The 61,313-nt window shown below is 40.7% G+C and overlaps 2 protein-coding genes across 2 annotated transcripts; one reads left to right on the forward strand and one right to left on the reverse strand.

Annotated features, from left to right (window-relative positions):
• Positions 1-13,380: 13,380 nt before the first annotated feature.
• On the reverse strand, positions 13,381-29,314 carry c4h8orf82 (chromosome 4 C8orf82 homolog). The gene is made up of 3 exons (XM_062979904.1): positions 29,174-29,314; positions 23,997-24,045; positions 13,381-14,177 (listed from the first exon to the last, which is right to left on the reverse strand). The coding sequence occupies exons 1-3, from the start codon at positions 29,312-29,314 to the stop codon at positions 13,726-13,728; spliced, it is 642 nt and encodes a 213-aa protein (XP_062835974.1). The 3' UTR covers positions 13,381-13,725.
• A 27-nt stretch (positions 29,315-29,341) lies between these two features.
• tbpl1 (TATA-box binding protein like 1) lies at positions 29,342-60,316 on the forward strand. The gene is made up of 9 exons (XM_062979905.1): positions 29,342-29,435; positions 33,991-34,104; positions 38,187-38,432; positions 42,890-43,076; positions 44,517-44,599; positions 44,714-44,777; positions 50,221-50,324; positions 50,416-50,510; positions 58,869-60,316. Exons 4-9 carry the CDS (start codon positions 42,942-42,944, stop codon positions 58,946-58,948), a joined length of 561 nt encoding a protein of 186 aa, XP_062835975.1. The 5' UTR covers positions 29,342-29,435; positions 33,991-34,104; positions 38,187-38,432; positions 42,890-42,941; the 3' UTR covers positions 58,949-60,316.
• Positions 60,317-61,313: the final 997 nt, after the last annotated feature.

Here is a 61,313-nt window from a genome sequence, read left to right on the forward strand (position 1 = left end):
CCACATTTTACTAGTTTGTTTGCCAGAAGGTCGTGGGGGACTTTGTCGAAGGCCTTACTGAAATCCAGGTACGCTACATCCACGGCATTCCCTGTATCGACCCAACTCGTAACTCTGTCGAAAAAAGAGATCAGATTAAGTCAAGAGTGTGATGCGGTGTAGTAAAAAATGGGTGACTCTGGTTGTAGGTGAACTACAACTCCTAGAACTCTCTCCAAAGACCTCCAGTATTTTTTCTTGGTCATGAGCTTCTGTGTACCAAGTTAGTTCCAGGTTCATCGTTGGTGGAGTTCAGAGTGCTCTCAGATTGTAGGTGAACTATACATCCCAGTAGCTACAACTCCTATAAATCATAGTGAATTCTCCCAAGACCTCTCTAGTATGTTCAGTTGCTGATCAATTCCTCTGTTTGCTGTGTGGCACAGAAAAAAATAGGAAAGGGTTATGGGAGAGGCGGTGGGCGGGGTCATGCAAATTCCACACAAATAGAGAGAGTAAAAAACACTGGGATGTCTGTGATGGAGGAAAAAACCAGGAAATCTAGGATGAAATTATCCCCATCTGAAAGCTTTTACTTGGGTCGTGGTCAGGATGGTGTTGGTGGAGGACATTGGCAGGGCTCTTGGACATGTTTACAGTGAGTGCTCTCTGTAACTGGGGTGTCTGTGGTGGAGGAAATACATGAAATCTAGGATGAGATTGTCCCTGTATGAAAGCATTCACTTGGGTGGTGGTCAGGATGGTGTTTGTGGAGGACATTGGCAGGGCTCTTGGACATGTTTACAGCGCTCTCTGTAACTGGGGTGTTTGTGGTGGAGGAAATATATGAAATCTAGGATGAAATTGTCCCCAAATGAAAGCATTCACTCGGATGATGGTCAGGATGGTGTTGGTGGAGGACATTGGCAGGGCTCTTGGACATGTTTACAGCGCTCTCTGTAACTGGGATGTCTGTGGTGGAGGAAATACATGAAATATAGGATGAGATTGTCCCTGTATGAAAGCCTTCACTTGGGTGGTGGGCAGTATGGTGTGTGTGGAGGACATTGTCAGGGCTCTTAGACATGTTTACAGCGAGCTCTCTCTGTAACTGGGGTGTCTGTGGTGGAGGAAATACATGAAATCTAGGATGAGATTGTCCCTGTATGAAAGGCTTCACTTGGGTGGTGGGCAGTATGGTGTTGGTGGAGGACATTGTCAGGGCTCTTGGACATGTTTACAGTGCTCTCTGTAACTGGGGTGTTTGTAGTGGAGGAAATATATGAAATCTAGGATGAGATTGTCCCTGTATGAAAGCCTTCACTTGGGTGGTGGGCAGGATGGTGTTGGTGGAGGACATTGGCAGGGCTCTTGGATATGTTCATGGCGCTCGCTATAACTTGCAATGTCATTGGAGGTAGGGCCATTGTGTGAATGACCCCGCCCACTGCCTCTCCCTTAACCCTTTCCTACCCTTTCCTATAGCACACAGCCACATACTTACTGTCGCACCTCAGGGTGGCTTCACCTTGCTATATACACCAAACTGCACACAGGTTGGAGTCTTTTTAGTTTATTAGAAAATAGAAGATAAAAGGTTCTTTAAAAGCAAAAGTAAAGTTCCAAAAAAATGGTTACAAAACAAAGTCATAGAGAACAAATCCAGAAATCATCAGGAGTAAACAAGGTCCCAATGGAGCATGACAAAGTCCCAAGAACATGAACACAGAAGCTGCAAGGTAATCCAGGAAAACGAGAGCTTGCTTCTTGGTTAAACGAAAGTTGCTTTGACAAAGGTTTGTCTCCAAACACATTGCTTTAATACCCTTTGCAAAGCATGAAAGCATTTCTCTGGCCTCTAACCTCCCGCTTGTTTGCAATTCTCACACTCCTCCGAACCCTGAATTCCAAACGGTCAGCTCAATCTAAGGAACCTGTTTCACCAAGGTCAGCCTGCTCGTTAGTTTGCTGAGCCTCGTTATCAGACTGAGAACGGTCCTCCTTTTCCAAGTCCATTTGCACCTGGCTAGTTTCAGTATCAACAACCTCATTCCTTGCTGCGGGAAAATGAACTTGCACTCCCTGTTCCTCATCTTCTGCAACAGGGACATTTTGAACCTGATTGTGAACCTGAATCCCATCATCCTCATCAGAGTCAATCTGAGGTTCTAGCTGAGTCACAACACATACACACATATTTTCACTTTTATTATGTGAATAGATATCTTGTGGAAGTCTGATTGTAAAAACGACGCGTACAGAATGACACGAATGATAGAGTCAATGTTAATCAGAATCAAGGACAGTCCCTGGCTTCAAAGATGACATGAAATGGGGTGCCCCTCTTCTCCTGGTCAACCTTGGGCTCATTTTCGCCCTCCAGAGCAGAGATGACCGCTTGACCGGTCCCTCCAGGGAAGCCTGCCTTGGGATCAAATGTTTGCAGAGCATTTTGAAGATGAAAAGCAAAGAGCAAGAGCTGTTTTTGGCTGTGCTCCCTAGAGGCTTCTTTCTCCGCTGCTGCAGGGCTTGCAGGCTGCATGCACCACGCTCCGCCAATGCCACCGCTCTCCTTGGTGGCAAATTAAAGCCTGACATTCATTATAATATTGCAATATAGTTGCATAATATAATATATTGTATGTATATATACTTGTAAACCGCCCTGAGTCCCCTTCGGAGTGAGAAGGGCGGTATATAAATGTCGCAAATAAATAATAAATAAATAAATAACTCCGTCTCCAGGCTTCCCAAGAGCTCCAGAGATGCCAGAAAGCAGGCCTGGCTTGGGCTCCAAGCAGGATATGGGGTTGCCAGTGGTTAGGTCAGTGGTTAGGTCTGAACAATGAATGCAAGGCCAAAATCCACACCCAAGCATCCTTCAAATATACCGTATATACTCGAGTATAAGCCGACCCGAATAAAAGCCGAGACACCTAATTTTACCCCCCCAAAACTGGGAAAACATTGACTTCAGTATAAGCCGAGATACCAATAAAATTACATTAATTGAGGCATCAGTAGTTTAAATGTTTTTGAATCTTTACATGTTATGGTTGAGCCTTATGGCTCCGATACTGGGAGACGAGGTCGTAAGACTCCTCGGGAGTCAGACTCTCTTGAGGAGCGAGAAAGGAAACGGCTCCAGGACTTATTTGCAGAACCAACAGACGAAGACTCCTTTGAGGGTTTTACCGAGGGAATGGAGGAAGAGATGGTTAGCTCAGAGGAGGATGACATGGAATGGACTCGTGTGAGGGAGGATTTGGGTGTCACCGGCAATGATAGCATGGGAGGCGACTGGCGGGTTGCAGGATCGGACCCATGGACGGGCTGGAGGGATGGAGCGGGATCCACAGCTGGGGATGCTGTGGGGCGTAGTCAAAGGTGTGTTAGCTCTGATGAGGATGATGATGAGGAGGCACCTGGAATTAGGATAGCAGCTGACAGCGATGAGGAGTTATGAACTGGCATAAAATGGGGTTTAGAATCCAGGGCTAATTGCGTTGGGCAAGGTAATCTGGACGAACGCTTGGGCTCTTGTTGGGAATTTCCTGAAGACGGGTGTGATTCGTTTGCTGATGACGTAAGTTACCAAGGACACTGGGCATAGACGGCGGGAGGAACTGCGTGGGGTTTTCCTGTGCAACTTGTGTTTAATCTCGATAGCTTGGACCTCCGTCGTCTTTTTGACGGACATTAATTGCCTACTCTGGATTGACGCTGGACTGACTGACTGACTACGATCCCGGACTTCCCTTCTGTGGCTATCGGTGGAACTTGTGAACTAAAGACATCTGTACCTGGCTTTCGACCTCGGACCGGATTGGGACCCCGCTGACCGTTACTACCCTGATTGATGCGCCTGGATCCGGATTTCGCTCGTTGCACGGAGGAGTAACAACCTTAGTTACTCAATTGTAGCTTTTGAGTAGCAGAGAGGAATCTGCTGCCAGTTATTTGTGTTTCATTGAACCTTTGTTTATCAACTTTTGTTTGTTTAAATTGCCAGGCTGAAGTAAGCATTTTTGGTTTAACCCGGATTAAACTTCTGTTTAATCCGGTTTATCTTTTGAACCACTTTTAGTACCAGCAGAGTCTTTTTTGTATCTTTTCACATTGAAGGCAAGTGTTTGCCTAGTCCTTTGTTTCTTACGGGCATTTTTAGTGCTGTTACTTTAATAAACTGTGTTGAACTTTATTTGGTGGCGTTCTGTCTGTGACATTACATCAAACTGTAATTTAAGATATGACTGTTCAACTCTGATTAAATCATTATTTTCATCTTCTTCAATGTAAATGTGCTTATGTATCCTTTTAATAAGAATAGAGTGAAATAATAAATGTAATAATAATAATAAATGCAGTCAAATAATAAATGTAATAATCAATAGAGTAAAATAACAAATGTATTAATAATAATAAAAAATAGAGTAAAAAAGCTAAAAGTAACAACAATAATAGAATAAAATAATAAATGTACTAATAATAATTAAGAGAGTAAAATAATAAATGTAACAATACCAATAATAACAGAGAAAAATACGGTAATAAATATACCATATATACTTGAGTATAAGCCGACCTGAATATAAGCCCACCAGGACCCTCACCCGAGTATAAGCCAAGGAGGGTTTTTTTCAGTCCTAAAAAACGTCTGAAAAACTAGGCTTATACTCGAGTATATACAGTAGTTTAACATTGGACACTTTGATTAGCATTGAATAGCCTTGCAGCTTCAGAGCCTGGCTGCTTCTGGCTACCAGTATTTCTTAAAACCTCTAAAATCAGTTCAGTAAATAAAGAACAAGACTCAGAAAAGAAGGAAATTCCAGATAGAAAAAAAAAATATCAGGGCCAGCTAACACGTCCCAACAAAGGATTAACCAAGGCAGGAAGCAGCCAGGCTTCAAAGCTGCAAGGCTATTCAATGCTAATCAATGTGACCAATTGCAACATTTAGGCAAGAGTTCTTTCTTCCACCCTGGAGATTCCACAGATATATAAAGCTCACTTGCCTAGTGTCCAACAGACCTCACAACCTCTGAGGATGCCTGCCACAGATGTGGGCGAAACGTCAGGAGAGAATGCTTCTGGAACATGGCCAGACAGCCCAGATAAAACACAGCAACCCATTTTAACCTAATCAGCAAATAATAATCCAATCTGCAGAAGGCAAAGCTGCCAATGTGTAGGTCTGGCTATATTTCCCCTATATAGGACAATTTTATTTACATCCTGCAACCCAATAGAAAACATTTCTTCTGCACATTGCCTTGGAGCAAGACTGAGAATGTACTCTCCGAGCGGCACCTTTGCAATGAAAGAGCAAAGCCCTTGCCACTCTTTTCCCCAATCATTGGTTTTGCTCCGCGGAGGCTTTCCTCTTTGTAACACATCTTCTAAAAGCATTAAAGAGAAGAAAAGAGTAAACATCTCCCAAGAGATTGAGAGAGAGAGAGAAAGCGGAAGATTTCCCTTGCAGACAATTGGCAGGATTCGGCTGAAGCCTGGCAGGAAAGGTCAGGCTGACAATTGATCGGAAAGCTGTCAAGAAAGCTCCCTTCCGCCTCTAGAAAAAGGAGACTTAAAACATCATGGATGGAGGGAAAGATGGGATGAGATGTTTCCTTGGGAAATGGGAGATGGTTTTATTAGAAAATAAGAGAGAAAACTACCTGTCTGCTCTGCTTTGGCACACGGGAGGATGGAAGAAAGCAAGCAAAACGCAAGAGGCCTGGCTGGGGAGAATGAGAAAGTGAATAAGGCAAAGATTTAGGATGGGTGGCACCTGGTTGAAAACAGACCACGTGGAAAGGATTCTGGAGTCGTAGCAGACCACAAGCATGAACAGGAGCCAACAGTGTGGTGCAGCAGCTAAAAAAGCCAATGCAATTCTAGCCTGCTTCTAGGCAAAGCAATTCAAGGAGATGGACAAGACGGCAGGTGTCCAGACAAGGTCTGGAAACCATAAATCTGTTCAAAGGGCTTTCATTGTCTTCCTTCCTGGCAGAAGCAGTTTTTTGGATGGCCTTTGGAATAAACTTTTCCAACTCTTATGACTCTATTTGTCTGAAAACAGAGAAGCTCCGAATGTGACTCGGACACAATGGAGCCATGGATGAAACCTCTGGGTGGTTATTGCTGTTTAATGGTGGAATCTGCTGATTTGGAGTCATAGAATCTTAGAGTTGGAAGAGTTTATTTTAATGTGTTGTTGAAGGCTTTCATGGCCGGGATCACAGGGTTGTTGTATGTTTTCCAGGCTGTATGGCCATGTTCCAGAAGTATTCTCTCCTGACGTTTCGCCCACATCTATGGCAGGCATCCTCAGAGGTTGTGAGGTATGATGGTCTGAGGATGCCTGCCATAGATGTGGGTGAAACATCAGGAGAGAATACTTCTAGAACATGGCCATACAGCCCGGAAAACAGACAACAACCCAGAGTTTATTTTATTGTGTTATAATTATATATGCTGTTATTGTGTTCCTTTTTTATCTGTTGATTCTTGGCCTCGATCAGCATGTGAACCGCTCTGAGTCCCCTCAGGGAGATGGAGGCGGGTTATAAATAAAGATATTATTATTATTATTATTATTATTATTATTATTATTATTGATACAAAGACATAGTATGACACAGCAAACGAGATATATATGCTGGATTTCGTATCACAAAATCACAAGTCAAACACTTTCCAAGTGTTGTTGTTGTTATTATTATTATTATTATGACACAGCAAACAAGATAGATATGCTGGATTTCGTTTCACAAAATCCCAAGTCGAACACTTTCCAAGTGTCTAGGACTGTGTGATGTATTATTATTATTATTATTATTATTATTATTATTATTATTATTATTATTATTATTATTATTATGACACAGCAAACAAGATAGATATGCTGGATTTCGTATCACAGAATCACAAGTCGAACACTTCCCAAGTGTCTAGGACTGTGTGATGTATTATTATTATTATTATTATTATTATTATTATTATTATTATGACACAGCAAACAAGATAGATATGCTGGATTTCGTATCACAGAATCACAAGTCGAACACTTCCCAAGTGTCTAGGACTGTGTGATGTATTATTATTATTATTATTATTATTATTATTATTATTATTATTATTATTATTATTATTATGACACAGCAAACAAGATAGATATGCTGGATTTCGTTTCACAAAATCACAAGTCGAACACTTCCCAAGTGTCTAGGACTGTGTGATGTATTTTCGGATGATGCGTGCAGATCCCAGTCAGGTGGCCTTTTGCAGTTGGCAGATCGTAATTTTGTCAATGTTTATTGTTTCCAAATGCCGGCTGAGATCTTTTGGCACGGCACCCAGTGTGCCCATCACGACCGGGACCACCTGCACTGGTTTCTATTCTATTATTTATTATTATTATTATTGGAAGAGACCTTGTGAGCCATCCAGTCCAACCCCATTCTGCCAAGAAGTAGAAAAATCATATTCCTCCGGCCTCTGGTTCAAAGCCTCCAAAGAAGGAACCTCCACCACACTCCCTCCGGGGCAGAGAGTTCCACTGCTGAACAGCCCTCACAGTGAGGAAGTTCTTCCTGATGTTCAGGTGGAATCTCCTTTCCTGTAGTTTAAAGCTATTGTTCTGCTTTGTAGTTTCCAGGGCAGCAGAAAACAATCTTGCTCCCTCCTCCCTATGACTTCTTTCCCCTCACATTTTGATCCCTGGCCCTCATCATGTCTCCTCTCAGCCTTCTCTTCTGCAGGCTAAACATGCCCAGCTCTTTAAGCCTCTCCTCATAGGGATTCTTGTTCTCCAGACCTTCTCCAGATCTCCCTTCAACTGCGGTGCCCAGAATTGGACACAGTGTGATTCCAGGTAAAGTGGTCTGACCAAGGCAGAATAGAATCAAGGCGTAGCATGACTTCCCTGGATCCAGACACTAGACTCCAATTGATGCTGGACAAAATCCCATTGACTTTTTTAGCAGCTGCATGACATTCCTGGCTCATGTTCCCCTTCCTCCCCACGACGACTCCAAGATCTTTTTCACACGTACTGCTGTCAATCCAGGCGACCCCCATTCTGTATCTGCATTCAGTTTTTTCTGCCTCCATGGAGTATCTTGCATTTGTCCCTGTTGAACTTCATTTTGTTAGTTTTATTGCATCATCTCTTTAATCTGTTAAGATTGTTTTGGATTCTGCTCCTGTCTTCTGGAGCATTGGCTCTCCCTCCCAGTTTGGTCCCATCTGCAAACTTTCTAACCCTTCATCGAAGTCATCAATACAGACGATAAACAGAACCGGGTCCAGGACGGAATCCTGCTTCTGGCACTCCACTCGGTACATCTTTCCAGGATGAAGAGGAAGCATTGGAGAGAAGCACCCATCGCACTTGTTCACTTAACTTAACCAATTACAATATCCACCTAACTGATCCACATCTGACTAGTTTGTTTGTCCGAAGGTCAAGCCAGACCTTGTCAAAGGCCTTACTGTAATCCAGATATGCTACATCCAAAGTGTTCTCTGCAGCTACCCAGCTTGTAACTCTACTAAAAAAGTTGGGCATGACTTGTTTTTGATAAAAAAACTCCAGTCCAGTGGTTTGTTTGTTTTTTTAGCAGAGGTTGGTTGGCCATCTGTTGGGAGGGATTGGACTGGTCTTCCTGCCAAGCAGGAGGGGGTTGAAGTGGGTGGCCATTGGGATCTCTTCCAACTCTATGGTTATCTGGTCCTAATAAGATTGTCCTTGGTGGGAGAAGAGTAGTGAGCAGTTGTGAAAGGTGCATTCTGTGCAATTGTGATGGGTCTGAAGGCACCACGTTTCACGGCATCGCTGGGATGTGCCAACTTGGACATCAACAGGACTCTCTTGGAGGTCACAGATTTAGGCTCTAAAACCTCAACAAGTAGGTCTGAGGGAAGTGTAAATGTAGAAACATCTACCTTTCCATTCTGAACACACTCAAACTTGTCTGGGTTTGGAAGCTAACTAAGATCAGTTCTGGTTAACCCTAGTGCTAGGGGGAAAAAACCCACCGGAAAGTCTGTAGAGCCACTGCTGCCAGTCAGAGCTGGCTAGATTGGGTTTAATGGACACAGTTTGACTTTGTGCACAGCCATAGCTATTCCTAACAGCCTTGGGCGCCTGCCTTATACAGTATGCTCCACTGGTCACCGGAATTGACATTTCAAGGTCAGTTGCAAAACATCTCACATCTGCGGCACTTCTGAGGTAGAGACAGCCTCGGGGTGAGATCTGAAATGCAAATTCCTATCACTGAGTGAAGTAACATCAGCCAGGAATGCCTTGCAATTGTCTACATGGAAGCAAGATGTAGAATGTGGAAATACAGTACGTGTTGGGAATCACCCTGGACTACTCAAGTCTAAATGTAGTTAGATAGATGATAGAGTTAGATTGAGGGAATCCTTTCCCCGTTTCCAAAGCATGCCTAGACAGGCTTTACTGTGTTTCACTCTATCCTGTGTACGTCACATCCCTTACTTTGAAGTTAATAGAAATGTGACTCTCCAGGGACAACTTCCCATTGGTCAGAATGTCTTTTATGGTCCCAATAAACTGGAGCATGAGGTTGGAACCATTTTTGGTTCTCTTTTCTCCCTTTGTTCTTCAAGCTAACAAGCAGCATCCTGCCATCTCTCCTGGCAAGATGTAACTATGTAGATGTTTGTTATTTTTCCTTTCTTATTTCTCCTTAGAAACCAGTCTATAGTAATCTAGACAGCTCCTAAGCCTTTCTATCTACAATGGAGTTCTTTTTACTTGAATAAATACTTTTTGAACTTTTATTGAGACTCTGCAGTCCATTGCAATCCTAAAAGGCTTCTTTTGCTCACCAGTGTAAGTAACTGTTGCATTTGAAAGCTTTGCTTTTGCTACTCTGCTGATTTTGGTGGAATCTCCCCCAGAGAGGGTTAAATTGAGTCTAACCGCTCAGAGATTACCACAACAGTATGGACCCTGTATCTGTAGAGGATACACTCATGGACTTTGTGTGGATGTGTGTCAGGACCCAGGCTGCAGAGCACCAATAACCATGCGCAGAGGCCAGAATCTATCTAATATCTTTATTAAAGGAATATATAAAGTCAATAAAAACAAGTGAAGAATATAGTTCAGAAGTAGGTCTTTCAGGAAAGGTCAAATATAGTCCAGGAAAACAATGTCCAATATGTGATATTAGAGTCCAAAGTTATAATCCAATAACCGAAACACACACTTTGCCAAGCAAAGTGTGGGGAAAAGACAGGGTCCTTTAGTCCAATGGAGCTTGACAACAAGGCTGGAAGCAAACTAGATTCTTGGCAAACAAGGCTTGATACGTGGCAACAAGAGGCAAGAAGCAAGAACGAGGTCCGTGGCAAGATCCGGGGACAAGGCAGGCTTGGAACTAGAACAAGGTCCGTGGCAAGGTCCGGGGAACAGGGAACTGGAGTAGCGTAGTCCACACACGATCTCACTCCCGAAGCTGACGAATTGACTCCGCAAGGATTTCCTTGCGGGTAAACACCTATATAGGATCTTGTTTTCCCGCCAAGGAACACTTTCCCTGGGGAACAAGAAACGAAACCCATACTGTGTCCAGATGCATGACTCCTTAAGATTTCCCAAGGGAAACAGGCTTAATCAGCTAATTGTCTGGCAGCAATCCTGGCGCTTCTGCGATTCGCCTCCCTAGCGCCTCTATCTCGATTATAATAATCCCGGCGAGAAAATGGGGGAGATTTCTGCTCAAGGCTTGTTTGGCTGACTTCTTGTGGGCAAACATCTTGCAGGTGCAAGGGCTCCAATTCTGGCTGAAACGGTGGGAAACCCAAGTTTTCCTCTTCATCTGCCACAATAGTACTAGGAACGGGACTACATGGCCCATGAGTCATCACAATGTGTGACATTGTGGCTTTTATCAAACTCTATTGAAATGAAGGACTTCTGTGGCCCTGACTTTGCAAGACCAAAGTAGGACTGATCAACACCTTGGAAGTCCCTCATTCATAGGGTCTCATAGGTAAATGTAGGTAAAATCTGCATTCAGGATCTGCCTTGTGAACTCTGTCAACGGACTGATAACTGTCCTGAAAAATATGAGGAAAAAAGGACTGATGAGGACTATAATCTTATGGTTCATTATTATTGTGTGTTAATGTCTAGTGGGATTTGGTAGAGAGGTGAAGATTTCCTGCTTCTTAGCAGGGGGTTGGACTAGATGGCCCATGTGGTCTCTTCCAACTCTACTATTCTATGATTCTATGATTCTAATACGCTGCGCTACCGGGGGCTCCAGGGTCTCATAAGCTGATGTTAATTTGGCGGCAAATAACAACTTTAGGAAAGCAAGGTGACAACGCTCCATAACATATGTCAGTGGTTCTCAACCTGGGGACCCCAGATGTTTTGGCCTTCAACTCCCAGAAATCCTAACACCTGGAAACTGGCTGGGATTTCTGGGAGTTGTAGGCCAAAACACCTGGGGATGGACCCACAGGTTGAGAACCACGGACATATGGAGCAAGTCATCTTGCAAACAATGCTTTATAAGTCAGCTTAGCTGAAACTCTACCTTGTGAATCCCTGAAACATTATGAAACGAACAAAAAGGAGAGGGTTTATGTGTTAGCTGTGGCTTCCTGCATTGTTGCTAGTGATGAGGAACTAGACAGATGTGTATGTTTCATTTGTAAATGTTCTCACCATGACCAAATGTATTGCAGCTTAAGAAATCAAACCAAAGAACCAGGTGTGCGTCCACACTGTAGTACTAATGCAGTTTGACACCAATTGAACTGCCATGGCTCAATGCTATGGAATCCTGAGAGTTGTAGTTTTGCAAGGTCTTTGGCCTTCTCTGCAATAGAGTGCTCTGCTTCATCAAAATACACCTTTCACGATTCCATTGCACTGAGCCACAGCAATGACTATGGAACGGCCCCAGACTACAATTTTTTTTGATGGTGTGATTTTAATATTGAATGTAATGTTTTTAAATATTAAGCTGTATTAATTTTTAATTCAATCTATTTTAAGATTAATTTTGTATGTATTAAGGCATTGAATAATTGCCACATGTAAGCCGCCTTGAGTCCCCTTCAGGGTGGAAAAAAGTGGGTTATAAATAGGGTAAATAAATAAATATTGTGATGTTGGGCAAGGCCCCATGTGAGCCGCCCCGAGTCCCTTCGGGGAGATGGGGCGGGGTACAAGAATAAAATTATAAAATTATTATTATAAATAACAGTCAAACAACATTACTTCTACAATATAGACCAGGCACGGGTAAAATTTGACCCTCCAGATGTTTTGGACTCCAACTTCCACAATTCCTAATAGCCAGTAGAGAGGCATCCAGGAGAGGGTACTTGCTACTTTGAGTCTCACTTGGAGAAAAACATAGTACTATATAATATAATAATATAGTGCTATGGTAATAATATAATATATTGTATATACATGTAATATTGATACTAATATTATAATGTAATGCGATATAATACTAATAATAATACAATATAATAATAAAAAATATATATTATATATTAAATGTAATATTACTAATAATATTACGGTTATAGTGGTATAGTGCAATAGAGTAATATATACAGTAGAGTCTCACTTATCCAACATAAACGGGCCGGCAGAATGTTGGATAAGCGAATATGTTGGATAATAAGGAGGCATTAAGGAAAAGCCTATTAAACATCAAATTAGGTTATGATTTTACAAATTAAGCACCAAAACATCATGTTAGACAACAAATTTGGCAGAAAAAGTAGTTCATTACACATTAATGCTATGTAGTAATTACTGTATTTATGAATTTAGCACCAAAATATCATGATGTATTGAAAACATTGATTACAAAATGTGTTGGATAATCCAGAACGCTGGATAAGCGAGTGTTGGATAAGTGAGACTCTACTGTAATGCTATTATTGTGCTATGTTAATGATATAATATATTGTATGTAAATACAATTTGTAAGCCGCTCTGAGTCCCCTTCGGGGTGAGAGAGGGCGGGGTATAAATGTATTAAATAAATACATGAATAAATATTTTTTTTTTCGTGTCAGGAGCAACTTGAGTCGCTTCTGGAGTGAGAGAATTGGCTGTCTGCAAGAACGTTGCCCAGTGGACGCCTGGATGTTTTTAAATGTTTTTACCATCCTTGTGGGAGGCTTCTCTCATGTCCCCGCATGGAGCTGGAGCTGATAGAGGGAGCTCATCCACGCTTTCCCCGGGTGGGATTCGAACCTGGCAGCCTTCAGGTTGGCAACCCAACCTTCAAGTCACGAGGCTTTAAACCACTACACCACTGGAGGCTCCAATGAATAAATAATAAAAGGTGGGATAGAAATCCAATAAATCAATGAAAACAGAAGTCATTTTTCGAACCATTTTTCGAACACTAGGGCTCCTGGATGAAAAGCTCTGAAGCTCACATCAAGCTCACGGCACAAGAAGCAGAATTATTTTATTCCAAGTACCTTTCATTGTGATTATTCTCAGGAAAGTGTCTGGTGCTGGATGGCAACTTCACAGGGCTTTTCTTGGATTGGCTGAAGGAGAAGGCACATAAAATATTGGCCCATGTGTTGCCCGGAGTGTCTCTGCTTGCCATGGATGCAGGCAATTGAGGCTCTTGTATTTATCCAGGCGCAATTACGGGCCCAAAGTTGTCTCTTATCCAAATGCATTTGCAGAAAACTGACCTGTTCCAAGTTCTCTCAGCCTCCCTCTTTCTCTTTGCCCCGGATTTTCGGCAGCAGTTCGTTGGTGAGGATGTGGCACTTGTCCTTCCAGCGGAAGTGTGTGGGCGCCTTCCCGGGCCCCTGTTCGTACTCGAAGGAAGGGCTCAGCTCAAAGGCCAGGGCCGACTTCACCAGACCCACTCCGCCGGCCTTTTCCGGGCCCGGGTGGTAGAGGCGCCCGTTCTCAGGCAGCATCACCAGCTTCTCCGGCTGGAAGGGCACCGCCAGCTTCTCTGCTCCGCCGCAGTAGGACAGATGCTCCTCACCGGATACTCCTTGTAAGAGGTGGGTGAAGACGATGGGGACGTCATCACAGCGGATGTAGTTGTGTTCTCGTCCGCAAGGCGAGAGGAAGGGGAAGGCCTCTTCGTAGCGCCCACTGCGATTGACCTGGAGCTGCTTGAAGAAGAACACCAGGAACTGCTTATCTGGAGCAGAGAGAGATCAAGCAGAGGAGCTTCCGATGAGACCTTTGAGCATAAAACCTTAATACAAAGTTTATCTTGGGTGCTTGCAAGAGCTGCACAAGGTATCAAAAATAAGACTAGGTCTTATAGTGATTTTTGCTCCAAAAGGTGCATTATCACACTTCGTCACATAATAGTCGCACTTGCATTTTGGGGTGGGAAAATTGGTATTTTTGTGTTCCTCACATAATAGTCTCCAATGTAAGGTTTTTTTAAAAAAAAAACAACAAAAAGAAACTAGATAATCAAATGCAGATTTTTTCCCCTTGCATAACAGTTGCATCCTTTTTTAATTAAAAAAGTGGGGAGTGACTATTATGTGATGAAATACGGTATTATCAGGGGATGTTTTATTTTATTTTTTTCATGTACAACAATCTACATTTATTCATTAATAATAGTAGATTAAAATGGACTTCCCACCTCCCACCTCAAAGACACAAAGATCCCACCAATCTATCATTTTTAAAGTTTCTCCATTCTACCTCATAATCTTCATTTTTCTTTATTCAATCAACGTTTGCAGGCTTGACTTTGGTGCATCTGATTATGCATGGTTTGATTAAATTGTGATCTCTGGGAACTTCTAGGGGCAACAATCAGTTTCCAGAGGAAGACCGAGAACATCCTAGAAAGAACACCTTTCCTTTCCTCAATTATTATGTGAGCAGTAGATGAAGAATGCTGTACTTCTGATCCTGAGGAAGGAACTGGCAAAACCACCCCTGGCAATTCCTTGCTTTCAAATTCATGAGGTGGTTGTAAGTTCACAAGTGACCGGAATGCAAAGCTCGACACATGCTCTGATCTGGGTCCCTTTTCCCAAATCAGGAGATGGACAAGATGGAAGATGAGAACAGCCAGGTTTATGGACTGTTTACTACAAGCTTGTTGACAATGGTACACGTGAAAGAGATTAAGACCGCAAGCCAAACCTAAGCCAGGAGTGTGATGTGGCAGCTAGAAAAGCCAACACAATTCTAGGATGCATCAATAAGAGCCTAATGTCTAGATCAGTGGTTCCCAATCTTTGGGCCTCCAGGTGCTTTGGACTTCAGCTCCCACAGTTCCTAACAGCTGGTAAGCTGGCTGGGATTTCTAGGAGTTGAAGTCTGTAAAGATCTTATCACGACTAAGGCTCTTTCAGGCAGGGGGGAATCTTTTTATCCCACCGCTACCACCAATTTGTAAAGAGTTATTAACGACTGAAGCCCAATTTGGAAATATGCAGCCACCAAAGACACAGGGAGATGTTCACTTTTACTTTAAAGGGTAGCGTAACTTCGGTTAGAATATATGCGACAGAGGCTTAGATGTTGGAAGAACAATAACAAGTTTACTCAGGTACAAGCTTAGTGGTTACAATGTTGTTTCTCCCTTACAGGTATTCTTTATTAACAGTTACAATACTAGAATGAGATGAATCAACTCTCTAAAGTATCACTTCTTTTACTTAAGGTAGTTAAAACTTCTTCCTCGGCTACTTTTAAACCGTTACTTCAATGGATCTCTGTGAGTCCAGCTGGGATTGGTTCCCAAAGTTTGAAATTTGGACTTCAAACCACAGTGACTTCAAACCACAGTCACTCCTGTGATATACTATCACAGATTCTCTGTGCCTTACCAGGAAACAGACTACACTAAATAAGTCACCAAACTTATTTAAAACCGTCTCAAAACAAACAATTGAGTCTCCTTGATCCCATTAACCTGGAATCAATCTTCTCTGTGCCTCATCAGAGCACAGACTGACTGACTTTTAAAAACTCTGCACTTCTTCAACTAAACAGCAGTTGGCTCCACCTACTTCTCCATGGCAATCAGCCTCTGAGTGCTGAGATGCAATAACTGTAATACTTACCCTTTTAAAACATAAACACACAATTAACTATAACATCTGTAAACCAAAATTCGTACTTTGTTACAAAGTCCAAAACACCTGGAGATCCAAAGGTTGTGTGCACAGTTAAGGATAACGACATAGGGAAAATTTGTCAGCGAGAAAAGAGATTCCATGTGAACATTAGGAAGAAGATGATGAAGCTAAGGTCTGTTTGGCAGTGGAATATGCTGCTGTCATGGAGTCCAGAGCACTGGATGGACATCTGCAAGGGGGGCTTGGGTTGTGTCTTCCTGCCTGGCGGAATGGGGCTGGATTGGATGGCCTTTGAGGGTCCCTTCCCAATGCTATGATTCTTTTTGCCTGAAACCAGAGGTGTCCCCAAAGCCGGGGTTAATTGTCCCCTGAGAAGCCGGCAGATGGGAAGCGGCAAGGGCCAGCTGTGCTGTGGAGGGAGGGCTTGCCTGGCAGAGTGGGCTAATGAGAGCCATTCCCCCGTGGCCTTTCTTCCACTGATTAACCAAGCAGCCGCTCAAGGAAGGAAAGCAGCCGCTTTGCATGCAGACTTTATTTACTCGCTTGAGACTGCGCCTGGCTTGTTCAATACATCTCCTTCTCCGTGAAATTGCTGCGGGTTTTGCCTTGGGGGAAATGGAGAGATCTGGCTCGGCTTTTGCATTACAGCACTTTTATCCCACTTTAAAGGCCACGGCTCCATTCTTATCGGCTCTTGGGGGTTGCAGTTTACCTCCTAGATGTGGTTTTATAATGGCATCCAAGGAGAACTTTAGTTCAGTTCAAATGCTTTGATTTGTGTATTCAGTGTTATAAGCAGGCAAGGATCCCGATGTGATGAGCTCACAAATACATTAAATCTCAATTACAATCCAGCAAGAAAGGAGGAGGGAAATGATATTATTATTATTATTATTATTATTATTATTATTATTATTATTATTGACACAATGACATAGTATGACACAGGAAACATAGATATGCTGGATTTTGTTTCACAAAATCACAAGTCGAACACTTCCCAAGCATTTAGGTCTGGTGTGTTGTGTTCCAAAACTTTGTCAGTCTGGATTCCAAAGTCCCACAGTATCTTTGCGTGTTCATTTTCCATTACCTTTGCAGGTTTGTGATCCCACCAGTTCTTTACTGCTAGGAGGTGGTACTTGTGGCATACCTGTCATAAGATATACTGCTGGCATCATAAACTGGACACAGGTGGAATTGGACAATTTGGACAGAAAAACAAGAAAACTCATGACCATTCATCATTCACTGCACCCTCGCAATGATGTTGACCGGCTATATTTGCCTAGAAGATCTGGTGGCAGAGGACTCTTACAAGTAAAACAAGCAGTCAAAGAAGAAGCACATGCCCTGGCAGAAAATGTAATGCAAAGTGAAGAACCTGCTTTGATTGAAGTCAAAAATCAGAAACTCCTCAAAGCACAGCAGACAAAAAACCAGTACAAGAAAACCGCACTACAAACTAGAGCTGACAGCTGGCACAACAAAACACTGCATGGAAAGTTCCTTGACAAAATTGAAGGAAAAGCTGACAAGAAGACCTGATCCTTGCAGCCCAGGAGCAAGCCATCAGAACAAAGGCAATTCAGGACAAGATCGAAAAATCAGCTGATGACCCGAAATGCAGACTGTGCAAGGAAACCAACGAAACCATTGATCATATCCTCAGCTGCTGTAAGAAAATCGCACAGACAGACTACACAGGCACAACTATGCGGTCCAAATGATTCATTGGAAATTGTTGTTGTTGTTGTTGTCGTCACAAAGGATGCATGGGCAAACTTGGGCCCTCCAGGTGTTTTGGACTTCAACTCCCACAATTTCTAACAGCCGGTAGGCTGTTAGGAATTGTGTGATTTGAAATCCAAAACACCCGAAGGATCCAAGTTTGCCCATGCCTGATCTACACTGTTGAATTAACGCAATTCAAAGCTATGCAATCCTGGAAACTGTAGTTTAAGAAGGCCTTTTCTGTCAAAAAGTGCTGTAACATATATCTTTCATTACATAATATTATTTATAATAGTTTTTAACTCTGTATAAATAAAGTTTTATTATTCTATAAATAAAGTTTTATTATTATTATTTATTATAATTCATTCTACTGCTTTTTAAAAAAAAAATCTGGAACTGTTTTAAATCGTTAATATTATTTTAATGAATGTCCCCTTGATATTGCATGATAAAGGACAGGACTGAAATGTTTGTCAATGAAGAGTCTAAGATAAGACCTAGCCTTTAATGTCGTTTGTGCAAATATGAATTATCTCTTATTTATGTCTGCTGGGAATCCACTACCTCAATACAGTTTTCCCATAAGGATGCAATACAAAAGTTCTCAACAGTTTTATACTTCTTTTTAATGTGATTTTTAATGTATTGTTTTAACAACAGCAACATTTAATTCTACATATTTTAACATTTATATCTTATAGGCTTAAAAAATAATATGTGGTTTCTTTTCGCCAGTGAGTTGTTTTGGGTCTTGGTTCCTGAGACAAAAGAAGGATATAAATATCATAACATGTAAAAAAATACTTGTGTATTTGAATAGAGCATAAGGTTTTAAGACTGAGGTTCTTTTGACCTTGGTTCCTGACTTAAAAGTAGGATACAAATATAGTAGTAGTAGTAGTAGTAGTAGTAATTAATAATACAAAATCCAGCGTATCTATCTTGTTTGCTGTGTCATACAATGTCGTTGTGTCAACAATAATAATAATAATAATAATAATAATAATAATAATAATAATAATAATAAGTAATAGTAAGAAAATATTTCTTAAAAATGATGGTTATGTTTTTAAGATTGTGAGCTGCTTTAGGTTTTACAATATTATTATTATATTTATTTATACCCAGTTTTATCTCTCCTGCAGGAGATTTAAGGTGGCTTAACAGAAAAGCATCAGAATACAATCTGAAATATACAAATATGCAAACATTAAACGTTCTTACATAATGTAAAAATGATTGCAGGTTTTGAAGATTATATTATGTAGGTTTTCAAGACTGTGGGCTGCTTTGGGCCTCAGTTTATGAGATAAAAGAGGGATATAAATATAATCATATGTAAGAAAATAAATGCTTATGGGTTTGAAGATTATATTGGAAAGGTTTGTAAGACTCTGAGCTGCTTTGAGTCTCAGTTCCTGACATAAAAGTGAGTAATAATAATAATAATAATAATAATAATAATAATAATAATAATAATAATAGCAGCAAAGGATGATGAGCAAGCTTTTAAAGGGGCCTGTGCTTGAGATTTCCGTCTTACCGTAGTGTTTATGGGACCAGACTGAGGAATGTAAGCAATGAGGCTTAATTAAAGCAGGCAAGCGAAGCACCTTGTTGATGAGCATCGTTTATTTCCTGCACAGAAGGATGTCTTTCTGCTGTGCTTTTCCCTCAATTTCTTGGCATCTCGCTCCTTTTCTTTGGCGCCAAGCCTGAACCACTGCGGTCCATAGGCTCCGCCGGCTCAGTGGTATTTACAAGCCAAAGCAGGTACGCGGGTCGTAAATCCAAGTTATTAATAGTGCAGCTGCAGCCAGGTAATTGGGGAAAGGAAATTAAGATGCAAAAAGGATCTGTCTTTGCTTAGTATGGTAGCAGTAAACAAGGTGCACGGAAGAGGGGGGGAAACTGCAGGCAAACGGCCGAATCCGAAATCTGTGCTGAAATGAAATGATGCAAAACTTCTTTGGATGTGGCTGGCATCTTTCACAAACCTAAAATGAGATTACTTCTCATGGCTAGAAACTAGAAAAGTTCACTACCATCTACACTGTAGAAGTAATGCAGTTTTGGCACCACTTTGACTACAACTCCTCAGGTACGATAGCATGTCAAACCAGTATCAAACTGCATTAATTTTGAGTTGCCGAAGGCTTTTATGGCCGGAATCTCTGGGTTGTGAGTTTTTTGGGTGGCATGGCCATGTTCCAGCTGCATTCTCTCCTGACGTTTTGCCTGCATCTGTGGCTAACGGCATCTTCCAAGGTTCTGTTAGCAGTTAAACAAGTGGTGTGTGTATATATGTGCATGTGTGTGTGTGTGTGTGTGTGTGTACGGTGTGTGTGTGTGTGTATGTGTGTGTGTGTGTGTGTGTGTGTGTGTGTATATATATATATATATATATATAATATCCAGGGTGGGAGAAAGAACCCTTGTCTGCAATTGTGAATGTTGCAATTAGCAAGCTTGATTAGCATTGAGTAGCCATGAAGATGCAAAGTCAATCAGTGAGGGTATCTGTATAAATAAAATCTGGTTACCAGTATTAAAAAACACCAGAACCAAGCCATTAAACAATGAGAACCATTCAAAAACAGGAGAACTATAGGCAGCAAAGTTAACACCTCCCAAACAGAGGATGCCTCCAGGCAACAGACGGCAGGCTACCTCTATGCAGATACCCTTGCTGATTGACTTTGCTGCTTCAGGGCTACTCAGTGCTATTCAAGCTTGCCAACTGCAACATTCACACTTGGTTTAAACAGGTAAGGGTTCTGTCTCCCACCCTGGACATTATTCCACAGATATATACACTCCACTTGCTTCACTGCCAACAGAACCTCTGAGGATGCTTGCCACAGATACAGGCAAAACCTCAGGAGAGAATGCTGCTGTATCATAGGCATACAGCCCAAAAAACTCACAGCAACATTGCATTACACTGCACTTTTAACCCCGGAAACCAAATCGGTTTCATCAGCAAATCCTCTTCTGTTTATTTTTCCCTCTTGTTTTTCTTTATGGCCAACAAAAGATGTAATTCCTGGCAAAGGGATGGCTATAGCATTAAACAGAGGCCTCACATTGTACCAAATCATAGCTTCCAGACAGAGACTTCAAACGCACCACTCAATGGGTTTTAGCCTCCAGATTCAAGAGTGTGCTGCTCAAAATAATTTAAGGAGAAAAATCCTATTTTGCCAGCTAATGGGAAGAATATCACTAGGCCTTAAAGCCACACAAGGCTTCATTTAGACAGAGATTTGGTTCATCCCTTGTTGACTACAGTGAATGATTATGGAGGGTTATGGATTAGCAAAAAGCATCAGGGGATCGGGGTCAGGGGCACAGACTGGCCAGAAACATCTGCAAAAAGGAGCAGAAGAGCATCAGGCACTCAACATTTGTGCCATCAACGGATGAGTCAGGCAAGTGGGGTCAGAAAGAGGTCCTCCTCAACTCTCTGCCCTAAATTCTCCCTTGAACTCTCTTGTAGTTAGTGTTGTAAACGTTGCCTCCTATACCAACTTGACATGGTGCAGGAGCTGAGCTGGCCTGGATTTTAATACCCCGATTAAAGATTACTCTGGCAGGTCTTAATGCTGGGACACCGAAGGGGATGAGTGCAGCTCCAGAAGAAGATAAAAGTGTCAAAGCCGGGGATTTGCGGGATCATGCGCAGGCTTAGCGGAGCATCCTTACAGTCTCGCCGAGAGATCTCACTTACGCAACGGCCAGGGTGTGCACAGGAACACCCATCTGCTAGAAAAGGCTTGCCAAAGCTTGCATAACTTAGATTCACAGAATAATATTTGAGAAAGACCACATGTGCCATCCAGTCCAACCCCTTGTCATGTAGGAAAAGCACAATCAAAGCACCCCAACAGATGACCATCCAGCCTCTGTTTAAAAGCCTCCAAGGAAGGAGCTTCCACCAGATTCTGAGGCAGAGAGCAATTCTCACAGTGAGGAAGTTCTTCTTAATTTCAGATGGTATCTCCTCTTCTTTAATTTGAACCCTATGATATGGAACACTTACTTTTAAGGTGTTGACTCATGGATCGGCAATAGTGGCCTTTTCTGTAGTTTGAACCCAGGCTCCATTGAGTCCCAGTCTCCAGGGCAGCAGAAAACAAGCCTGCTCCCTCTTCCTTAGGACACCCTTTCACATATGTATACATGGCTCTCATGTCTCCTCTTAATCTTCTCTTCTGAAGGCTAAACAGACCCAGCTCTTTAAGACGCTCCTCAAAGGGATTATTCAAGGTCTCCAGATCTTTGATCATCTTCGTTGCCTTCCTCTGGACACCTTCCAGCTTAAAGTCAATATCAATCTTGAACTGCTTTGCTCAAAATTGGACACAGTATTCCAGGTGAGGTCTGATCAAAGCAGAATACAAAGGTACCATGACTTCCCTCGATCTAGACACTAGACTCCTTTGGATGCAGCCCAAAATCACATTGGTTTTTTTAGCTGCTGCATCATACTTTCGGCTCATGTTCAAATTGTTGTCCACAAAGACTCCAAGATCTTTTTCACATGGACTGTTGTCAAGGCAAGAACTTGGGAGGAAGCAGTTTCCCTGAGAAAAAGTAAGCTATCCAGTCCAAACCCCTTCAAAAGGGCTATCCAGTCCAAACCCCTTCAGGAATACACAACACAAGAGCTCTCAACAGACAGTCAACAAGTCTCTTATTTAAAACCTCCAAAGACAATAATAATAATAATAATAATAATAATAATAATAATAATAATAATAATAATATACAGCATATCTATCTTGTTTGCTATGTCATAATAAAATAATTATTATTATTTTGCCAACTGCAAAAGGCCACCTGACTGGGATCTGCACGCATCATCCGAAAATACATCACACAGTCCTAAACGCTTGGGAAGTGTTCGACTTGTGATTTTGTGAAACGAAATCCAGCATGTCTATCTTGTTTGCTGTGTCATACAATAAATAATAATAATAATAATAATAATAATAATAATAATAATAAACTTTATTTGTATTGTGCCCTATCTATCTCCCCAAGGGGACTCGGGGCAGATTCCAACATACAATGGCAAACATTCAATGCCTCTGTAAACAAACAATACTGACATAAAATCCCAGAGAAACGCCGCATATAAAAATAACATTAAAACCTTAGATCAAATTAACGCCTAACATCAGTGAATTAAACTTAACATCAATAAATCAAACTGCATGTAATCAAACAAAATTATGTAATAACATAAAATCCAAACAAACATCCACATTAATTTATAGCAGCCAACTTCACAGTGTAGGTTGGTTATGTGGTCAAATGATGACCATTGGGTTGGCATGGACTAGGAAGGTCCAAATATAATATAGTTCTCAGCCAGAGTCCCGGTAGTGATCTACCGGGGCTCTGGTAGGAGTCTAGTTTTTACATCGAGCAAATAACAAAAAGAGAGTCCCATGCTGTTTTGCTTTGGTGAGATCTCACCTGGAATAATAACCCTGTGTCCAGTTCTGGACAAAGCAATTCAAGAAGGAGATGGACAAGATGTAAGGTGGCCAGAGAAGCCTGTCCAAAATGACCAAAGATCCAGGAAACTATGAATCTCTTTGAGAAGTGACTTAGGGAGTTAGGTGTTTTTAACTTGGCAAGAGAAGACTGAGAGAGTAACATGAGAGCCATGTTTAAATATGTGAAATTATGTCGCATTGAGGAGGGACAAACTTTTTATGATGCTAGAAACGAGGACACAATGGAGCAATGGATTCAAATAGAAGAAAAAGAGATTCCACTTAAATATTAGGAAGGATTTCCTTACATTAAGAGCTGTTAAGCAGTGGAAAATGCTGCTGTCTTGGAGTCTGGTGGTCTGAATGGTCCTTGGAGTCTCTTCCAATTCTACAAACTTCATAGCATTGAATGAAAGAACACTCTAAGGCCTTGAGGGCAGGGGAGGTTCAAGGCAAAGGGATGAACATGGCTTCCTGCTGCTCAGGACATGCTGCTTAGTGCTCTATGTGCTAAAGTAGCTTCAGTGTAACTCAAAGAGATAACTCCTCAACCTCCATTGACAACACAGTCTCCGCAGTGCATATGCACAGCTAGCTGGGCAGATCGTGTCAGGGGCTATCTACATGTATGTAATCTAGGATGCAAGCAGAGGGACTTACCTTTGAAGCATGTGATGAAATTCTTGACTTTGGCATCATCCAGAAACAGCTGCGTCCATGCGTTGGAGTGGGAGACAGGAGGGAAGAGAGAGAAAAAGGGGAGAGAGAATGAGTCTAGTAAAACAAGGTGGTCTTCCATACAAAGGTTGAAGATGATCCAAAAAAAGAGAATAAATGCCCTCCAATGGCCATATAACCCTAGAACTGAAAGAGCACAATGGTCATCCGGTCTAGCTCCTTTCTGCCAGACAGGAATCCACAATCCAAGCCCTCCTGACAGATGGCCATCCAGCCTCTGCTTAAAAAACTCCAGAGAAGGAGACTCCAATGGGTTCTCAGGCAGCAGTGGATTCCACTTTTGAGCCGCTCTGCCCATCAAAAAGTTGTTTGTATTTGAATCCCTTGCTCCATTGTGTTTCTGGAGTTGATCAACTAGAGAAATTATCCACTTCATATTGATCTGGAGTTACAGAAAACCACCTCGCCCCCTCCTCATTTGACCTCTTTTCAAATATTTCAACATGGCTCTCATGTGTCCTCTCAGCCTTCTTTTTTTCCAAGCAATTTCCCAAAATCTGATCCCAGATTATCTACTCTGAACTGGATTGTATGAGTCTACACTGCCAGATAATCTGGGATTGGATGCTGGGATATAGGACAGTGGAGATCCAGCCTGGGTTTGGGATTGTGTACATCAATACTGTAAAATTAATACAGTTTGACACCACTTTAATTGCCATGGCTCAATGCTATGGAAAATTGGAGCTGGGAGTTTGGTGAGACACTGGCATTCTTTAGCAGAGAAGGGTAAATTGATTGGGTTGCTGTGAGTTTTCCGGGCTGTATGGCCATGTTCCGGTAGCATTCTCTCCTGACGTTTTGCCTGCATCTGTGGCAAGCATCCTCAGAGGTTTGCTCAGAGGTCTGTTGGAAATGAGGCAAATGGAGTGTGTATATATATCTGTGGAATGTCCAGGGTGGGAGAAAGACATTGTAAAACTACAACTCCCATGATTCTATACCATCCAGCCATGACAGCCATGGGGTTGTCAAACTGTATTAATTCTGCAGTGTAGATGCAACTGAAGTGGAGATCAAAGATTTGGGGGTCTCCTCTAGCGAAGGAGACCTGCGCTAGACCCGGCAACACTATCTAACATGGGAAGGGTCCTTGTCATTGTTGTTGCCTTTGCAAATTGACCAAGACTTAACCCTTATTATCCAGCTTGATGTCCTTGTCCTTAACAAAACTATAAGTTACTATCTTTTACTTGGGGGGGGGGGGTCATGTTCGACTTCACAACCTTCAAAATAGATTTGATAGAAGCAAAGGGACAAATTGCAGTGGAAAAGATAATTTCTCTAGCTGATCAAAGTGAAGAGAAAGCTTGCTCACAACAGGAGGTTTTCCACCTTCCTCAGAAGCATCAGCATCCATCCAGCCACAAAACCGTCTTTTAACACTAATTACAACTCCTAATCTTTCCTGTAACGATTAATTCAGTGCTAATTCGATACACCCTTAATGCAGAGGAGGCGAGCGTGTGATTCCGCGGTTAACGCTAATGGATTAAAAAAGAGGTCCAAACAGCTCCAGGGCTTGGAGATGGGCCAAGCAGCACTTGCTTCACTCCACTGGTGATTGAGTTTGAGAGCCAGCCAGGAAAGAAAGAATCTCCCCAGAGTCATTTTCAATGAAGTAGCTGTGTTAGTCCCTTGCAGTATAAACAGGAGGGAGGAAGGAAACACAGAGTGTCCCAGCACCTTCCAGACTAACTTGCTTTTATTCTAGCATGGGCTTTCTTGGATATAAACTCACTTCTTCAGATGCAGTGCAGAGTGATAATAAAGGCTTTCACATAATGCTGTATTGCAGAGGTGGGTTTTTATTTTTATTAATTTTTATTAGAAGTAAAAAACAAAGATTTTCATAACATATAACACCAAGGGCACTGCAAAACAAAATCCAGATTAGGTGCTTTGAACTGGATTATATGGCAGTGTAGACTCATATAATCCAGTTCAAAGACAATAATTTAGGACCCTTCTACACTGCCATATAATCCAGATTAGCAAAGTAGATAATCCACATTTTCTGCTTTGAACTGGATTATATGAGTGTACAAAGCCATATAATCAAGTTCAAAGCACATAACCTGTGTAGAAGGGGCCATAGACTATCTGCTATGATAATCTGGATTACATGGCAGTGCAGAAGAAGCCTAAAACAATCACACAATGGCTGGATCTACACTGCCTATATCCCAGGATCTGATCCCAGATTTGAACTGGATTATATGAGGGCTCTTCCACACAGCCATATAACTCAGAATATCAAGGCAGATAATCCACAATATCTGCTTTGAACTGGGTTATCTGAGTTCACACTGCAATATAATCCAGTTGAATGTGGATTTTATACAGCTGTATGGAAGGGACCCGAATCTATATTGTGAGATAATCTGGGATAAACAATCTGGGATCAGATCTTGGGATACAGGGCAATGTAGATTCAGCCTTATTCAACACGAACCTTCACTAACATACACTGTTGAGTTGCTGTGACTTTTCTGGGCTGTATGGCCATGTTCTGTTGATTATACTCCTTGTTAATTTACTCCCTGCAGACAATACTATATCACTTTTACTTTTAATAATATTTCTCTAATTCACAAATAAAATAATTGAAATTGGTACCCATAGTTGTTGTGAAAAAATAATACACAGGTCCCAGTCTTTCTTGAACTTTGTCATGTTTTACTTGATCATTGTGGTCAGTTTCTCCAGCTCTGAAGAAGTGGGTTTCTAGCCACAAATGTTCATGCTAAAATAAAAGCCAGTTAATCTTATAAGTGCAGAGACATATTTTGTCCCTCTGCTCTGATACCCATTTCTCCTTTTTTTTTCTTTCCCCATGGAGACAACACTTTACTTTAAAAGGAAGTACTGGGGTCCTAAACTGAGGGCCCTTCTACACTGCCATATAATCCATTTTATCAAAGCAGGTAGTCCATGTTATCTGCTTTGAACTGGATTACACGAGACCCCTTCTACAGAGCGGTATAAAATCCAGATTGTCTGCTTTGAACTGGATTATTTGGCAGTATAGACTCCTATAGTCCATTTCAAAGCAGATAATCCAGTCCAATCCCGTTCAGCCAAGAAGCAGGAAAATCACATTCAAAGCACCCCCGACAAATGCACATCCAGCCTCTGTTTAAAAGCCTCCAAAGAAGGAGCCTCCACCACACTCCCTCCGGGGCAGAGAGAGAGTTCCACTGCTGAACAGCTCTCTCTCTCTCACTGTCAGGAAGTTCTTCCCTGTGTACAGGTGGATTCTCCTTTCCTGAAGTTTGAATTCATTGTTCCTGCGTCCTAGTCTCCAGGACAGCAGAAAGCAAGCCTGATCCCTTATCCCTATGACCTCCCCTCACATATTTATACATGGCCTTCATCATGTCTCCTCTCAGCCTTCTCTTCTGCAGGCTCAACATGCCTAATTCTTTAAGTCGCTCCTCATAGGGCTTGTTCTCCAGACAAGTAGTTCAATACATAGTAATGCTATGTAGTAATGACTGTATTTACGAATTTAGCACCAAAATATCACGATATATTGAAAACATTGACTACAAAAACATAGACTGTGTTGGATAATCCAGAACGCTGGATAAGCGAATGTTGGTGTCAAGAGTCAGACGCCAATTAGCGAACAAAAATAGAGTTTATTCAGCAGATAAGCCAAAAGGTAATGTTAACACAGAAAAAACCTTGAAACACTTCACTATCAGTGCTTCAAGAGCAGTTCAAACAAAAATATAATTCAGCAACACAAGCAGGTAAAAACAAAGCTAAACAAACTTAGTGCAAACTGCACTTTCTGAGTCCAAGCCCTGCCAGCCGGCTCTGTAGTTTTCAAAGGAACAGTTCCCAAAAGAAAACACCAAATTGGTCAGGAAACAAACAAACAAACTAAGAATGCAGTAGACTGCTTCCACAATGTGGATAAAGCCGAAGGCTCCAAAAGGATGGTGAAAAGACGTCGTCCGGGATTCCAAGGTCAGGTCAGGAGATAACAGCGGTGTCCAAAGAGCAAGCCAGGAGTCAAAAGCTGATAGTAGTCACCAATCACAGGGCGAAGGCAGTAGCAAGGTCAAATTCCGATCCAAGGTCTGAAGAGGGTGCAGTCATCCAAAACAGGTCCACGATAAGACACAGCGAGAGCCAAGCTAGGTGATAACAGCAGATTCAAATCATAGTCCAAGTCCAGTCTTCATGGAAACACAGAGATCCCAATGGCGCCTCAGCAACACCTTGCCACACGCAAAGTGCAGTGGCCAAACATTCCCATTTTATTCCCCTTCCTCCTGGGTGACCAAACACTCACACCCAAACACCAGGTGTCCCAAATCTACTCAGAGTCTGAGCTCCACACAGCTAGAGCTCGTGGATCTGGAGTACCTAGCAATTCGTCGGAGTCCCAATCATCCTGCCCACACTTAGCCCCATGAACACTTAAAGAACCATCCTCCCTTCTCCAAGCATCCCAATTGGGATCAGCTCCTGCAGAAACCCCAGGTTCAGAAGTATCCATAGACCCCAAATCCCCAGACATCTCCGGTGGCTGTGCCCATTCAGTGCCCGCTTCCCCAGCCACCACCTGTTCCTCAGCATCCATCTCCCCATCTGAATCTTCCTCAGAAGATCCCCCATATAGCTCTCTAAGTCGCTTCCTGCGCAACTCCTCCAGTGAACCCTCATCACGAGGGTTTTTTCTTCCTCTTCGAATTCCATCCCCATCAACCATAATCCCCGAAGGCGCAGTCACAACAGTTGGATAAGTGAGACTTTACTGTAGTAATAATAATAATGATGATGATGATGTATTTGTATGAATTTTATATATGTTGTACGCTGCTTTGAATCCCACCCACGGAAGAAACGCTTGATATAAAATGAATGAATAATAATAATGTGTAATAACAATAATAATAATAATAATGTGTTATCGAAGACTTTCATGGCCGGAATCACTGAGAGTTTTCCAGCTGTGTGACCATGTTCCAGAAGCATTCTCTCCTGACATTTCGCCCACATCTATGGCAGGCCTCCTCAGAGGTTGTGAGGTTTGTTGGAAACTCAGTTTGTTCCTTCCTTCCATCCCGGCCTTCGCGGCCTACCTGTCCCTGGTGGTCCACGTAGTAGAAGTACTCGCGGGTCCGGGGCGAGGGGCTCTGGCCTTGCTCGTAAAGCGGCCTCTCGGGCCCTCGGTGGATTCCCGGCCGCAGCAGGAGGCCCAACCCTCCCCTCAAAAGTCGCATCCCGGCGAAGGCGCCTCAGAATAGGAGTGAGGCCTAGTCGGAGCGGGGAAAACAGCGACCTGCGGGGGAATGTTGCAGCGACGGACACGCGCCTTCCCGGGTTCCGAGGCCGCGCAGAAAGGTTCCGCTGGGCAAGAGCCTTTCTTTTCCCTTAACAAAAGCATATAGTCCAGGCATGGGTAAACTCTTCGGCTCTTCAGGCGTTTTGGACTTCAACTCCCAGAATTCCTGGCTTCAGGCCCTTTCCTTTTCCCCCTCAGCCGCTTAAGCGGCTGAGAGGGAAAAGGAAGGGGCCTGAAGCCAGGAATTCTGGGAGTTGAAGTCCAAAACCCCTGAAGAGCCGAAGAGTTTGCCCATGCCTGGTAAAGCCTAACGATTTGTATTTATTGCTCTTCAGTAGTCATATTTTTGATCCTTTCGTGATCATTATTTGTATAAAGGTTTATTAATTATTAATTGTTATACATGTCTATTAATTAAAAATAAAAAAAATAAAATGTATTTATTATTTCTATTGATTTACCCTGTTTCCCCGAAAATAAGACAGTGTCTTATATTAATTTTTGCTCCCAAAGATGCTCTAGGTCTTATTTTCAGGGGATGTCTTATTTTTCCATGAAGAAGAATTCACATTTATGGTTGAATTGTTTAAAAATGAAAATGAAATGTATTATCTACTGTACAGTAGTTGTCATCACAAACCAGCATAACCAAACTGTGAATCCTTTCAAGAATTTCTGTATTATATTTTATTGCTATACTGTTTTTTAAATTACTGTTTTAAATTTCTGTTTGTATGTAAATTTATGTTGTTGCTGGGCTGTGGCGCAGGTGGGAGAGCAAGCCAGTGCAATTAACTGCAATGAATCACTCTGACCAGGAGGTCATGAGTTCGAGGCCCGCTCGGAGCCTATGTTTGTCTTGTCTTTGTTCTATGTTAAAAGGCATTGAATGTTTGCCTATATGTGTAATGTGATCCGCCCTGAGTCCCTTCGGGGTGAGAAGGGCGGAATATAAATGCTGCAAATAAATAAATAAATAAATAAATAAATAAGCTGCCCTGAGTCCCTTCTGGTAGATGGAGGTGGGATACAAGAAAAGTTATTATTATATTATTACTATTTCTTGTTACTACCTTTATTTCCACGTACAACCATCTATGGTATGTACATTTACCGATCCTGCATGCTTCCAAACAAAAACTTTACTAGGTCTTACTTTCGGGGGAGGCCTTATATTTAGCAATTCAGCAAAACTTCTACTAGGTCTTATTTTCTGGGGATGTCTTATTTTCAGGGAAACAGGGTAATATGGAAATACTAGTGCCTGTATGTATATATGTATGTGAGATAGATGTATATGTAATATGTATCTATGTGTGCATATATGTGTGTGTATATATATATATATATATATATATATATACTACACATAAAATAATAAATACTTATTATTTTTATAGAAATAGTAGCTCCTGTACGTGAGATATATGTACAGTAGAGTCTCGCTCATCCAACGTAAACGGGCCGGCAGAATGTTGGATAAGTGAATATGTTGCATAATAAGGAGAGATTAAGGAAAAGCCTATTAAACATAAAATTAGGTTATGATTTTACAAATTAAGCGCCAAAACATCATGTTAGACAACAAATTTGGCAGAAAAGGTAGTTCAATATGCAGTAATGCTATGTAGTAATTACTGTATTTACGAATTTAGCACCAAAATATCACGATATATTGAAAACATTGACTACAAAAATGCGTTGGATAATCCAGAATGTTGGATAAGCGAGTGTTGGATAAGTGAGACTCTACTGTATATGTAATAAGTATATGTAGGCATGTTTGTGCGTATATATGTGTGTGTGTATATACATTATACATATTAAAATAAATACTGTTTATTTATTATTTCAACTTATTAATTGTAGAAATACTAGTTCCTGCATGTGAGATATATGTATATGTAATATGTATATGTATACATATATATGTGTGTGTGTATGTACAGTAGAGTCTCACTTATCCAACATAAACGGGCCGGCAGAACGTTGAATAAGCGAATATGTTGGATAATAAGGAGAGATTAAGGAAAAGCCTATTAAACATCAAAATAGGTTATGATTTTACAAATTAAGCACCAAAACATCATGTTTTACAACAAATTTGACAGATAAAGTAGTTCAATAGGCAGTAATGCTACGTAGTAATTAATGTATTTACGAATTTAGCACCAAAATATCACGATATATTGAAAACATTGACTACAAAAATGGCTTGGATAATCCAGAAACTTGGATAAGTGAAGCTTGGATAAGTGCGACTCTACTTTATACGTAATATGTATATGTATGCATGTATATGTGTGTGTGTGTGTTTGTGTGTATATATATATATTATACATATTAAAATAAATACTATTTATTTATTTATTATTTCAACTTATTAATTGTAGAAATACTAGCTCCTGTATGTGAGATATATGTATATGTAATGTGTATGTATATATATGGACAAGTCACACTCAGCTTCAGAGGACAGTAATGGAAATCCTTATGTATACAATCTAAAATTTGTACGGATGTCGTGTTACTCTCCAGTAGTTATGTTTGTGATTCTTTAGTAAATATTATTTGAATAAAGGTTTATTAATCAAAAATAAATGCGTAAAATAATACTATTTATTTATTATTTCTATTGATTTACTATAGAAATACTAGCTCCTGCATGCATGTATGTATGTACACCTACACATACATTTTACCCAGCTTGAACAAGTCACAGTCTCTCAGTCTTAAGAGGAAAGTACAGTAGAGTCTCACTTATTCAACATTCGCTTATCCAACGTTCTGGATTATCCAACGCAGTCTACCTTTTAGTAGTCAATGTTTTCAATACATTGAGATGTTTTGATACTAAGTTCATAAATACAGTAATTGCTATGTAGCATTACTACGTATTGAACTATTTTTTCTGTCAAATTTGTTGTTAAACATGATGTTTTGGTGCTTAATTTGTAAAATCATAACCTAATTTGATGTTTAATAGGCTTTTTCTTAATCTCTCCTTATTATCCAACATATTTGCTTATCCAGTGTTCTGCCGGCCCATTTATGTTGGATAAGTGAGACACTACTGTAATGGCAAACCTTACTTTAGTGGTTTGTATATTAACATAATTTTAAAATTAATATAGTTTTAATTGGTTCAACTGTTTTAATATTTTTATGTTTAATTCTATCTTAATATGTTATCTTTGCAGGTTTTAAATTGCAATGTTTTTAGCATTGTTTGCTGGTTTGAGTCTCTTTCAAGAGAGGAAGGCTGGATATAATAATAATAAGTGCTGCCACTGCTATATATATTAAAAGTATAATAAATAAGATGTTAAACGAAGTTACACATTTGGTGCCTACATTGATTAAAAGCTGTGAACCAAGTGCTGCTTATCCTAGGAGTGCATCTACTCTACACTGTAGAGTCATTAATAATAATATAATAATACTTTATTTTTCTATCTCGCCACCATCTCCCCGGAGGGACTCGGGACAGCTAACATAGGGCCAAGCCCAGAATAAAACAAATATAACAGTTAAAACCAATGTAAATAGGGATAAACAATATAAAAACATTCAGATACAATCAACAAGTTAAAAACACATGTATGTGTAGGTATATATATATGCAGTTTGACACCACCTTAAAGTGCTTGGCTCAGTGCTATGGGAGTTATAGTTTGGTGAGGCACTAGCCCTCTTTGCCAGAGAAGGCTGAAGTCAGGGTTGTTGTATGTCTTTCAGGCTGTGTGGCCATGTTCCAGAAGTATTCGCTCCTGACGTTTTGCCCACATCTATGGCAGGCATCCTCAGAGGTTGTGAGGTATGGATAAACTAGGTAAGGAAAGGAAAGAATACATATCTGTGGAGAGTCCAGGCTGTGGCAAGAGTCTTTTGTCACTGGGAAGCCAGCATTAATGTTTCAGTTAATCACCCTAATTAGCATTGGAAAGGTTTTGTCTCTTGCCTGGGGGTGTGTGTGTGTGTGTGTGTGTGTGTGTGTGTGTATGTATGTGTGTATATATATATATATATATATTATTTGAGAACACAGAAATGCTGGACCACTCCAACTATCATGTCAGAATACACAGAGATGCCATTGAAATCCACAAGCATGTGGACAACTTTAACAGAAAGGAAGAAACCATGAAAATGAACAAAATCTGGTTACCAGTATTCAAAAACTCTAAAATCAAAACAGTAGATGGGAACCAACACTCTTAGGGCAGAGGACAGCTAATGACTGAACAAAGGATGACCCCCAGGCAAGAGACAAAATCTTTCTAATGTTAATTAGGGTGATTAACTGAAACATTAATGCTGGCTTCCCAGTGACAAAAGACTCTTGCCACAGCCTGGACTCTCCACAGATATGTATTCTTTCCTTTCCTTACCTAGTTTATCCATACCTCACAACCTCTGAGGATGCCTGCCATAGATGTGGGCAAAACGTCAGGAGCGAATACTTCTGGAACATGGCCACACAGCCTGAAAGACATACAACAACCCTGTGATCCCGGCCATGAAAGCCTTCAACAAGGCTGAAGTCCTTGCCAAACTACAACTCCCAGGATTCCATTGCACCATTTTAGCTTTTCCTATCTCTTTTCCCCCCAGGATGAACAGACCGAGCTCCTGACTTGACTTTGTAAACCAAACATTTTGGCATCCAACGAAACAACATCACCACCTGCTGATGGAGAAATGATCATCACACTTTTGCATCCAAGGGTATGTATAATAAAGGCTGCACCTACACCGTAGAATTAATGCAGTTTAACATGACTTTGAATGCTATGGCTCTGTGCTATGGAGTCCTGGGAGTTGTAGTTTTCCCAAGGTCCTTAGCCTCCTCTGCCAAAGAGGGCTGGTGTTGTGCAAAATTACAAATGTTTTAATGATAGAAATTGAGGCGTAGAAGTGAAATCTTAGCGGAGGGTAGTTTTTATTTGGGGCAGAGTCAATGACCTCATTTAACCCCTTCCGTCCGTAAAAAGCTTTCCTTCAGTTTGACAACAATGGCACTGGGCTTGGTATTTGTGCTCCAGTGAAATTTCCAATTCTTTGCTGTCTGTAATTTGAATTTTAAATGTAGAGAGCAGGTCAGTGCGGGGCGGAGGAATTAAAACAGGTGGAATTTTAGCAACCAAAAAACTCAGTTGTGGAATTCTCTGTATGGGAGAAAATAAGAATTTGAATTCTTGAAGGCCACTGTCTTTCTCAAAGCGAAATGTTGATGTGTATCCCTTCGAGGGCTCCTTTGCAATAATGTCAGTGTCATTTTGCAAGGGGAAAAAAATTAATAACCTTCGCCTGTCCTTATGTTTCATTCTCTAACTTTGTATGGAAGATGTCTGTTTTTATTGTTGTTTTTATTGATTTTATTGTTATTTTAAAGCTAATTGTATTGTTTTAATCTATTTCTGTAAACCGCTCAGAGCCAAACTGGGAGTAGCGGTATACAAGTCTAATAAATAATAATAAAAAAATAATAAGATGTTTACGTTTTTGCTGCCTCGCTTAGAGTGCATCTACACTGCATAATTAATGCAGTTCAGCCCCACATGAACTACCCTGGCTCAATGCTATAGAATCCTGGGAGTTGTAGTTTTACAAGGTCTTGCACCTTCTCTGCCAAAGGGTGTTGTTGCCTCGCCAAACTACAAAATCACAAGATTGCATTGCATCGAGCTTGGGCAGTTAAAGTGATGTCAAACTGAATTCATTCTACAATGTAGATGCATTCTAGAGGTGGAAGTGTTGGAGGTTGTAGATATATATAAATAGAAGCTTTACCACCGTTTCTGAGCCAAAATATACCCTGCAGTATGATAAAGTGTCACTCAGGCTTGTGTAACGAGTAACAATAACTTTACTTTAATTCAAAAGGTCAAACAGAGGGAATAAACAGTCCTTTTATACAGTCTTTAAATATGCCTCATTTGCCTTATAAATAATCAGTCTTCGGAGAGTTGGCAGCCATTTCCTTCCCAACTGTTTCCAGTCAGCACTCTCTTCACTCTCCGAGGTGAAAGTGGCAGTTAAAACCATTTGTCTCAGAGTCAAATTAGAGACAGTAGCCAATCGGAATTCTGGCTCCTGGCTGGCTCAGCCAATCAGCTGTCGACACATGCCTTTCCAGTCAACTTACTCTCTTCATGGTGCCTTGTTACAAATCCCCATTGCATTAAGCCTGGACAGTTAAAGTGATGTCAAACTGAATTCATTCTGCAGTGTAGATGCACTCTAGGGGTGGAAGGGACATCAATCTAAACTACCATATAATGCAATTTCAGAATACAGATTAACTGCATTCAACCGGATTACGTGGCAATGTAGACTCATATAAACCAGTTCAATCTGCATTATATGAGGCCCCTTCTACACGGCCATATAAAATGCAGAACTGGATTATATGGCAGTGTGGACTCATATAATCCAGTTTAAAATAGATAGTGTGGATTATCTACTTTGGTAATCTGGATTATATGGCAGTGTAGAAGGACCCTGGGTCTACACTTAACATTTTAATGAAGTTCAAACTACATTATATGGCAGTGTAGCTGGGGTTTAAGAATGCACTGGAAGATAACATTTCATACCAGGAGCTATTTATTACATCCAAACATTACTCAGCATTCAATTATGGAATAGTTCCAGACCTAAAGTACATGAAAACTCTGCTGCTGTTTTACCCTATTTTGATTTATTGGGTCTTTTTAAGGGCAAGGATCAATTTAAATAGCCTCTGGTTTTTACATTCCCAAAGAGGTATACATAATGTTTTTGGCAACTGGAGCCGTTCTATGTGGTGCACAAACAAACCTAGCCACATCCTGCACTGCTATTTTCAGACTGTAAAAAGGCACAGTATTGTTTTGTAATGCCTTCTCATTGGGAGAGCAAAAAATAAAAAAGATCGAGAACCAAATGTAAGAGACAATGGGTGTATCTACACTGTAGAATAAAAGCAGTTTGACACAACCTTGACTGCCATGTTGATATGGCAGGGAATCCTGAGAGTTTTTGTTTGGAGAGGCATCTGTGCTGTCCAGCTAAAGAGCTTCTGTAACTACAATTCCCATAATCCCACAGAATTGAGTCTTGGCCATTAAAGTGTTGCCAGACTGCATTTATTTACAGTGTAGATGCAACTGTCCATCTAATCTGTTTCTGTTACTTTGCAGCTTTCTACACAATTCCCTGAAAAACAGATTTACTTCTTAGAATTACTTTATGTAATGAAATTTGAAAAACTTCCTGTTCCTGGTTTGAAGGTGTTATTTCCAGTTTCATTGTCTGGTACTTTCTTTTGTGTACTTTCTACTCCCAAAACTTTGTTTTTGTGACTGCCACAAACTAGGTTGAATTGGTTGAGACACAATGATATATTCATTGAAAAACTATAGCAAAATGTGCTGCAGGATGTCCCACAAATACGGTACAAATTTTTTGCAGTTTAATAAACATTTTCTTTTTTTTTATAGACCCAATTAAGAAATGACATTTATATCCCAGGAACAAAAATGGCGTTACATCTATATATATATAAATGTAATGTTTGTTTTACTATGGAGTAAACAACAAAACCACTGAACCATTTCATTATTTTTATATATTATATTATTTTATGTATATATTTCATTTTATATTTCATTTATTCATATTATAATATATTATATTATATTTCATGGATATTATTCATCCAGCAGTTTATACATATTATTGTATGTTATATTGTATCTTACTTTATATTTTATATATTTTATTTGAATATTTATATTATATTTTATTTCATTTCATATTATATATTATTTTATTTGTATATTTCATTTTATATTTCATTTATTCATATTATAATATATTATATTACATTTCATGGATATTATCCATCCAGCAGTTTATATATATTATTATATATTATATTGTATCTTACTTTATATTTTATATATTTTATTTGAATATTTATATTTTATTTCATTTCGTATTATATATTATTTTATATTATATTTTGTATATTTTATATTTTATTTCATTATTTCTATATGATATATTATTTTATATTATATTTTATATATTTTATATTTCATTTCATTATTTGTATATGATATATTATGTATATATTTCATTTTATATTTCATTATTTATATTATATAATATATTATATTATATTTCATGGATATTATTCATCCAGCAGTTTATACATATGATTGTCTATTATATTGTATCTTACTTTATATTTTATATATTTTATTTGAATATTTATATTATATCTTATTTCATTTCATATTATATATTATTTTATATGATATATTTTATATTTCATTTCATTTCACATTATATATTATTTTATATTATATTTTATATATTTTATATTTCATTTCATTATTTTTATATATTATATTATATTATTAATTTATATTATTTCATTTGTATACTTCATTTTATATTTCATTTATTTATATTATAATATATTATATGACATTTCATGGATATTATTCATCCAGCAGTTTAATCATTTTCCAATGCCCGAGTGGGATTCGAACCTGTGATCCACCAGTCTGGCTCCTCCCTCTCCCGCCTCCTCATTTGCATTGGAATCGAGCACAACCAATCCCGCTCTTGAGGCACATCCCTAGCCACGCCCTTTTTTTCCCTATTTGCATCAGAATCTTGCAAAGCCAATCGCACTCGCGCGCCTCATTTCTAGCCACGCCCCTTTTCAGTCTTCTATTTGCACCAGAAGCTTGAAAGGCCCGCCCCACTGCAATCGTAACCACGCCCCTTTCCCCGCCCCGCTTTGTGATTGACAGGCAGTTGCGCCCTGTTACGGAGCCGGAAGAGGAGGAGCTTTCGTACGCGTCCGCTCTAGGCGGCGCCGTGGAGGCCTGCGTCGGTGGTGTTCGCGCGCTTTGTGATGCCTGATTGTGTGGCGGAGGCCTGAGGCGGAAGCGGAAGCGCCCGGGGGCGGGTTGCGCGGCAACCGGGACCGTTGGAGGCCCGAGGCGTTCGTGAGGCGGTTGACGGCCTTCGAGCGGAGCCAGGACGGAGATCTCTGGGTGGGTTCCCCTTCCTCTCTCCCCTTTGAGGCTTCGGGAATGGAAAGGAGGGCCGGGGAGGGAGGAGAAGGCCTCACACAGGCATGGGCCAACTTGGGCCCCCAGGTGTTTTGGACTCCAACTCCCACAATTCCTAACAGCCGGTAGGCTGTTAGGAATTGTGGGAGTTGGAGTCCAAAACACCTGGAGGGCCCAAGTTGGCCCAGGCCTGGCCTAACATCTCATACTTGGATCTGGAGGATATAATGGAACATATTAGATCTTTATTGTATATATATAATATATGTTTATATTTGGAGTCAAAGATGTATTGATTTGTGTGTATGTATATCTCCTCCCAATATATATAAACACACAAATATTAATAATATGAATATAATATAATAGAAAATAAAATACGACATTCATTCCTACACACCATAAATACATCTCTGCCTCAAGATACGCGCGCACACACACACACAGATGATACACACACACACACACACAGATGATGATAATAATAATAATAATAGAAAATAATAGAGGACATTCATTCATACAAAAGCATTTGATACTCTATGTACATACACACAAATCAATACATCTCTGACTCCAAATATATATAAACATACGTACACACATGTTATTATTAATAGTTATTTAACATACATATAAATAATATGTGTGTATGTATCTATATATATAAAAGAGTGATGGCATCACGGCGACTCACAAAACAACAAAACTACAGGCCCCCCAACCTCGAAATTTGACAACACAACCCATCATCCACGCCTCTAGGTTGATACAACAAAAAGAAAAGAAAAATAAAGTCCTAATTAGAGAGAGAGGAATAATTGCTTTTATCCAATTGCTGCCAGTTAGAAGGCTAAGCTCTTCCAACTTGGTCTCCTAGCAACCCAATAAAAATAATAAAAAATTAATACAATAAAATACTATAATAATAGAAAATAACTAAAAATAATACAAGAAAATAATAAAATATAATAAATAAAAATATAACTTACAATAAAATTAATAAAAAATGCAAATACAGTCAAATAAAAATTACACAACAATTTTTAACCAATACCACCACCACTTTGCCACAGCAACGCGTGGCTGGGCACAGCTAGTGTTTATATATATTTGAAGCCAGATGTATTTGTGTGTATAATAATAATAATAATAATTATTATTATTATTCTTACCCACCCTTCCCCATGAGTCAAGGTGAATCACAGCACAGTCAAAAACATAAATACAGTAGAGTCTCGCTTATCCAAGCCTCACTTATCCAAGTTTCTGGATTATCCAAGCCATTTTTGTAGTCAATGTTTTCAATATATCATGATATTTTGGTGCTAAATTCGTAAATACAGTAATTACAACATAACAGTACTGCGTATTGAACTGCTTTTTCTGCCAAATTTGTTGTAAAACATAATGTTTTGGTGCTTAATTTGTAAAATCATAACCTAATTTGATGTTTAATAGGCTTTTCCTTAATCCCTCCTTTTTATCCAAGATATTCGCTTATCCAAGCTTCTGCCAGCTCGTTTAGCTTGGATAAGTGAGACTCTACTGTATATATAAACATACGTACATACATGTTATTATTAATAGTTATTTAACATACATATAAACAATATGTGTGTCTGTATGTTTATATATATTTGAAGCCAGATGTATTTGTGTGTATAATAGTAATAATAAAAATAATAATAACAATTATTATTATTCTTACCCACCCTTCCCCATGAGTCAAGGTGGATCACAGCACAGTGAAAAACACAAATACTATAAAAATTCTCTGAACACACATATTAAAACGCAGTTCCCTAATATATATATATGTCAAAGCATTTCTGTAAAATAAAAATTAATATCATATATATATATATATATATATATATATATATATATGGAATATTAAATGCACGTGTGCATGTGTATGAATGTCCTTTTTTATTTTCCACTATAATTACAATTCCACTACATTCTGTTCCTGGTTTGAAAGAGTTATTTACTGTTTAATTGTGCGGTCCGTACTTTCAAAGTAGTTGTTCTTTTCCAGAAACTTTGATTTTGTGGTTTCGCACAAATTAAATTGAATAGTTGAGACTCTATGATGAGATTATTCATTGAAAAAGTATAGCAAAATATGCTGCAGGATGTTCCTCCTGCAAAAACAAAGGTTTTCTAGTTTAATAATTTTTTTGTTTTTTTATGATAGAACCAACTGGAAAATGATATTTATAACCCAGGAACAAATATAATCGTGCATAGTTTTATTTATGGTGTGTGTGTGTAATATATAGTATCTCAAATATATACCCAGATACAGACTCATATGCAAACATATATTCACATACATATGCATCTAGTATGGGATCCCAAATATATTATCAGTATTTCCTCGAGTCTAATGCCCCATCGAATCTAATGCGCTTCTTCATTTTCAAAACCTTGAAATAAAAAAAGGGAGATTTGCTGCCGAATCGGATGCGCAGCAGCAAAAAGTGCTGTCTTTGTTATTTGGCCAAAAAAAGGTGCACCTTACTGCTGCTGCTTTCTTAGTATTCTTGCTTTAAAAACAGAAGTGTTAGAATGCCACAGCTTCCAGCAGTGGAAAAGAAAACCTATGCTGTAGAATGAATCCACTTTAATAGCCTTGGTTCAGTGCTAGGGAATCTCGTGGGCTGTAGTTTTACAAGGTCTTGAGTTTCTCTGCCAAAGAAAATGACAAATCCCATCATATCATAGCATTGAGCCATGGCTGTTAAATGAGAAGTGAGGACCCTCAAAGAGGAGCTCCAGGCTCCTGAAGCACTTTCTATTTTTGCTTTGGCTCAGCACTAAGAGGATTGTTTTAAACGAATCTAATGCGCACCCTAAGTTTGGTGAAGTCACTTAGCCAAAACAGGTGAGCATTAGAGTTGAATAAATAGGGTGTATATGTCTGCGTGTGTCTGATATATAAATGTGTGTGTGTGTGGTATATATATGCATATATATGTGTTTCTTCAAATGTAAGACACCATTGATTGTAAGACACACTTTAAATTCAGTACCATAATTACCAACAAAAGTATATGTATGTGAGTATTTGTGTGTATTTGGGGTATTAAGCATGTGTGTGTGTGTATATACACACACGCATGCATCTAATATGTTTCCCCAAATACATTTGATACACGGACACATATATACACAGATGTTCATTGTTGGTATAGAATGTTGTAAACTGTCCTAGGGGAGGAAGGCAGTATATAAATGATGTAAATAAATAAATAAATAAAATAAATCTGATATGTTGCCCCAAATTTCACAGATCCAAACATCAGATTTTATTTATATATGTACAGTATATCCCAACATATGTGCATATGCACACACACACATGTATACATACAGGTCAGGCATTTCTTGTCTCTATGACACCTTTTACAAAATCGATTGCAGATGGAGCAATAGAAATCTGAATTATTCCAAATGATACATGCATGACTGTTTGAAAATCACTGCTATGAAGTAGGCTGGCCTCGTTAGGCATGGACTTGCTTCTGAGGATCTCTTCTCCAAACAGTAGAGCTAGTTTACTGACTGGCATTGGTTGTAGGGACTGCCTTGCTATTTCTTTAACAGTTATGCAAGTTTGTTCTTTCTTTCAAACCCCCAAAGAACCCCTGGCTCATCAAAGGCTGCCTTATTAAGAGTATAATCTACATTAAAGGCCTCTTAGATTTTACCATTATTTCAGGTTAAATTTATGATGAAGAGTGTAGAGATCCTTCTTGACTGCAAAGTGCCCTTCTTGGAAAAGCTTGCCTGCAGCCAGTTCTGAGGCTTTGATGTAACTGTTGCAAAGCATTTTTAATTGCTCAGCTATTTCACCAGAATGAATTGATGTGATGTGTGTGTGTGTGTGTGTGAGAGAGAGAGAGAGAATGACCATTTTATATTTAGGTTGGGCCTATTGTAACAATGCTGTGGTTTGTCTTTTTCTTTTTTCCTGGGGATGGCTTTATTTTTTGATATTGTCCTGTTAACAACACATCACTCTGTGGAAACCAGGTTATAAATAACATACATAAAATAGTTGGTCCTGTACAGTTTAAAACCACACGTGTGAATACAGCTTTAGTCTCCCTTATCCAAAATGCTTGGAACTAGAAATGTTCTGCATTCCAGAAATTTTTGCCTTTTGGAATATTTGTATATATATATTGTGATATCTTGCAGATGGGCTTCAAGCCTAAACATGGAAGTCATTTCAGTTTCTTTGATACCTTATACATATCATTTAAAGATATTACCATCAAAGTTGACCATTTTGAATTATTTTGGATTCCAGATAAGACTTGCACAGCCTGAATAGTTATTGCTTCAGACTCTGCTCCGTTGCTACGATTAATTTGTATTTATCTTGTTCAGATTATTCCTCCTTTAACCTGCGCTCATTCCACTTCCAGAATGTTCTCTTTTATGGTGTCGAGGCGGGAATCTGTGTTCTAAGTCACCCCAATGGATGCAGAGAGCGATGTTGCATTAGATATTTTGATCACCAACGTAGTCTGCGTCTTTCGAACAAGATGCCATTTAAACTTGAGAAAGATTGCATTAGAGGGAGCCAACGTGATCTATAAGCGTGATGTTGGGGTAAGTGACTTCACATTTCTCTTTGGGAGTTTTGGCCTGTGGGGCATCACTTGTGTTATGAGTTTAATATGTTTTTATCTTGTTAAGTCACAATGCAGCAAAACATTTTCAGGATTTTGATGATCTGGATTAATGCAAATCTGTGCAGAAACCATTTTAGAGGCTCTTGTACATAAGGTCAATACTAGGACTGCAAGGCTTCAGTCATGATGTCTTTAAATGGGTCAAAAAAAGCAGAACTTTCCATGTGTTATGTGAATTTCTACTAGTGCGTTAGAGTGTTGTCAGTACAGTCAGTAAGATAGTTTTGAGGAAAGGCATTCAAGAGTGCTCTGGGGGGGGGGAACCCCCAAAATATCTGAGTCTACAATCTGTCATTGTTCCCCCACAATCAATTCATTGTTCGCCCATTGTCAAGGAGTTGGATTGGCTCTTGTCCCAGTTAATTAAAATAATGGCTGTTGGAGATGTTTCAAGGGCTGAAATAGCTTTTTGTTGCAGAATACGTACGTTGTCCGGGGAAGTGAGTTTGCTAATGGGTTAAAAGAGAAACTTTTTGCCGTTTCCTGCTCTGATCTCATTCTCTGTCTAATACTCTCAATATGTTTCTCATTGTCTCAGTTGAGGATAAGGGGAATGGCTTTCCCAGCTAGTCTGGAACTAAGGAAGGCGGATATATGAGTTTAAACTGCATTCCAATAGTTCATATTGTCAAGAGTAAAACAGCGCAAATCTCTATCCGAATATATTTAGACATTGGGTTAGATTCTGAATGTTACCTGAATAGAATATGGTTATGAAGTAAAATTTGGTATTATTTTGACTTATAAAGGTTGAGCACCTTTTATTCCAAATCATCCACTTGAGGGAGTAGTGCTTTCTGGTGGTTCGGGGTACACAAACTTAGATTTATACACAAAATTATTTAAAGTTTTGTGTAAAATTACCTTCAGGTCATGTTTATGAGGTGCATATGACTCAAATGAATTTCATGTTTAGACTTGAGTCCCATTTCCAAAATAGCTCATTCTTATGGAATTTAACCCCAATACCGGTATTATTTATCCACATGTGACAAAACATGCCCTCTTCAGGCATTTTCTAGGTTCTCCAGTGTGACTCTAGTATTTTCAGGCCAGAAGTCCTTCATTTCAATATGGTCACTATTATTTACAGTTTTATGTATCTGCAAGGATTCCTGGGGACTGTTTTGTGTGTATATATATTTGCCTCCAAGTTGCTTGTCCAGTTATGTACATATATGCAGTTGTTCCCAGAGAGGCAATTCAGAGAAGGGATATTCAACCTGTACTAATGACAGCATGTTATGACAAAAATTTTGTAACAAACTGCATTACGTTGATGTGGAGTTCAAGGTTTTTACTTTAGGAAGTTTCTTCCATCTAAAATATTTTTTCTTCTTCTTCGAACTCATTTCAGAAAGTATTAATGAAGCTTAGGAAGCCCAGGATTACAGCAACCATTTGGTCCTCAGGGAAAGTAATTTGCACAGGAGCCACAAGGTACATTTCATTTGGATTGGTCTCATTTTTGTAAAATCACCTGCATGCGATTGATTGCTGAACCTTGAATCCATGATTCTGTAACCGGTTGTTTGTGTGCTTTTTCATATCTAGTGAAGAAGAAGCTAAATTTGGAGCCAGACGATTAGCCCGCAGTCTACAAAAGCTAGGTTTTCAGGTAATTCTTCCAGTGGAATAAATCTGGGTTCATTTATGGGTAAACTGTGGCTCTTTGCCAGAGGGCTGCTATTTTTGATCTATTCCTAGAAAATCAACTGACAAGGGGAGTTTCTGCACTGTACAATTAATGCAGTTTGACACTGGAAGCTTCTTCCTTGGAAAGTTTTAAACCAGAGGCTGGATGGCCATCTGTCAGGGATACTTTGTGCTTTTCCTGCATGGCAGGGGGTTGGACTAGATGGTTCATGCTGTCTCTTCCAACTCTTATTATTCTATGGTTCTATGACACCACTTGAACTGCCAAGCTCCATGCTATGGAATCCTGGAAGTTTGGTGGGGAACCAAATGTCCTCTTTGGCCTTGCTTTTCTCATTGTCCCTGGTTTCTCTGTAGAATGAAGCAGGCATGGTTTTCTACCAGGACCAAAAGGGCCAGTTTGCAGGAAGTATCCCGTTGCTATTCTGTAAAGATCTTGGTGAAAGAGGATAATAGTGGTTTCTTTGCTCAGAAGCAAGAGTAACACCACAAGCCAGCCATTCTTGTGCCTTTAGCAAAATTCAAGTACATAGACAAACCTTATCAGTAGGTCCTTTGCGTATATATCCTGTGGGCCTTAGGGGAGGAAAGACACCCTGGGGATATTTCTAGGTAAAAGCTTAGTGAGAGAGCCAGGGCCATAGTTTGAGAACCTGATTGACAGTTGTTGTTTTTTAGTAATGCAAGTAATTCCTGTTGGTTACTGCAACACGTTTATTCCTTGTCAGCTTGTACAATGCTGTGTAAAAAGGCTATAATAATAAAAGGTTACTGGCCTATATGACTCATACGATCATATTGCTGCCATTTTCTGTAGATATGATGGAAATAAAATGGAGGGCTGTTCTTTATTTGCAATAGAAGATGGATTTGGTAAATGTGAGCCAGTGAGGTGGCGTGGCTTGAGTGTTGGGACTAAGGCTCTAAAAGATTCAGGTTTAAATCCCAATCAGTTATAGAAACTGATGGGATGACAAGCCGCACTCGCTCACCCTGGGTAGCCTTGGACAAATCATACTCGCAGCTTCAGAGGAAGGCAAAAGCAACCCATTCTGAACAAATCTTATTAAGAAAACCCTAAGGGAGGTTGTCTTAGGGTTGGCATACTTGGAAATGACTAGAAGGCACTCTATGGCAATGATAAATGTGGGTTTTCTTATATTTTGATAGGGTTTTGGAATTTTATTATTATTCAAAGGACCCCCCATTGACTGTGGGATGTGGCAGACTTTATTCATAGGAATGATTTCTTGGTGTTAAAAGGACCTCTCTGGGTTTTAAGCATCTTCTGGGCTTAAAATAACCAGGGCGGGAGAGTATTGTTCTGAAATTGACCCCCTTGCTTCCTCATGAGATACATTTTTCTTTAATCTTTAAAGTCTGAAATAGGTGGTGGTTGTGTTGTGGCAGGTAGATGTGGAAGTAGCATATTGATTGGTTCCTTGTTTGCTCTTTGCCTTGCTGCAAGGGAATATTCTCTGCTGAAAGGGGAACAAGATTTTTGGTTTTGAAGGATCTCTATTGCTGCTGTAAATACATACTGTGTAACTGTTTTGTTAAGATTTCCTTGTTTTGAAAGAGGAACCTCCAAACCAAGGCAACATTAGAATATTTCCTACTCTTCAGAGATATAATGGATTACTGAGTGCAGTTGTGCCAGTTGAATTAGTCAATATATTTTAGTAAACTGGACATTGGATTGTTGTGTGTTTTTCGGGCTGTATGGCCATGTTCCAGAAGTATTCTTTCCTGCTGCTTTGCCCACATATATACCTCACAACCTCCGAGGATGCCTGCCATAGATGTGGGCGAAACATCAGGAGAGAATACTTCTGGAACAAGGCCATACAGCCCGGAAAACACACACAACTCTATGATTCCGGCCATGAAAGTCTTCGACAACAAACTGGACATTGGTTTCCTTTACAGAAAGATTCTTCTAGGAAAGACTGCATCCTCTCTAAAGTTACTTGTTTTAGGGCAAATCACTTCTGCTGCTTAAGTCAATGCACTTCAAACCATTTAGTTGTAGACCAGGGCTGCTCAGACCTTGAGGATTTGGGATTCCTAACCACTGAGCATTTGGGCTGAGGCTTGTGGGAACAGGCATTGGAAACATTGGGAAACCCAGGTTTGGGAGCACTACTGTAGTGGTGCCTACTCAAGTAACTGCCTGTTGAGCAAGCTGTTCTAATTCTTCTGCCTTTGTATCAAAAGGCCACTGCTGCCTTCTCCAACGATGTTGTCATGATGAGTTAGTAGCAGGGGTCCCCAAACTTTTTAAACAGGGGGCCAGTTAATGATCCTTCGGACCGTTGGAGGGCCGGACTATAGTGGGCCGAGCAATAATAATAATAATAATAATAATAATAATAATAACAACAATAACAACAACAACAACAACAACAACAATAAAAAGAGGTTTGGAAGAGACCCTTAGGGACATTGAGTCCAATCTCCTTCTGCCTTTGTGCACCGAAAGCACAAGAAAAACACCCCTGACAGATGGCCACCCAGCCTCAATGTTAATAATAATAATAATACTCAATTAAAAGACAAAGTATGGATTGTCGATGTTGCAATGCCAGGGGACAGCAGGATTGAGGAGAAACAATTGGAAAAGCTGACACAATATGAGGATTTAAAGATCGAACTGCAAAGACTCTGGCACAAGCCAATCAAGTTGGTCCCAGTGGTGATCAGCACACTGGGTGCAGTGCCTAAAGACCTTGGCCTGCACTTAAACACAATCGACACTGACAAAATTACCATCTGTCAGCTGCAGAAGGCCACCTTACTTGGATCTGCCCGCATTATTCACCGATACATTACACAGTCCTAGACACTTGGGAAGTGTCCGATGTGTGATCCAATACAAGAGCCAGCAGAATGTCTGATGTGAACTCACCTTGTTGCGTTTCAAATAATAATAATAATTGACAAAATTACGATCTGACAACTGCAAAAGGCCACCCTACTGGGATCTGCATGCATCATCCGAAAATATATCACACAGTCCTAGACACTTGGGAAGTGTTTGACTTGTGATTTTGTGAAACGAAATCCAGCATATCTATCTAGTTTGCTGTGTCATAATAAAATAATAATAATAATAATAATAATAATAATAATAATAATGGTTGTAAGAAGGGGGTTGGGCTAAATGACCTAAGTGGTCTCTTCTTCTCTTACAACCCTATTATGTCATAATAAAATAAAATAATAATAATAAAAGGGTTGTAAGAGAAGAAGAAACCCTTAGGTCATTTAGCCCAACCCCCTTCTGCCCTTGTGCCATGGGGGGCCGGATAAATGGCTTCAATGGGCCGCATCCGGCCCCCGGGCCTTAGTTTGGGGACCCCTGGTTAGTAGGATCTCAGCTAATTAATTCAAACCCTTTCCCCATGATATTGCTTAGTGGGCTGTTAGGAATTATGGGAGTTGAAGTCCAAAACACCTGGAGGGCCAAAGTTTGCCCATTCCTACATTAGACCATGCAGTTTCCCTATGTTACCTATTACTATATCAATAAAGACTTGGTAGATAAAAATCTTATTTTACTCATGCTCTGTGCTTCAGGGCTCAAAATAGAACATGGAAAAAAACTTAGAGAATTTATCAATAAAGAATTGGTTAAATAGGATGTGAACGATAGTGCTATTGGAAAAGGTGACTTATTAATTGAGAGAAGGGAGAAATAAAAGAAGACCTCTTTGCAAGAGAACTGACAGAGTCATATTCGTATAAAGCTATGTGACTGATGGCGGGGAGTATAGATCTGGGAGTAGTCAGTGTAACAATGCAATTGTATCATGTTAATTTTTTTAAAAATTAAAGAATATATATATATTTAAATATTAGGAAAGATATTAAATTTGATAGGATAAAAATATTTTGTTTCATTTACTTGGGAACTTTAATACCCTGTTATAGACCAAGGAGAATCTAATATAAATAGCAACAGTGCTGTCATAGACAGAACGCCAGCGAGTAAAACAAAACTCAGTTTATTGAGGTTACAGAACTAAAAACGCCCGTAGGAGACAAAGAACAGGGCAAACACTTGACTTCAGTGTGATAAGTAACAAAAAACAACTCAGTTTGAGCTTAAACAATTCAAAGGGATAAACCGGGTTAAACAGAAGTATAATCCGGATTAAATCAAAAGTGCTTACTTCAGCCTGGCAAACAATGCAAACAAAAGAGGATCAACAGGAGTCAAAATGTAAACAACAGACTGGTAGCAGATTCCTCTCTGCTACTCAGAAACAGCAGGAGAATAAACCAGGCTTGTTTATTCCTTCCTGCAGCAAACGAAAAGCGTGGTCGTAGTCAGGATTCAGTTTAAGGTTCAGCGGCCAACGATATCCAGGTCCAGGCACAGCAGTCAGGGTAACGGCAGTCAGCAGGGTCCCAATCCGGTCCAGAGGTCAATAGCCAAGCGTAGTTGTCTAGAAATCCAAAGGTCTCACCGATAGCCAGCAGAAGGGATAATCCGGAATCGAAGTCAGTCAGTCCAGCGTCAATCCAGTGCGAGTAGATATTGCCCGTCAAAAAGACGACGGAGGTCCAAGCTATCGAGATTAAACACAAGTTGCACAGAGAAAAACCCCGCACAGTTCCTCCCGCCGTCAATGCCCAGTGTCCTTGGTAAACTTACGTATCCAGTAACGAATCACACCCGTCTTCAGGAAGTTCCCCAACAAAAGCCCAAGCGTCCGTCCAGATTACCTTGCCCAACGCAATTAGACATTGGTCCCAAACCCCAATTTATCCCAGTTCAAGCTCATCATCGCTGTCAGCTGCCATCCCAATTCCAGGTGCCCCAACATCCTCATCCTCATCAGAGCTTAAGCACCTTTGACTACGCCCCACAACATCCCCAGCTGTGGATCCCGCTCCATCCCTCCAGCCAGTCCATGGGTCTGATCCTGCAACCCGCCAATCACCTCCCATGCTTTCATTGCCTGTTTCCCCAACACCCAAATCCTCCCTCACACGAGTCCATTCCATGTCATCCTCCTCCGAGCTGGCCATCTCTTCCTCCAAACCCTCAGAAAAACCCTCAAATGAGTCCTCATCTGTCGGGTCTGAAAACAAATCCCGGAGCCGTTTTCTTTCACGCTCCTCGAAAGAGTCTGACTCTCGAGGAGTCTTATGACCCCTTCTTCTATTACCGGAGCCCGAAGGCTCAACCATAACAAGTGCTGTGTTTGTAGGGGCAAACAAATAGCAGAAGAAATTGTTGTCTTGCAGAATGGTTACAAAATTATGACTGTTCTAGAGTTTTAAATGTGCTTGTTCTATGTCCTTTATAATGGAAACAGGATAACGTGTGTGCAGGAATCTGTTTTTTCTGTTTTAATAGTCTTTTAATCACTTACGTTTTGTTTTTTCCTCTAAAGGTGATTTTTACAGATTTTAAAGTTGTCAACGTTTTAGCTGTGTGCAACATGCCCTTTGAAATCCGACTGCCCGAATTCACAAAAAGCAACCGGCCACACGCCAGGTACAGTAGAACTCAAATGAACCCTCAGTCTTCTTCAGTTTGTGCCTTTATTTTGTAACTCGGTTTTTGAAATGGATTTTCTGCTTCCTAGCTATGAGCCAGAGCTTCACCCTGCTGTCTGCTACAGAATAAAGTCTCTCAGAGCGACTCTACAGATTTTCTCAACAGGAAGTATCACAGTTACAGGTATTTGCCCCTTTTGTGTGAATGAGTAACTTTTATCGTGCCAGATCCCCGGTAATTAAGTGGTTTTGTAGAAAATTGTTAATTTCTTTGTGTCCAGTTCTCTTCTGACAAACGTATAGCAGTAGATTATATCTATTAAGGGTTGACAAAGAGGGTTGGAATCTCATTAGTTCTGTGGTTGTTAGTCTGGGGCATGAGAGGACTGTGTAACAAATAGTATTGTCATACATTTCAGCCAATTGAGCTCCATGAATTTTAATTAGAGCATAATAATTGATGAGGGGCAGCATAGTTTGAGCATCAGGAGAGCAGAGTTCACATTCCTCTCAGCCATGGAAATCCACTGGGTGACCCTAGGCAGGCCCCACTCTCTCAGTCTCAGAGGAAGGCAAAGGCAGCGGCAACCTCCTCTGAGTAAATTGCACTAAGAAAATCCCATGATAGGTTTGCTTCAGGGTCATCATAGGTGAGAAACGAGAAGATGTGCAACAACACATATTGACTGACATAATAGTAATAATAATAATAATAATAGTAATAATAATAATTAACAACAACAACAACACGTTATTTCTATTCCACCCTTCTCCCTGAGACACAGGCAATTCAATGCTTTGTTACAATGACAAACAATGAGATACAAATACACAGACAAAGGCTTCTTCTTTCATTTCCGGCTCTGGAGGCGGTGCTTGTCTCTTGCTCTGGGGGAAGTGCTCTTCTCCGTTTCTAAGCCAAGGAGCCTGCGTTGTCCATAGGCACCTCCTGGTTGTGTGGCTGGCAAGACTGCTTGGAGCGTCTTTTTGCCTTATCCTGCTGAAGCAGTACCTATTTATCTACTGACATTTGCATGTTTTCAAACTGCTAGGTTGGCAGGAGCTAGGGCTAACAGCAGGAACTCACCCCGCCCGGCAGATTCGAACTGCCAACCTTCAGGTCAGCAGCAGCACAAGAGTTTAATTCATTGCGCCACTGTGGCCCGTACACTATATAGATGATCCTCCATTTTAATTTAAATTAATTGGAGCTATGAAGAGGACCCAGCAGTCTTTACCATGAGATGATAGCTGCGTGTGGGGAGCAGAGACCTCCTATTTAGATTGGAGCTTATTTGCTTGCAGTTATATTTTTAAGAAAATAAATCCTGTTATTGTTATTGTTGTTATTATTTTATTATTTATACTCCACTTTTCTCTCCTCGAGGAGACTCAAAGCTGCTTACATTAAAAGCATTTCATTACAATTTAAAATCTACAAATATACAAACAGAAAACAGTGCAAGATGAAGCACTGAAAACTGGAATTATTGCTAGGGTTGGACTCCCTTTTCCCATTTTTAAAACATTGATTGTGATGATAGTTATTTACAATTGATTCTCTGTATTTATGGATTTGACATCCATATATTCAAACATCAATGGCTTTCAAAAAAGATTCCAAAAGGCAAAACTTGATATTTGGCATTTTATATAAGGAATATACTTTTACCTTGCCTTAATGCTGTGGTTCTCAACCTGTGGCTCCTCAGATGTTTTAGCCTTCAACTCCCAGAAACCCTAACAGCTGGTAATCTGGCTGGGATTTCTGGGACTTGCAGGCCAAAACACATGGGGACCCACAGGTTGAGAACCACTGCCTTAATGGGACATGAGTGCCCATGGATTTTGCGATCCAGGTAGGGTCCTGGAACCAAGCCCCAGCAGATGCAGAGGAGACCACTATATTAATCTAGTTTTTCCCCCAGTCTCGAGACTCAAGGCAGCTTAGAAATATAAAAAGAGAACAAACAAAAGTTCATGCCACCAGACTATACAAGAACTAGAGTGATAACTCTGAATTGTATTGAAAGCAATGTAAAACCAGGCTCATGTCAGAGAGATGAACAAAGAGAAGTTTATAATTGAATTAGCAGACGTGTCAAATTCTGCCCTCTCCAGTTGCTCAAAATAAAAGTGAGCCATATCTCAGTTGGCTGTTTATAGCTCTCTGTTACCAACATTCTTAAGTCGATGATGGCATTAAGCATTATCCTCTGGGTTGAGCTCTTGTGGTGCTAAAGCCTTAAGTCTGTAGATCCAGAAAATCTTGCATCCAAAGTACTTGATAACGGTGCTACTTGCTTGCTTTTAAATCACACAAACAGAAAGAATGTATCACACAATTAAAAGCCCTTCCTTTCCCAATGATGAGTCTGTTCCCAGTGGTCTGTTGAAACAAAAAAGTTATTGGGTTGTTGTGTGTTTTCTGGGCTATTTCATAGAATCATAGAATCATAGAATAGTAGAGTTGGAAGAGACCACATGGGCCATCCAGTCCAACCCCCTGCCAAGAAGCAGGAAATCGCATTTAAAGCACCCTCGACAGATGGCCATCCAGCCTCTGCTTAAAAGCCTCCAAAGAAGGAGCCTCCACCACAGCCCGGGGGAGAGAGTTCCACTGCCGAACAGCCCTCACCGTGAGGAAGTTCTTCGTGATGTTCAGGTGGAATCTCCTTTCCTGTAGTTTGAAGCCATTGTTCCATTGTGTCCTAGTCTGCAGGGCAGCAGAAAACAAGCTCCCTCCCTCCTCCCTTTGACTTCCCTTCACGTATTTGTAGATGGCTATCATGTCTCCTCTCAGCCTTCTCTTCTGCAGGCTAAACATGCCCAGCTCTTTAAGCCGCTCCTCATAGGGCTTGTTCTCCAGACCCTTAATTATTTTAGTCGCCCTCCTCTGGACGCTTTCCAGCTTGTCAACATCTCCCTTCAACTGTGGTGCCCAAAATTGGACACAGTATTCCAGGTGTGGTCTGACCAAGGCAGAATGGAGGGGGAGCATGACTTCCCTGGATCTAACTCACAACCTCAGAGGATGCCTGCCATAGATGTGGGCAAAACGTCAGGAGAGAATACTTCTGGAACATCTATGATTCTATGGCTATACAGCCTGGAAAACACACAACAACCCTGTGATTCCGGCCAGGAAAGCCTTCAACAACACAAAAAAGTTTTTGACTGTCATCAGGTAGAAGTTTTCCCCTGATAATAACTCTTCCAGGAGTGAGTTTCCCTTCCAAGGGGCAGATTCCTCTCACTTTCTGTTATCTCACTTCCATTCTTAACTATGAGTTGTTTGTTAATCAGATACAGTATTTGTAACTTGGGGACCATGCTATGTATGTCTTACATTTGCATATATAAACGTAATGATATGTTAGAAGTGGGTATCGTACAGCTCATTGGCCTATCCAGCAAAGCCAGTGGTGAGGAATAATGGTGAGTTTCAATACACAACATCTGGAAGGCGCATACTCCTGCTATGCACACTTGGAATGAACTCCTCTTAACAGACATGGTTTAGGTAGTCATGCATCAAACTACAATACAAACGTACAGGACACCAAGCAGCACATTGAGATGATGAATCAAGGCTGCAACTATTACATGAGGAAAGCAAAACATACTGATCTTAGAACCCAAAAAGGGGTGCGACTATTACATGGTGAAATACTGCAGTTTTCATGTAATAATAATTTCTTACCTACCTCTCCTCATGGCTCTAGGCAGGTTATAATATAGCTAAAACTCATAATTGTCACAAACATATAAAATACACATATTAAAATTTATTTCTACAAATATAGTAGAATCTCACTTATCCAACCTTTGTTTATCCGACGTTCTGGATTATCCAACGCAGTCTGCCTCCTGCTTGGATCCACAGCTGTTTCTTTAGGCAGCAAGGACTAAACGTTTTATGAATTTAACTTCCGACAAGTTCATTTTATGCAATTCTGTCTTTATTTGTAGTCAATTTGTTAGTAGTCAGTGTTTTTATAGTCAATGTTTTCAATACATTGTGATGTTTTGGTGCTAAATTCATAAGTACAGTAATTACTACATAACATGACTGTATTGAACTGTTTTTTCTGTCGATTTGTTGTAAAACATGATGTTTTGTTGCTTAATTTCTAAAATCATAGCGTAATTTGACGTTTAATAGGCTTTTCTTTAATCCCTCATTATCTAACATTTTCGCTTATCCAACGTTCTGCTGTCCCATTTATGTTGGATAAGCGAAACTCTACTGTACATATATTAAAATACTCAGAACAAGGATTAAAATATAGTGAACACAAGACACGAATTTGAAATTCATGCCATATTCAGTCTGTTCCTAGTTTATGGATTTCTTGTCTGGACGTTCTCAGAGGGTGAGATTAGGTGATCATACCTCGTCAGCTGATCTCACTCTCAACACTGGGGTGTCACAGGGTTGTGTGTTGAGTCCTCTGCTTTATACTCTTTACACATAGGATTGTACCCCCGTTTATCATAGTAATATCATTACCAATTTAACAAATGATACAACCGTGGTGGGGCTTACCTCTGAAGGGATGGAGTCTGCTTATTGGATGAAGTGGATCGGCAGGTCTCGTGCAGGGACCATAATCTGGTTCTTAACATCAATAAGACCAACCAGCTCATAGTGAACTATAGAAAGAACAGACCAGAAATCAAGCTCTTGTTCATAATTGGGGACTCAAGTGTAGCAGGTGGCCAGTTTCAAGTTCCTGGGTGTCACTTTTAAGGAGGATTTGACCTGGGTCACCCATACAGCAGTGTTGATGAAGAGGGCCTAACAGAGACTGTACTGAGACTAACAAGACTTCCAAGGAACTAACAACTGATGAAAAACTACTGGTGATTTTCTCCCGCTGTGGTAGTGTCCTAACCTACTGCATCTGTGCATGGTTTGGTAACTGCACAGTGGCAGATCGGAAGGTGCTCCAAAGGGTCACTACTACTGCAGAGAGAAGCATTGGTTGCTCTCTTCCCCCCATTTGGAAGAACTCTATAGGTCGCTCTGCCTTAAGAAAGCTCAGAACATTCCTAAGGGTCTTTTCTCGGTAAAATCTTTTCTCAGTAAAATCAAAACACCTCATAGGTAACCACAACCAAAATATCAAAATAGTGTGTGAGAAGAAAAACAAAACAAAACAAAACAGAACAAAAAACATAAAAAGAAAAAAAAATACAAAAGCAATTGCACAACTTCTAATGTCTCTGCAGAGAAGCAGCGTCGCAATGGCATGGCTAGCTATTATGATTATTATAGAATATGGTTGGGTTTTAAATGCTATTTCTTATGTTATGCCTATGTATGTACTTGTTGGCATTGAATATTTATCTTTTATGGTAGCCGCTCCGAGTCCCATACTGAGAGATGTGGCAGGCTATAAATAAAGAAGTATTATTATTATTATTATTATTATTATTATTATTATTATTATTATGACACAGCAAACAAGATAGATATACTGGATTTCGTATCACAAAATCACAAGTCGAACACTTCCCAAGCGTTTAGGACTGTGTGATGTATTTTCGGAAGATGCGTGCAGATCCCAGCAGGGTGGCCTTTTGCAATTGACAGATCGTAATTTTGTCAATGTCTATTGTTTCCAAATGCCGGCTGAGATCTTTTGGCACGGCACCCAGTGTGCCCATCACCACCGGGACCACCTGCACTGGTTTCTGCCAGAGTCTTTGAAGTTCAATCTTGAGGTCCTGAGAGCGGCTGAGTTTTTCCTGTTGTTTTTCGTCAATGCGACTGTCACCTGGGATGGCGACATCAATGATCCAAACCTTTTTCTTTTCCACAACTGTGATGTCTGGTGTGTTGTGTTCCGGAACTTTGTCAGTCTGGATTCAGAAGTCCCACAGTATCTTTGTGTGCGCATTTTCCATTAACTTTGCAGGCTTATGATCCCACCAGTTCTTTACTAGAGTGCCACTGGCGGAAAACTCGTAGCGTTTCTGACCGAGCACGGGCTAGAGCCGCTATTAGGGCCTACTCCGCGGCTTTGCGGGCAGCCAGGAAGACCTTCACGACTGCCCGCATAGCGTCTGCAACTAACAGACCATCGGAGTTGTTTCGGGTCGTCGGGGAGCTCCTTCACCCTCCTGAGGGGGGAGGGGCACCCGAAGACTCGGCAACTCGGTGCAGCGAGTTCGCGCACCACTTTGCAGACAAAGTCACTCAGACTCGCTTCGACTTGGATGCTAGTTTTGTTGCAATGCCAAAAGAGGTAACTGAGGCACCTGTCTGTTCGAACTTGTGGGATTCGTTTCAGCTTGTTCGCCCGGATGACGTGGACAGGATCCTTGGGGCGGTGGGAGCGACCACTTGCTCTGCAGACCCTTGCCCCTCGTGGCTAATTAAATCGGCCAGAGGAGGGTTGGTAGAGTGGTTTGTGATGATAATTAATGCCTCTTTGGATCAAGGCAAATTTCCATCTGTCCTCAAACAGGCCATAGTGAGGCCTATATTGAAGAAGGCCTCCCTTGATTCGGCCATTCTAAACAACTACAGACCAATCTCGAACCTCCCTTTCTTGGGCAAGGTCCTGGAGCGGGTGGTTGCCTCGCAGCTCCAGGGTTTCCTGGATGACACCGATTTTCTGGACCCATCGCAGTCTGGCTTTAGACCTGGTCACAGTACTGAGACGGCTTTGGTCGCCTTGGTGGATGACCTCCGCAGGGAGCTGGACAGGGGGAGTGTGACCCTGCTGGTTCTCTTGGACATCTCAGCGGCTTTCGATACCATCGACCATGGTATCCTTCTGGGACGGCTCTCCGGGATGGGCCTTGGGGGCATGGCTCTGTCGTGGCTTCAGTCCTTCCTGGAGGGCCGTTCCCAGTTGGTGAAGCTGGGGGACACCTGCTCGGACCCCTGGCCTTTGACCTGTGGGGTCCCGCAAGGTTCCATTCTGTCCCCCATGCTTTTTAACATCTACATGAAACCACTGGGAGAGGTCATCCGGAGTTTTGGAGTTCGGTGCCATCTCTACGCAGATGACACTCAACTCTACTACTCCTTTCCACCGAACTCCAAGGAAGCCCCCCAGATACTGAACCAGTGCTTGGCAGCTGTGATGGGCTGGATGAGGGCGAATAAGCTGAAGCTTAATCCCGACAAGACAGAGGTCCTCCAGGTCAGTCGTATGTCCGATCGGGGTATTGGGTGGCCACCTGTGCTTGACGGGGTCGCACTCCCCCTGAAGGCGCAGGTCCGCAGTTTGGGGGTCCTCCTGGACTCAGCACTGACGCTTGAGGCTCAGGTGTCGGCCGTGGCCGGGAGGGCCTTTGCACAATTAAAACTTGTGCGCCAACTGCGACCTTACCTCGTGAAGTCTGATCTGGCCACGGTGGTCCATGCCTTAGTTACCTCTAGACTGGACTATTGCAATGCACTCTACGTGGGGCTGCCCTTGAAGACGGCCCGGAAACTCCAACTAGTTCAACGTTCGGCAGCCTTGCTTCTAACTGGAGCAAATTATAGGGAGCGGTCAACCCTCCTGCTTAAGGAGCTCCACTGGCTGCCGTTCACCTTCCGGACCCAATTCAAGGTGCACGTGGTCACCTACAAAGCCCTGAACGGTTTGGGACCCTCCTACCTTAGTGATCGCCTCTCCCCCTACGAACCTGCACGATCTCTTCGTTCGTCGGGGGAGGCCCTCCTCTCGCTCCCACCTCCGTCACAAGCACGGTTGGTGGGGACGAGAGAGGGCCTTCTCCGTGGTGGCCCCCGGCTCTGGAACTCGCTCCCCAGGGAAATCAGGCAAGCCCCCACCCTGGTAGCATTCAGAAAGAGCTTGAAAACCTGGCTCTTTACTCAAGCCTTTAGATAAAGATTGCTCATCCAGAAGCAATCTGTATCTGTGACCATTCTTGTACCGGTTTGCACCTTTTACCTTTGTCAACTCGATATAGACACAGGGTCTATTCCCATCCCAATTTGCGCTTCCAGAATTTGCAGCACTTTATCAGTCACCTTGTGTTTACAATATTTATATGGTGCACCTTACCCAGTCTACTTTTACAATCTCTCAGTTTTAATCCATGTTTTTATTAGTTCTTGTTTTTTATTGGCTAATGTTTTATTTTTATTTTTTATTTTTTTTATTGTGCAAGTTGTTGTCTATTGCTGTGTTTTATACTGCTACTGTTTTTATTCGGGCTTGGCCCCATGTAAGCCGCCCTGAGTCCCCTTCGGGGAGATGGAGGCGGGGTATAAAAATAAAGTTATTATTATTATTATTTACTGCTGGGAGGTGGTACTTGAGGCATAAATTCCAATGAATCATTTGGGCCACATAGTTGTGCCTCTGTTTGTAGTCTGTCTGTGTGATTTTCTTACAGCAGCTGAGGATATGATCAATGGTTTTGTCAGTTTCCTTGCACAATTATTATTATTATTATTATTATTATTATATGAGTTCAGATACCAATAAGGGCGGGATTGTAACTTTCTGGCTTTGTTTTCGCTGTGCGCCTTGGTGCTTTCTCACATTTTCCTCCCCGTGTTCCTCCCCAGGGCCAAACGTAAAGACTGTGGCTACGGCAGTGGAGCAGATCTATCCGTTTGTGTTTGAAAGCAGGAAAGTTATTTTATAAGCGGCCCGTTCCTGGCGAGGCGAACTGAGGCAAGCACCTTTGCTAAGACCGCTACAGGTTGGACTTTTAAAGGAGAATGGAGAAGGGCCGCTGGACCAACTCAGCCGAGAAAGAGAGAGAGAGTGGTGCCCGGCTTGGCCCCAGTGAGACACCCCCATCCCTTTGGGGATTTTTATTTTGAACAGTGCTGTATTGTAAAAAAAACAACACAAAAGTTTACAAAGTTCGTGAAATTGCTGCTTTTTACAGGACGTTTCTATTTATTTCTGCAGTAATTTCTGTGTGTTTGTAAGCGGAATTTGTCATGATATGCACTAACTCTGGAAACACGTTGTTTAGGTTGGGCTTGTGTTTTTATTATTTGTGAATAAATTAGTCTTTTACATTTTTTTTGTACGTACGCTGATGACCGTTGGGCACCAAAGAAGCTATAGACGTTAACCTTTTTTTTTTTTAAACCGGAAAAACAAAACATACACAAAGAATAATTAAAAAACCGACAAAACTTATTCCTTCCCCCAATACCTCTTCTGTTACATTCCTCCTCCTTTTTTTTCTATTATCAGTTGTATATTAGTCACTAGAGCAACGTTAGCATAATCCTTTGCTTCTCTTTTATTCCTGTTTTTGTGCATAAAGTGATCCGTAGCAGGCTTAGGCTGAACTGAGCAACAGATAGGTTTGTATTTCCAGGTGCAGAACTCGTTCGACTGCAATATATTTGTAACTCAATGCCACATTTGGGTGATTCTTCCTTCCCTTTGTGCTAAACACGAATGTACTCCGGATCAAGCAGGCTTTAGTTGAGCAGTGCTGTGCTCTTTGGTGAAGCATTCAATAAGCACTTGGTCTTTATAAAATCGCTCAAGTTGTACCGTTTGCAGTTCAAGTGTTGTAAGGTTCGTTTGATTTTAAAGCTGTGTTGGGAAATTTAACTTTTAGAGACTGATCTAGACGTTCAGGAAAAATAAGTATTTCCCATCACCTGACAACTACTTTTAAAGTTCCATGTTTTTTGCCAAATGTTGCGATGGTACTGTTCTATTTTAAAAAATGCTAGCAAGCAAAAAAATAAAAAGAAGGGAAAAAAGGCCCTTTTCAGCTTTGGCATGTCATCTTGGGACTTGGAGAAGTCAATATTGTGTGTTTTGGGTTCGTTTGCGCACAGAACAGATGCATACATTTTAAGTGAAACCAGTGCTACTCTTGCCAATAAATCTGTAAAATACAAGCCGATGGGTCTTTTCCCTACCTGGGTTGAAAATGGATATGGATATTGCAGATCGTGTGCATTCAGCTGCCAGTTTTGCACTTCGGATTGAAATAAACTCAGTGGAGCCCTGTAAATAAAAAGTTCTATTGAAACCATGACTTTGAAAAGAATGTGCTTTGTGTTGTTGAAGGCTTTCATGGGCGGAATCGCAGGGTTGTTGTGTGTTTTCGGGGCTGCCTGGCCATTTCCCAGAAGCATTCTCTCCTGACGTTTCGCCCACATCTATGGCAGGCATCCTCAGAGGTTGTGAGGTATATTGGAAAAAACTAAGCAAGGGAGGTTTCTACCCTGTTTCCCTGAAAATAAGACATCCCCAAAAAGTAAGACCTAGTAGAAGTTTTGCTGAATTGCTAAATATAAGGGCTCCCCTGAAAGTAAGACCTAGCAAAGCTTTTGTTTGGAAGCATGCCCGGCGCCCACCAAACAAAATACTATAGCATGTAGGATTGGTAAATGTACATAATAATAATCATTATTATTATTATACCCCGCCTCCATCTCCCCAGAGGGACTCGGGGCGGCTTACATACCAGTTGTATATGGAAATAATGGTAGTAACAAGAAATTCTTGACAGGAGACAGTTTGTCAGTTTGTGATGACAACTACTGTACAGTATAGAATAAATGTTCATTTTTTGTTGTTCAGCAATGAATATGAATTCTTCTCCATGGAAAAATAAGACATCCCCTGAAAATAAGACCTAGCGCATCTTTGGGAGTAAAAAATAATATAAGACACTGTCTTATTTTCGGGGAAACATGGTATATCTGTGGAAGATCCAGGGTGGGAGAAGGAATTATTGTCTGTTGGAGGCCAGTGTGAATGCTGTAATTAATCACCTTGATTAGCATTTCCATAGTTGCAAAGAAAAGGAGGGAGGGTTGCAAATCACCCTGAATGATTGATGAGTCAGGCCTCACCTTCTGCTCATCCGTCAGACCACTTTGCAATGGCGAGAATGGCACCGACAAAGAACGACAGCAACAGTCGATCTTATCTGCTGAACCCAGCGGCACTAAAGACTTTATTTTACAAGATATTTACAATGCTAATAACCAAAACTGTCTGGACACATCTTGCCTCCGCAAGAT

Source organism: Anolis carolinensis, chromosome 4, assembly GCF_035594765.1.
Source record: "Anolis carolinensis isolate JA03-04 chromosome 4, rAnoCar3.1.pri, whole genome shotgun sequence".
In the NCBI taxonomy this organism is placed as follows: Eukaryota; Metazoa; Chordata; class Lepidosauria; order Squamata; family Dactyloidae; genus Anolis; species Anolis carolinensis.

What these genes read in the sequence shown, in the direction of transcription:
- c4h8orf82 (XM_062979904.1), bottom strand. Translation starts at nt 29,314, where the DNA reads ATGCGACTTTTGAGGGGAGGGTTGGGCCTCCTGCTGCGGCCGGGAATC. An exon ending in ACGTGGACCACCAGGGACAG is followed by an intron (nt 24,046 to 29,173) that starts GTAGGCCGCGAA and finishes GCATGGACGCAG; the next exon opens with CTGTTTCTGGATGATGCCAA. An exon ending in TTTCATCACATGCTTCAAAG is followed by an intron (nt 14,178 to 23,996) that starts GTAAGTCCCTCT and finishes TCTCTGCTCCAG; the next exon opens with ATAAGCAGTTCCTGGTGTTC.
- tbpl1 (XM_062979905.1), top strand. Translation starts at nt 42,942, where the DNA reads ATGGATGCAGAGAGCGATGTTGCATTAGATATTTTGATCACCAACGTA. An exon ending in TCTATAAGCGTGATGTTGGG is followed by an intron (nt 43,077 to 44,516) that starts GTAAGTGACTTC and finishes AACTCATTTCAG; the next exon opens with AAAGTATTAATGAAGCTTAG. An exon ending in TACAAAAGCTAGGTTTTCAG is followed by an intron (nt 44,778 to 50,220) that starts GTAATTCTTCCA and finishes TTTCCTCTAAAG; the next exon opens with GTGATTTTTACAGATTTTAA.